Source organism: Molossus molossus, unplaced genomic scaffold (assembly GCF_014108415.1).
Source record: "Molossus molossus isolate mMolMol1 unplaced genomic scaffold, mMolMol1.p scaffold_m16_p_8, whole genome shotgun sequence".
In the NCBI taxonomy this organism is placed as follows: domain Eukaryota; kingdom Metazoa; phylum Chordata; class Mammalia; order Chiroptera; family Molossidae; genus Molossus; species Molossus molossus.
In genome coordinates, this window is record NW_023425402.1 from 23,873,126 (window position 1) to 23,945,214 (window position 72,089).

The window sequence follows — 72,089 nt, forward strand, 5'->3', positions numbered from 1 at the left end:
ACTTTAGCTAAATTTCTAACATCACACAAAGAGAGACAGTTGGGCATTATATATCTGCTCATGAAGAGTCCTGTCACTATCATCAGTGATGTCTTCTTGCTAAAATATCCAAATGTTAAGTGATCAAGTCTATAACAAACTGTCCATTGGAAAGCGAGAACCGAGGAAATGCAGGGGATGGCAAACATGAAAAGACACTATGTGGATGCAATCAGCAAAATCCAGAATGTCGGACATTCTACAGGACAAAGGGACTCATTTCTTCACATGTAAATGACACAGAGGGGAAAGAGAGAGTGCATGTCGTGGATGCCATTGGTGCCCAAGCCTATGTTCGTACCTTCCCTGTGTTTAGCCCGACTTGCAGAGTCAGTGGCTGCCTCTCTGTGCCAAAAGGCTTTTTTTTACCCTGAACCATGGAAGGCTTCTTCGCTCACTTGGGAAGGTTGGAAGGACAGAAGTGCCAGGCAATTAATGCTGCAGAAGCAGCCCTTAATCAATGGCTAAATAAAGTAGATGAATGAATACCCAGAGTCTTCAACTCTCAGGGGTTTAATTCTGAGGTGTGTGTGTGTGTTTACATCTTTTCCCTGAAAGAATTAAGCTGCAGCTATCCACTGGTAAATGGTTTACTAGTTTAATATGCATTATGTATAATATATATATTTTTCCAAAACACTGGAGTTTGGGGGATATTTTGATGCTTCAGTGGTACAGAATGTGGGACAGAATACTTAAAAAGTAAGACTTAGAAAATCTAGGCTTGTGAGTGCTAAATCCACCTAAGAGCTACATGTTCCTGAAATCTGCAAGGTGCCTGCTTTTGTTGGGATCAAGACCACATAACTGATAAAACTAAAGCTTTATTTGGGAAAAATCTTTTAAATATAAAAGTAGTTTATTAAATGGAGGGTTAGGATATGTGTGATGTCTCAGAAGCCTATAAACAGAAACCTGCAAGCAATTTTCCATCTTAAAAAATACAGAAATTTTCCATCTTAAAAAATGCAGATGTAGATGTATCTCTGTATCGGTCCCTAAAAAGAAAATCCTATCACTTACTAGAACAACCCACTATTGGGAAAATTTGTGTTCTCCCAGGATTTTCTAATGCTATCATAGACTTTATTTTCAAGTGCTCAGGTAGAAAAACAGTAATTTAACTTTACAATAGGATTTGATTTTGATTCTAAGAAGACTTACTTGAAAATTCTGAGATGTACACTGTGATACTTTTGGAATATCCTTCAAATAGGCGAAGCTCAAACTAGTAGTAAAAGGTTAAATGTTTCATGTTTATAAAGACTCAAACTACATTTTTCCCTTATCTGGTTAAAAAGTTGGTACCAAAGTAACTAAATATAGAACACATTTTTTTTTGTTGGATTCTATTTCACACACTAATCTTTGTTTTCCACTTTTTCCACCTATGTGTAATTTATCCTATCAAGCTATATTTTACAAAACCGTCGAAGTCGCCTTTTGTTCTTTATGAAAAATGGCATGGGAATAACTAATTAATGAACGAGTTAAATTTAAAAACTACATCAAACTAAAGGTTGACATAACAATGTGCACATGTATTGCTATCCTCACGTTAACAATCATAGACTTTATTTTCTAAGACATTTCAGAGAATGAAATCCCCAGCCACATCATCAGCTAAATTTATTCAATTTCACTGTCTGGATTCGGCTGTTTAGCCTGTAAGGTTAAAGCTTAAACAGTTGGCTATTTCTTGGAATTAAAAGTTATTGAATAAACAAAATTCATTTCAGTGAATGATGGATTTAAAGTTTTTGCTAACAAAGAGTCAAATAGATTTATTAGAAGCTTAGAAAAAAGTAATTTAATTTCCCTAACATGTTAAAAGATACTTTAGTTCACCCAAAGAACTCTGTATTGGCTAAGCATTTAATAATGAGAATGACTTCAAATTTCCTTACAACTCCATATATTAAAAATCAGCTGAGACAGTAGTTCATTCTAACATCATCAAATTGTAACTCCCATGAACTCACACATCTTTCTTTCACAATAAAATGTTATCTGTAGAATTTCAGTTTTGATCTTTATGCAGAACTGTGTGGACTTCTGCTGCTCATCTTCCCTCCCGCCTTCCTGCTGAATGGCTGCCGGAAGCTTCTCCGAGGCTGTGAGTCCAAGTAGGTGCGTGAAAGCACATTTGGCCAAGGCACTGGGGTGGGAGGGCACAGAAGCCCCCCTGAGCAAAGGTCCTCTCTCCTCTGCCCACTTCTCAGTGCCTTGTAAACTCGTCCTTGGACTCCATGCACCCTGGACCACTTACAGTAGCTCTAAGGAGACAAGTACTTAGTTACCTAGGGGAGGGGCGGGAGGAGGCCAGGATCCTTGGGGTGTCAACAGCTCTACTCGAGAAAAAATACCCATTTTATACATCAGGAAATGAAGGCTGGGAGCAGGCATTGGGCTACTTAGCTGTGCGCTGTCAGCCTGTCTAATCCAAAGCCTTTTGTCTACAACACGAACAGTATGAACTAGTACCACCCACAGTCACACAGCAGTAAGCGGAGCCTTGAGGAATGGGCCACGGCCACTGACCACTGTGTGCTGACCAGGCCTTTGGCTCGAGGGACATAAAGCAGCTGTGGGCTCTGGTGGTGGGAGTCAGGGATGTTACCACAATAAAGTGGGGAGGTGGGGCACTGAGAGAAGCTGGGGAACATTATTCTTTCAAACTTCACCTTCCCCCCTACCACCAGACCACGTTGGGGCTTGTTTTATAGTAGAAATTAGGGTGCCAGACTGCGCTACAGAGCAAAGATGTTTTTGTTGAAAAGTCCAGGAAGTATTACTCGCACAGAACAGAGTCTTTGTCCAGGGTCTTTTTTGTGTGTGGACTCAGTTGAGTGGAGCATGCATGTTTGGGAATATACTTGCCACCGTTCTCCGTGCTTGATTCCATTTTTCCTCTCCTTGTTATTTAGCATCTGATTTTCCTTTGCTCCATCCCAAGAAACAGTCAAAGAAGCCAAGCAAAATACCTGCTCTTATCCAGAGTTTAAACGTTCAGATAGGGGTGGATGGCTCTTTTAGGTAGGAGCGTGTAAGGTAGGGTTATGGTCAAACGAGACAGTGCATCCGTGGTTCCAGACACCGAGGTGACCTCTCTCTCACCCTTCTGCTCCCACACGGTGCTCTGATGGTCAGAAGGGAGAAGGCAGGTGACGGGCCTGCCAAAGCTGTTCACGGGTCTCCATGTACTCCTTCCAGCATGCTCTGGAGACAAGGATCATTTGTTTGCAAGGATTGAAACTAGCTCCAGTAAAAGGGGTTTGCTGGAAGAATGTGCGTAGATGTCCTGAAATAAGAAGTGCGTCTGGACCTCCTGGGAACTCTCCCTCTCTCGCATTGCCTCCCAGATGGGGTTTACAGCTGCTGTCCCCTACTTCCTCGGACTGTCGCAGTAATGCTCTCCTAGTGACTACAGTGCTGTAATAGCCATACCACTGCTTGAGTTTATTTAAAAATTTTTATTTTTTTATTGATTTGAGAGAGAGAGAGAGAGAGAGAGAAACATCAGTGAGAGAGGACACTGATTGGCCGCCTCCTGCATGCCCGCCACTGGGGATTTGGTTCACAACCAGGGCGTGTGCCCTGATCGGGAATCGAACCGGTGACTTCCTGGGGCATGGGACAACGCTCAGTCACTAAAACCACATTGGCAGGGCTCAAGTTAATTTTTATAAATGGGGTTCCTTTTACCCAAGGTCTTGCAAGTTGTTTCAAGGGATGCTATAAAATATTTGCAATAAAAGTCATGTTAATTCACAGTCATTAAAAAAAAAGGAAATGAATTCATGCAGTGTGTTTTTCATGTAAGTGCAGGAGTGAAGGCTGTCATAGCAGGACTTGACAGTCAAGTGGATAATGATAGGGTGCCAGGATTCCAGGGAGTCACTGTTGGGGGTGTCAAAGACTCTGTTCCTCCACAAGGCATGTGGCTTTGAGCCAGTGTACCTCATAATTTATTCCCTTCTATTTCCTCCTCTGTTCCCTGGCCACTTTGATACTGTCTCAGTTTAACCAGGGGAATGAGGTGTGTGAGGTATTCCTGTGTATCCTTTAACATCCAAATAGTTACATGGTGAGATTCATGGTTACTGGTAAGGGTTGGGTGTGCTGTTCTGGTTCTTATCAAGCCTACTCTTCGTCTTGCATCAAATATTTGACCAAAGGTCAGAGTCCAGAACATCAGGCTGAGATGGGGAAGCAGAGGGTTGTAAATAGCCACACAGAGAACCTGCAGGGATCTAGAGACGGGACTAAGATTAAGGAAATGAAAGGCAAATTTGTTTTCAGTTAAAAGACGTAAAAACATACAAAGCGCATTCAAGGGGATGGATAATAGTTCTCTGGTAAAGGACAGGTCGGTCACTTCCATTGCAAAGGCTCCGGCCCTAACGTACTGTCTACACTACTGTTCTAACTTACGGTAGGTGGGGATTTGATGAGTCAGGCATATTTCCGGATTGTTTGGACAGCGGGGACACTGGAAGTACTAGGACGGTCAACACTTTGATCAGATTAGATAAAGAACACCCAGGGACCCAGAGACATGGAAGAAATTTTCTACTTTTCTAGGAGAGGATGGTTAATAGATGACGGCAAGCATTTGGGTGAATCCCTCCAGCTAGGCTTGGGGGAAGTTCATGCCACCTGGCAGGTGGGTGGGAGGTTTCACTTGTCCTAAGTGTCCTTCCAGGGCCCTGCATTCAGAGCCTTTTAGTTTTAAGACAAGAGTGGGACCAACATTCCTAGCCCATTTGTGAATGACCCCAGAGAACGAGGGGAAGATGCCACTTAAAAAAATATATTGTTTTTTTTCTTTATTGATTTTAGAGAGAGAGGAAGGGAGAGGGAGAGAGAGATGGAAACATCGATGAGAGAGACCATCAATTAGCCACCTCCTGCATGCCCCCCATTGAGGGTTTGGCCCACAACCTGGGCATGTATCCTGACCGAGAATCGAACCGGTGACCTCTTGGTGCAGGGTCTATGCTCAGCCACTAAGCCACACTGGCTGGGCGAAGATGCCATTTTTAATCCACCCTGAAAGCCTCCTTAAAGCCCCATTAGTGTCTCAACTGTTTGGTCTTAACACTGCAAAGTGTTTTCTTTTTTAACCTAAAATTAATTGATTAATTAATTAATACATTGATTGACCAACATCGAGGATTTAAACACAAAAAAAGATATAATCATAAATCTTTTTTTAGATTAATTTATGTTACAGATATTTCTCCGTTTTCCCCCACTGACACCCTCCTCCCTGCCCCCACCCCTCCCCTTCACAGTATTGTTGTCTGTGTCCATTGGTTATGCATATATTCATATAAGTGCTTTGGTTTATCTCCCCACCCCCGCACCCCTCCTCTGAGGTTTGTCAGCCTGATCCCTACTTCTGTGTCTCTGGGTTATAATCATAAATCTTAAAGAGCTCCTCGTTTAATGGGGACTATAGACAAATATTTATGATATTGTGTGCTAAGGGCAATAAAAAAGCAAGGCATTTTGTGTCAGACAAAATGTCCCCGGGTGCCCTTTCTCAGTGGCCAGTAGGGGCCCCACCCCAGTAATTCTAAATGAGACCTGACTCTAAGGATCACAGATGATCTCATATCTGGAACCATACCCACTGTCTGAAGTTTCCCAGTGGCTCCTGAGTTACCCTCTGGTCCCTGCAGGCCCATTCATTATTATTCATCCCACATCACTACTTCTGGAGCAGACACCTGGCAGGTGGTGTCAGGAACAGTACGGCTTGTGTTGGTCCCAAATGCTCTTTGAAACAGGCCCGTTTCCAGTCTGGCTGTTGCTGGGGAACTGGCACCTTTGCTTCCTGATTTCTATCACACTCTCTGCAACTCTGTCTCCCAGGGCCAGTTGGTTGAAAAACTCAGAGGGCAAGAAACCAGTAACAGAGAGACCTGAGCTCATGAAAATCATCAGGAAACAGTCAGTGCATCTTAACCATGATAATTTAGCAGCACATGAAAAGAGATGATCCTTGCTATGAGGGACTGTAGTTCTGTTGGATAAATACACCGTCTGTGCCCTGGCCAGTTTGGCTCAGCTGTTAGAGTGTCGGCCTGTGGTCCAGAGAGACCCAGGTTCGGTTCCCGCTAGGGGCACGTACCTCGATTGCAGTTTGTCCCCGGCCCTGGTTGGGTTGTGTGGGTAGCAGCCACTCAATGTGTCCCTTTCACATCGATGTTTATTTCTCTCTCTCTCTCTCTCTCTCCCCCTCTCTCTCCCTCCCACTCTATCTGAACAAAAAATGGAAAAATGTCCTCGGGTGAGGATAAAAAAATAAATAAAAAAATACACCGTCTCTCATTGTTAGCAGTTCTTTCTGCACTAGTATGTGGAGAAAAATAATTCTCCCTGCGTGCAAAATTATAAAAGGCATACTGTTAAGAAGATGAAAAAAAAATGCTTCTGTTTTTGACAAAGCTTGTGAAAGTTCAAGGATCACCTATCTGTTGGATAAACTGAGTTTCAGTGGCTTAAAAATAAAATAAGAAAAATAAATGCAGGGATTCTTGCTTTCTCATTTCTATTTAAAGGCACATTTCTCAAGCTTTTCTTCTTCACCCGAGAGCAGGACGTGAGGAATAGTTAAAAGAGATACTAGATAAGACTCAAGTTTTACCAACCTGAAGACAAAACCTGTTCTCAGAAACAGATGCCTGCTTCCAGAAGCTCTCTGAACACCAGGAAGCAATGAAGAAACTGTGATCACTGCCTTAGACCCTAACAAAAGAATAGCTAACCTGTGTTAGGTGCTTATTATAGTCAGGTACACTTCTAAGTGGCTGTATATTCGCCAATTTATTTATTTTCGTAGGACACAAGGGATTAGCAGACCCTTCAGTTTCTGTTACATTCTAAGAGGAAGCGCCATGGAAAGACAGATTCAACAAAAGCACGAACAGCTAACATATCACACAGAAGTCCCTGAGGCTCAGTGGTGGAGAGTGGACATCGTGCTCTTAGGCAGGAAACGATGAGGTCAGAATAGATGGGGACTGATCAGATCTGACACTGTTGCCACAGAGCCTGGATTATTCAAAGAGGATCTGATGGGAAGCCAGGCAGACAGGTCCACCGAAGCATTCATCCACAGGGACTGGCCAGAAAGGCAGTCTGCGTTGAGAATATGGGCATGCCAGATCAGAGCCAGAGGCCTGGGAATGGGGCACAGAAGCCTACAGAGAGGCCTCAGCCCCGAGGACATGGTGGGTGCTTTTTACAGAGCACTGGTGTCTGGGGTGTCTAGAGCACTAGAGTGGGAGGGAGGGAGAGAGAGGGAAAGAGAAACATCAACATGACAGAGACACATCGACTGGCTGCCTCCTGCATGACCCGGACCAGGGCGGGAATTGAACCGCATCTAAGGTATATGCCCTTGACCGGAATTGAACTCATGACTCATTGGTCCGAGGGCTGACATCTAACCGCTGAGCCTAAGCGGCCAGGGCAGGATTCTGATTCTTAACAGTATTATTTTACATCCCTGTTCTCATGATTACTAGGGTTTTGCAGTTGTTTAAACCCTATTTGGTTTGCACCAATAGGTGATAATAGAGCACTGATGTCTGGGGTACACTGGGAGGACCAAGCTTTTACCACTAAGCTCATAAGCTTGTCAAAGAAATGGCAAAGCCAAGAGGCTCCTGGCAAGTTGCTACTTAGAATCCGTGTGTCGGCTGTTTGGTGTCTTGTGGCATTTTTTCATTCCTAACTCCCTAAATCTAAATAAAGAGTGAGCAAACTTTTTCTGTTAAGGGCCAGATGGTAAATATTTTAGACTTTGCTGGCAACACTCATTTTTGCCATTGTAGTGAGAAGCAGTGATAGACAATAAAACAAATAGGCACGGTTGTGTTCCAATAAAACTTTATGCACAAATCAGGAAGCAATTGGGTTTGGCATGTGGGCCATGGTTACTGACCCAGGATCTAAATAAATGAACAGACAAATAAATTTCATGGTTCCCAGGAGCGATTTTTTATTTTCAATTGTCTTCTCCTAAAGGATAGGGGAAAGGGGGGGCCATTTTGCCTGCATGGAACTATAAATCATTGTCATGTCTTTTGTCTTACATTTGTAACTTTGGAAGCTAATAGCCTTAAACCAAACTTCCTGCCTGCTTGTAAGACACAGAAAGGCTGGAATGTGTTGTCCCAGGTTTCCTTTAAAGAGGGGGACCCCACCCAGCCGGTGTGGCTCAGTGGTTGAACATCGACCCATGCATCAGGAAGTCACCAGTTCAATTCCCAGTCAGGGCACATGCCCAGGTTGTGGGCCTGATCCCCAGTGAGGGGCATGCAGGAGGCAGCCAATCGATGTTGTCACTCATCGATGCTTCTATCTCTCTCCCCCTCTCTTCCTCTCTCTCTGAGATCAATACAGGAAAAAAAAAATTTTTTTAAAGAGGGGGACCCAATTTGCTACTTTTTCTCTCCCATCTTGTGAAGTTCTTTGCACATAGAGGCCTCTGGTAAGAGTTATACAACTTCTCTCAGATGGCCTGTATTCTTTCTTTCCCCCACTTCTTTGGCAACAATGAGCAACTAAACTGCCTTTGTAGTTTTACCTTCTTCAGGGTGACTTAATTACATGGTTAATAGCTATAAAGACAAGGCAAACGTCCTTTCTTCTAAAACCTTGAAAAACACCCAAACAGAACTTGAGTGAAAAACTACTTGAAGAATCAAGTCCAAAAGTTAAACATGTTTGCCCACCTTATCTAAGGAATGAAAATGTTCAGATCAACAGGCAGAACTTAACTCTAAATCCTTTTCAGCAATTAGCCAGTTCACCACCTGTTACTGGTTGAATTGTGGCCTCCCAAAAGACATGTTGAAATCCTAACTCCTGGTACCTATGAATATCACCTTAACTTGGAAATGGGATCTTGGCATATGTAATCAATTAAGTTGAGGTCATTAGGATGGGCCCTAGTCCAATATGACCAGTGTTTTTCTCAGAGGGACATTTGGACACAGAGACATACATAGAGAATGCCAGGTGAACACAGACACACAAGGAGACAGAAGCAGAGATCAGAGTGGGGTAGCTACAAACCAATATATGCCAAGGATGGCTGGTACCTTCCCAAAGTTAAGAGACAAGCATGGAACAGACTCTCCTAAGAACTCTCCAGGAAGAGCCAACTTTGCCAGCACCTTAATTTTGGGCTTCTAGCCTGCAGAAGTGTAAAAGAATATATTTCTATTGTTTTAAGCTACGCAGTTTGTGGTAATTTATTATGGCATACCTAGCAAACTAATATTACACCCGTGGGCTGACATAAAACAATAACTCACATTCTGTAGCGTGTTCCCCTCTATAAGCATCTTCTTCTAATTAGATACCTCAATAATGGAATAAACTTAACAATCCTGTTATCATATGCACAAGCTACCTTCTGGTTTTATTTCAGTTTATCTTTCAGATAATCTGGGACTCTTAAACTAAAATGGAAGTGATCATTGTAATACTTTCCCTTGTTTTGTTATATAAATTCAGAGCTGATGTCAAGGGCAGTTTGGCAAACAGTCAGCATCGGATAATATGAGAGCATGGTGCTGCGAACTCATGAAATATAACAAAGCTCCCTATTGTCTGATCTCTTCTGAATGTGTGGCTCATGTTCACATACCTGCTTTTGTCTTAGCCCGTGCCTGTCAAAGGGTACGTCTCTGCTGTCTTTGTTTTCCTTTAGAGCTTTCCCCTCTAATTTGATCTGTGCTTGATGACATGGTTATAAAGAACACCAGGTACCTGGTATAGCAGACTCACACATTGGCACTGTTAAAACCATTCTGCAATGTTCCACTGTTACAATGGTCCCACCATAGAGCCAAAGGAAAGAAATTTCCCAGGAAGAAGAAGAATAGCTAACACTTATCGAGGGACTGTTGTGTGCCAAACACTCTTCTGGGTGCTTGGCAGAAGGAAACTTTTCATTCTCACAAGGACCCTCCCTATGAGGCAGGTGCGATTGCTATTCTTACTTGACAGCTAAGAAACCTGAATGACAGTGATAAATAAAACTTGCCCCAGGTCACAAGGCTGATGAGGTCCAGGGCTGAGATAAACCCAAGTGGTCTGGCTGCAAAGTCTTTAATCATTACTCAGTTTGCTTTCTACCTGGGAAACACCCCCATCTTGGAGCTAAATGTTGTAATATTTTCCTCAATGAAAACCAGTGTGTTTTTTTTTTAATGTCATTTTCAGCAAATGCAAACGTTGGATCTATGTCCTTGCCCCAGGTTGCAGGATCACTTTTGTCAGAAGGGACTGTATTAGGATGGCCTCTGGGGTCCAGCTAGGGGATTTTTGTTTTAAATTGGAGTATGTTATAGATCTTTGGATTTTTGAATGGTCAAAGTCATGCGGGCACCATTTTTAAGCAATTTCATTTTCTCCAACTGGGCCCACTCACTGAAAATATCACAACTTTCTCAAAATTTAATGTTTTATATTTTATCATGTTATTATACAACTAAATCAGTGATAGTGACAATTTGTAGGTCTGCGTGCATATTTACAGAACACACACTAGTGGGGGAGAGGGTTAGATACCCAGGAAAGAGAGGGCTGGAGTCCAGCACTTGCTCTGGGGAGCTCCTGCAGGCCAGCAGGCCTACGGTTGAGGTGGTCAAGAGGGAAAATGATTAAGGATGGGTCAGAACTGCTCCTAGGGCAGGGGTTCAATCCCATCACCCCAATACTTCCAATCCAACAAAAAAATTTTTAAACTTTTTTAACTATCCTAAAATGATTTTCATAGATGGTATAACCTACTTAGTATACAATTAAAAATCAATATAACGCCCCAATGGAAACATAAAGAGGAAATAAAATGAGAGTAAATGGAAATTAAGTAGTTTGATATTTATTGTTCAGGGCCGACTACAGTTAAAATTCTATGATGAGTCAAATGCTGTACCCACTGGCAAACTCTGCAAATGTGCCATCTCTAAGTAGGTGCTGACTCACCACGGAAGAGGTGAATAATCTAAGTAATAGTCTTCCCTGATTAGAAAAAATAGTCATCAACAAAGCAACACACAATTTTCTCTCTATTTTAGTGCCCTTACCGGGATATTCAGCCTAGACAAAAACCAAGCAAAAAATACTCTGTGTTAATATGAAAAATAAAATTGGGTTCTAGAATCGCCACCTACCTGAATTAATCCGACAATAAGCAGGATATGGGGCTATTCTTTGAGCTGTGGGACCATCCCATTCTTCCTGAAATATCTACCACATCCCACCTTCCTTATTTTCACAACATCCTCTAGGGGTCGCAGTGCTCCAACTGACACCCATCAGGCTAGTGCTTCCTTATTCGCAAATCTCTACCATGCCCAGGTCCTGTCTGTTTGCCTCTCTCCTCTTCCCTCTTCCTCCCCCTCTCCTCCCTTCTCTTTCCCTCCTCCACCACTCTTCTTCACCTTACTTGTTCCCTTACCTTCTCCTTCACTTGCGTTGCTTTACCCAGTGTCCTCCTCCTTTTGCTTTTCATCAGGGAGGAGGTGATGGCCCTCTTCTAGGGGCAGAGTTGAGGGCTCCTTGTCACTCATGCGGAATGTATCTCATAACACTGCCAGCTGCTGACCTCCCGCCCTGAGCCTCCTGACACTGCACATTTGTGAACGCTCTCTCCTTCTCTCTGTTTGTTTTTCCAGTTTCCACATTTTGATCTGTAATTTCAATGGTAAAGTTTAGAAAATACTGTCTGAAGAACCCTGTCATATCAGAGCCTTAACTCTTAGTATAGCTTTAATGTAGACTCTTAAGCACCAAATAATGGCTAAAATGTATTGCTTTCTGTAAGACCAGCATTATGTCATGCGCTTTAATATATACCGCAGGCTTTCATTTTTATTCTATCTCCATGTTACACATGAGGGACCAAGACTTAAAGAAAATGTGTGATAGGCCGAGCTCGCAGAGCTCACAAATGGCAGAGCTGGGATGTACTCTTATGCACCAGGCAAGGGGCGCTATGGGCCAGTTCCTATCCTCAGAAAACTGGCTGCCTGGTACAGGATGAAACCCCTGCATAGGAACAGGAGACAATTTGACAGCTAATATTTATTGCCACATATCATCAAGTGTGCTTTACATGCATTATCTTATTAGTCTTTTTACTACCCTATAATGATCCTGCTAGTATTGCCACCACCGCCTCCCACTTACAGATAAGGGACAAGAGGCAGAGAGGTTGCTAGGAAGTAGCAGGGCTGAGATTCAGATGCAAGCAGACTGCCCTGGGGCCTGGGTTCTTACCCACTGTCTAAGCCTAGGGACTTCTAGAGAGGGAGATGTTTCTGGCAGCTGAGATCAGGGAGCATTGGCATTTGAACTGAGCTTATGGGTGGTAGGAATTCCCACAGATGGAAGTGGGGAACGGTATTCTGTGCTTGGAATGGCTGGAGCAGAACAGCCCCCACGGGGGTGCTGATCATTGGGAGGGAGATGGGAGCCCGGGCACAGGAGGAGAGAGGGTCAGTCAGGTAGCGCTTTCTGCTTTTACATAATGGAAGCCTGATTTTTTCCCCCAGTTGAATATTAAAGAGAATGAACTTGATCGTTCAGCATTTGCAGTTAGAATAAATATATCTCTATCTGTTCTGGACAGCTATTAGAGTAGTTTGTTAACAGGCTCCGGTGTCATTCCGACTTGGCTGTGTGTGCACTGTGTGTAGAAAGGAACGGTCTGAATTAGGAGCTGGCGCTCGTCCTGATTCTGCCCTGCGAATCCTGGGCCTTCTTACTTTGTCTTCCTCGTTCTCCCGCCAGTCTGGGGTCACAGCTTGTCACAGCTTATCCTGGAAAGACATTAGGAGGCCAAAGAGGAAACAGATGTGCAAAACTTCAAAAGAAAGGCACTTTGGAAGTCCAAGAAATCAAGTATTTTTATTACTCTGATTCATCTGCTCACTTAAGACACAGTAGTTATGAATTATTATTGGCCACAGCAATTCAGTATAGAAATGTTGTGACCTAGATTAATTGATAGTTGTCACATACATGATCTCATTTAATCTTTACAGTTGCCCTATGAAGTAAGTAGAATGGTTATGATTAATTGTCATTTTTTACATTTGTTTAGCAAATGCTGGACCAAGGTGTAAAATCCCAGACTTCCAACTCTCAGTTTAGAATCTACTTTCCAAAGACCATAGAAGAGGCAATTAGGTGACGACCTTAGCTAAAATTTGGGCAAAATTCAGGAGAGGCAAACTTATAAACTTTATAATGCTCTTTAAACATAGTATACATCCACAGTAACATTGAATTTCTAAATCTTTTTAAAAATTGAGCTGAAAGTTTGCCTGTTTTGCTTTGACTCCTCCAGATAGGACTTGTCTCTCCTGCAGCAATCCCACGAGGCTCTGCACATACCTCTGTGACCACATGTATTGTGTCATCCAGCAATACTTGGCTTTCACGTCAGTCTCCCCAGCCTCTTCCTCCTCCCCTCCCATGGTCATCTTGGGTCTCCAGCACATAGAAGGTTGCTAGACATAACAAAAGCTCAAGAAGACGCCCTTTTTTTTTTTTTTCCATAAAATAACTTCTTTTGATTTCATAAAATTTAGAAATATTTAAAGGTGAAAACATATCCTCAACAAAATAAAGGTTAAAAAGAAATAAATGGTTGCGAGACGTCAAATCTAACGTAGTCTATGAATTAGTAATAATAAAAATATTACTGAGTTTAGCTGGTGGTAATATTGTCATTTGTGCGTGTGTTATTTTAAAAAATAAATAAAAAATTTTGAGGTAAATATTGATCTACTTTTATGAGTTCTAGTAACAGCTCTTAGGATATAGAAATGGTCTTTATTCTTGCAAATGTCTCCACCTGGTCATGTCAAAGTTCATTGATAGTTAAGTAAAAATGGACCTTTAATTTCAAGCAAAATGCAATATTTATATGATCTATACTCTACAGGGTCCACTGAAGTGGGAATAATGTATGCATAAAAATTACAACAGCCCTGGCCGGTTTGGCTCAGCAGTTACAGCATCGGCCTGCGGTCCCAAGAGACCAGGGTTCGGTTCCCGCGAAGGGCATGTATCTCAGTTGCAGTTTGTCCCCGGCCCTGGTTGCGTTGTGTGGGTGGCAACCACTCGATGTGTCCCTTTCACATCGATGTTTCTCTCTCTCTCTCTCCCTCCCACTCTATCTGAACAAAATATAAAAAAAAAAAAATGTCCTCGGGTGAGGATAAAAAAAAAAATTACAACAAACATCTCTACAGGGGTGGGCAAAGTAAGTTTACAGTTGTACGTATGCGAAAAACAGTTTATTCTTGTATTATTATTTATTAATTATTGAATTATTATTACAATGCAACTGCAAACCTAATTTGCCCACTCCTGTATTTGAAAAACACTGCTTCAGGAATATAATGGTATCAGACCAAATGTAGCATCAATTAAATAATACAGCTAACCTAAAAAAAGAGAAATCAAGATGACTTAGAGAGGGAGAAGGCAAACCTCCTGTGGCCATGGATATTGGACTCAGGTGCTTTGCGAGCTGAATCAAAGCTGCATGTGACCCTGGATTCCAGAGTCCTCACAGCTCAACCCTCCGCTTACCTGGGGACCTGATAATACAGGAGATGCTTCGATTCTCTCAGGCCTGAGCCCAGGGCTGCTTGTTGAATAGTTGAGGCATTAGTTTCCTAGTGCTGTTGGACAAATTCCCTCAGCTCAGTGCCTTCAAACAACACACAGTTATAATCTTATAAATCCTATTTTATAAGCCTTTCTTTGGTCTGCACATGGACACCTGTACCTCAGAGCCAGCAAAGTTCAGTGAATCCTTCTCCCACTTGGAAGCTCACCAACTTCATCTTCTGGTCTCACTCTCGCACTCTGTCTCCAGCTGGAAAAATTTCTCTGCTTTGAAAGGCTCAAGTAATTAATTGGGTTCACCTGGTTAATCAGGACACTCTCCTCACCTCAAGATCCCTAACCTTAATTACACCTGTGAAATCCCTTTGGCCACGTAACACATGTGCACAGGGTCCAGACATTAGGGCGTGGATATCAATCAGCCCATTACAGGGCTGCTGGGGAAAACTGGAATTTAAACTCTGCTACAGCCAGTTTTTGCCTGTTGTGGTCTTTCTTTTCCTTCCTTCCTTCCTTCCTTCCTTCCTTCCTTCCTTCCTTCCTTCCTTCCTTCCTTCCTTCCTTCCTTCCTTCCTTCCTTCCTTCCTTCCCTCCCTCCCTCCCTTCCCTCCCTCCCTTTTCTCTCTCTCTCTCCCTCCCTCCCTCCCTCCTTCCCTCCCACTCTCTCTCTCCTTTCTTTTTTTAAACTTATTTTGAGCTTATTGAGCTTTCTCTCAGTTGACAAAGCTGCCAACCGAGTTTCCTTAAGCTTCCCCCCCGCGGGAGATAATCACTGCAGCTGTCGCAGAGGGACGCTGCTCCTTGCCATCCTTTCTCTAGGTCTTGAGCCATCTTCCTGGTGGAGCTGTGCTTCTGGTTTATACTGCTGATGTTTTCCTGAACCTTAGGAAGTGTCCCCTCTATTTCTAAATGACCTCCTCGATCCGTTTCCTGTCCAGTTTCATCCCATATTCTTGATACAGTTCAGGTAATATTTGAGGTTTCAGTAGAACCTCACCTCCAGGCAGGGACAGGGACTGAAGAGCTTCACCAAAGGCACCCACTTCCTCAACTGGAGGGATTCAGGAGAAATCAAGGGGAGCTGACAATATCTTAACATTTCGTGGATTTTCAGTGAAGCCAGTTTGTCCCCATTCCATCCAAACCTTCCTTGGGGTGACACTCCCCAATGGCACTGCCACCTGCCCATGGCCCCTGGGGCCACCACATCACCTTCAGAGGTACGCCTCTGTGGAGCGCTTCTGATGTGTGGGCAGGTCCTTCTTTCAGCCGAAGTTGCCACCATTAATTAATTAATTAATTAATTAATCCATTCATTTTCACAACATCCACTCTCCTAGCATCTCTGGCAAACTCAGGCCCAGATCCTTATGGTCCATTACCCAGGACTCTGTGACGAGCGACTTCTCCTCAGTATCTTCATCCATGAGGGACATGAGACAACCGTCGATGGAGGCCAGTGTGGAGATTCTGAAGGGTCCCTGGGTTTGAGCTGCAGGTGCTCTGCTCCCAGGAGTCCCTCTGTTTATCTCTTATTCTTGAATCAGGAAAAGTCTTCTGGGTGATAATGGGTAGGCTCCAACTTTCTCAGATTCCTTCACGTGGTTAGGACCGTAGCTACCCTCAAGACGTATTTAAAGAAATGAACACTACCTATGAACTTGTTTAGCAAGCACGTAAGGGAAGGTGATGGAACCAGCATGGCTATTATTCTCAGGGTGCAAGCATATGGCAACGTGAGATACAGATACAGAAGTGTCTGCGTCTGGTCTTTGCTGAGGGTCACACTGAGCTGCCAGCTGATTCAGGAGCATCTTTAGGTCAGCAACATGGCAGAGGACATCAAGACCCCAATCAAGAGCTACCAGACTGCTCCTTTTGACAGCCTCTTCCCCAACCAGAGCCAGCGCGGGAACTGTGGCAGACTACCTGGACTTCCACCGCTGAGAGGGGGCAATGACCACTAAATGGGGTGGTGTCTTCTGTGCGAATCGTACCGGCATGTGTACAGGTCCCTCTGCCCATGTTCTGGGTGTCCTCTTGGAATGACCTTGGGGTAGAAGGGACCTTTTCTGGAAAGTTCTGAACTGGGTCCACCTTGCCTCTCTTCTGTCCTCCATCCTTCTTCCAGGGAGGCGAAGGGGCACCTGGGTACATCCCACCCTGGGATCCTGAATCATGGCTTAATAATACTAAATGCTTGTTGGAAAAGTGTCAAAAAAAAAGAGAGAGAGAGAGAGAAATGTCTACATCTTTGCCTCAGTCTCTCTCTCTTTTTATCTATCTCTACCTCTCAGTCTGCTTGGGCTGGAGCTGCTGTAAGAAAATACCACACACCAGGTGGCTTAGTCAACCAACATTTATTTCTCACAGTTCTGGAGGCTGGAAGTCTGAGGTCAGGCACCGGTGTGATCCCGGATCTGGGTGAAGGCACTGTTTCTGGTTTATAGATGGCTGTTTTCTCATTTGTTTTCACACGGTGAAGAGAGCTAACTCTCCTTCTCTTCTTACAAGGACACGGACCCCATCATGGGATCCCATCATGGGGCTCCACCCTTGTGACCTAACTCCAAAGGTCCCTCTTCCAAATACCATCATATTAGGGTTTCAACATGTAAATTTTGAGGGTACATATTTAACCATGACTATATAACTAGATATAAACAAAACCATACATATGTATATAGAAAATAATGTGTAGGACTGGTTTCAGCATTTAGCTGGTGTTTTAATGTTCTTGCTCTCTCTCTCTATATATATATATATTAAAAATATATATGAAAAATATATATTCTATCAAATGATGTTTGTATGTATACATACTCAACTAAATACACTAAATACATTAAGTATTTACACTAAATATTTTTTACTAAATAAATACACTAAATAGACACTTGCTAGCTAAATGCTAAAATTAGTCCTAACCTACTTTTGAAGATTTGTCAATTATAGAAAGCATGTAAATTTAAAAAATTAATGGAGAAATAAGTATAAAATATTATTAATCTTCTGAGAGATTAAAGATAAGTGTATAGTATAGGTTGGGTTGGATAATCCTGTACCCCTGTGATGTTTCTTAGCAATGGAATTTTTAGCTTCTGGCTGGTTTGGAGAAGTCCTAGTTATCATGGTTGTGTACTTGATTGTGCTCACCTCGTCTTATGGTAAAGAAAAGTACTTTGAATACAGTAATCTAGCAAACAGTAAGTCATGATGATTTTATTCATTCATTCATTCATTCATTCATTCATTTACTTACTCAACAAAAAGTATTGGTCCCCTGGTATTATACACAAGGTATTGACAAGAGAGCAGTGAACAAGACAGGCAAAGTGGACCCTTAAAAGAACGTATTCTAAAAGGGATGGCAGAACATAAACGAACCAGTAAGAACATATCCAGAAGTGGGAAGCTATGATGTGGTGATGTGGGTGAGTGGAACCAGGGAACAGGGGCGGCCTGGCAGGTGCTGTAGTTGCAGAAAGTTGCAGCCATGGCCAGAAGCATAGTGCTGAAGCCCCCAAAAGACAGGAAGCACCACAATCACTCTCTTCTGCCCTCTGACTTTCTGATGCCTCCCATTAGATAAATACAACCTATGGGCCAAAGTGTGAGTTTGTATGGTGCAATCCTTGGGGATCAGCCTCCCAGAGCACAAAGCAAGACAGATGAAGACAGAGCATGATTGGTGGTTTAGGACTGAAAAATAAGAGAATACTCTCCAATTATAGTTAAGTAGACAGTTTTTACCACCTCTGAGCTCCTTGAGGGCAAGCTCTAAGTTGGGTCTACCTTTCTCTGCCTCACGGGACCCAGGCAGTCCCAACTTGGCAGGAAGTAAATTTTGCTCATTTACTTGCACTTCGTAGAGTTGGTTCTACCAGATCTAAATGAGAGTTCTTTAGGCATCAGAGTCTCCCCGCAGGTGAGGGTGGGGGTTCTGCTTCTTCACTGGCCCAGGGTATTCCAGCAGGGTGCTCGGTGCATGTTATGTCCAATGATCATTTCCTAAACGAGGAAAGAATTATTTTTGCATACAGAATTCCCTTTGTTAGTTGAATGCAGAACTGTGATAGATTAAAACATTTCTCCACTTGGAAACACTTCATAAAGGTTGAGGAAGAAGACCTGGGGGACAGATGACAAGCATTTCAATTTCCTTCTCTCTCTCTCCCAGAGGAAGCTTCTCTTACGGTGATTAAGAACAGATGCGCGCATTTCCTCTTTTAAAATCTAAACTTTAGATAATGTTCTCTTCTCCCAAAACCATGTACTGGGAACCTCCTCTTAAGGCTGGAGAGGAATCAAGTCACAGATGTACAATTTGCAGTTAATATTGTTTAGATGAATAAAATAAAAAAGAGTTTAGAGTATTTTAAAAGTAGAGGGACAAGCGACACAGTAAATAGGGGATCAGGGGGGTGGTTCTGATATTAGATGGATTTCCTTGATGGCTTGTTGGAAGAAGTTTTATTATTTATTTACTTATTTTTAAATTTATTTTTCTTTATTGGTTTTAGAGCGAGGAAGGGAGAGGGAGAGAGAGAGAGAAACATTGATGAAAGAGAATATCAATTGGCCGCCTCCTGCATGCCCCCCACTGGGGATTGGGCCCACAACCTGGGCATGTACCCTGACCGGGAATCGAACTGGCGACCTTCTGGTACATGGGCCTACGCTCAACCACTGAGCCACACCGGCAGGGCAGAAGGAGTTTTATACAAACACTCAAGGCTTACAGGACACATTTAATGTACGCTGTAGACCTGAGAGCTCTGAATCAAGAAAGGCTGCAATAATCGTCTGGACTTGTCCTTCAGAGGGGAAAGGGCAAGACATACTAGGGAGCTGAGTGCAAGTCCTACAACTCAGCAAAGTGGGGAAAGGAAAGCACTTGCTATGGTGTGAAGCAATTCAGAAGGGTGTGGCTGAGGGGAGGTACTTTGCCTGGGAAGCTCCTTGCTCCCTGGACAACTACAAAGGAAGATGAGAGCCATGGTGCCCAAAATGTAATCATTCATTATGTGGAAAAAATGCTAAAAGAAAACTTTTTATTTCCCCTAGCTCCTTTGCATCTGGTAAGGCCATGTGCCTAGTGCTGGTCCAAGTGCTGTGGGTGGAGTTGACAGAGACAGCTTCCACACCTGGGCCACCAAAAACAGATCCTGCACAGTTCCCCCATCTACTCGAGGGCAGAGATATCCCCAAGGCGGAAAGAGACGGACTGTCTGAATGTAGAGCCTTTGGTGTTAACCTAAGTGTGAGCACGGAGCAAAAACAGCCAGATGAAAAGGGGTAGGTTCTCCATTCCTAGTCTTGCCTGTGGAAATGGTATTTGTTCACAGAGTCACAAGGAAAGCAGTCCAGGGTCCCACATACAGGAGATGACAGCACGATGAGATTTATTTGGGTGGAAATAGAAGGCTGCCCCCAGGTTCCCAATGTCTCATCTCTGTCCGTCCGTTGTAAAGTCCAGCCTTGTCTTCATCAAGCCCTGAACAAAGACCAGTGTCCAGAGATGCAGTCCCATATTAAAGCTTGGGTTTTGGAGCATGAGGTCTGCCAAGGACCCCAGGCGGCTGCTAGACCTGCACGGCTGCTATGAGAAACAGGAGCGCTCATGGGCAAGCGTGCGTTACCCAGCCAGAGAGAGGGATCTTCTTCGTCAGGCTGATTATATTAATTATCTCAGGCTTACGATGGACCAGGTGCTTCTTCAAACTAACCAATCACCTTCCCAAGCTTTTGTGGGCTGGCACCGGATCTTCCCTTTATCCAGTCTATTTCCTAGATCTTCCAGGGTTCTGTGTCCCTTATCCAATCCCACCCTTGTCTCAGGCTAGACAGACCTTTAGGGCCACAATCTCAGCTCCTTCTGTGCATGTGCTTACCTCCCTCTTTATTAGTTTATTCCTCCCCCAGTAATCCGTGGTTCCCTAGGGAACGTGTGAAGCTGTAACTTCCTAGCAAAGCAAGCAGGCTCAGCGTCCAATTCATCTCCCCAGCCCACTCCGCTCAACAATGTCTGAGTCGCTTTATTACTAATTAGCTACATATGCTAACAATATCACTGGGCATTTCCCTCCTTTGGGGACAGGTTGCAATGGTGGGGATGAGGGTGGAGTGAAAAGAAGTATTTGTTATTATAATCAAGGTCTTGTTTCTTACATTTTAACATAGTCCCTCTTCTAGGCTAAATAATAGTAATTTTCAAAGGCTTTCTTGTTTTGAAGATTGCAATCACTTCTATAGCTATGATTGACTATCAAGGCAACATCTGAATGGTAGTTTCTCCAGGATGAGTCAGCCTGGCTTCGTAAGATAGTTCCCTGAAAAAGATGAGGAGAGAAGCCATATGGGCTCCATAGGCTAATCAGAGGCTAATTCATCTCTCCAAAGGTTGGGAGAAAGTGCTTCCCTTCCTCACTACCCCCTACGGAACGTGTCTGGTCTGAAACAGGTGGGAGATTGGTATTGGCATAGGAGTAAGGTAGCTTACACCTAGGTTCATAGACCAGCCTGCGACTGTGGCTAGAAAGGAACACAAAGGGGCCGAGTGGGGTGTTTCTAGGTGCAATGTGTTGGAATTCCTCTTTCCTTCAAGGCCTGTTCCTCCCGAAATGGCCCTTCTGATGCACTTCCTTGCCACCCTGATGAGAGGAAAACCTAGAGGTGGGTTTGAATATCTCTTAGTCTCTAGCCTGTCCACCATGCTTGCCAAATAGGGCATGTGCAAAATGGTTATTCCTTTGATAGGTACTAGAGTGCCATGGATGTAACTAGTGCCATTATTTCACACGGGTCACGAATTAAATAGATGGATTGTGTGTACATGTAGGAGGGAGTTCAAATCTGTAGAGAAGCTTGGAGCTATGCGGGAGCTCAAAGAAAACGCAAAGGAGCTCGGGGCAGCGGGCAGGCACGCTCAACAGTGGGGATGGGGCACCCTCTGGTTTCTGTTTGGGGGACACTCTCATCTCTTTAAATGGTTACATGACTTGCCCTGGCCAGTTTGGCTCAGCAGTTAGAGCGTCGGCCCGTGGACCAATGAGTCTTGGGTTCGATTCCAGTCAAGGGCACATCGGTTGCGGTTCGTCCCCGGCCCTGGTCAGGTGGTGTGAAACGGAGGCAACCTGTCGATGTGGTTCTATCACATTGATGTTTCTGTCTCTCTCTTTCTCTGTCCCTCCTTCCCACTCTATCTGATGATAAATAGAAAAATATCCTCGGGTGAGGAATTAAATAAATAAACAAATAAATAATAAATGGTTACAAGACTTGGAGAAGTGTAAGAAAAAGTAAGGCTGCCATTTAGGATTTTCTAGAAATGACGAAGATGGCCTCAACTAAATGTTATTTAAGTACTAAATCAGTTCAAAGGCTGAGATTTTACCTTGGTTACATGTCATTTACTCATTTGGAAGGTGAGGTGGAGGAGAAAGGCCACGAGGATTTGCCTGCACAATTTCATTTCCTGAGAAGTCGTCTCCTTGCAAATGATGATGAGCCTGAGTCTGTGCCAGGCTGGCTGTGGTCAGTGTGGTAATGGGACTAGAAACCGCGCTTGATCTATGACTTCTAAGTGTTCAATGCTGAGATAGACCAGACTTAGGCTTTTGTCTGAATTGGCTTTTGTCCAAGTTATAAACCAAGTCACTATTGATGTTATACACTTTTTTCTTTCATTTGTCTTCAAGCTATTGGAGCAGCTTTTCAATATTTGCCATTTTTTTGGTGGTTGTGTTTTATTTGGGTGAGTCATCATGAAAGCCAAATAGAGGGGAAAACCCCACCCCGATCATCACAAAAAGACACTTCAACTGGCCCGTTTGATCGCTGTCGAGCTTTGTGAAAGCAGCTTTATTGATGGTGATGAGGTTATAAACACGACATACATTTTAACTTGTTGTTCCTTATATAGTACCAGAATGTTTTAAGCAAACAAAGAAATTTTGCCCCAAATTTACTGAGTAAATACATTTTTTAGGAGTTTCCAAGGCAGGTATTTTATTTCACATTCACTGAGAGGGAAATTTAAATGATCTTTACCTTCTGAATGTGCCGGAGGGTAAATTTTTAATATTTTTCTCATAATTACCATGGAGGAGTGTTTAGGTAACTAAGCTATAGTTTTTACTGGTATGAAAAGAGATACCGAAACATAATTCCTTTCAATGCTGCGTTATGCTAGGAACATGGTCACCAGCGGCTGGGATGGGGATCTAACTCATTCAGAGAACACTGATTCAGAGAAGAATTCAGAGATTAGATAAATCCATTCCTGTGACACACAGGGAAAGTTTAATTAAATGAAGTGATTTTAGTTTCTTTTTTCTAGCAACTTGGATGAGTTCTGAAGATATTTGGTCAGGATAACCAGCAAAAGAAAATGAACTTTTAACACATATTTCCAGGTAGATCTCTATTTACATGCATGCTTATAAAATACACTTGCTGTGCTTGCTGCCCTGCCCTTCAACCGCAGAGCTGTTCAGTACAGTCTCCCTTCCTTGTTACCTCAATACACCTCCTCACTCACAACACTCCACTACCACCTAATCATTGTTTAGAATTATATTACTCTGCACCACCCCTGACTTTCTACTCATCACCATTCTTACAACCTAGGAAGTAAAACTAAAACTCATTCAATGCCACTGAGCGCAACTAAGGCATCAGGGATGACAACTGGGCACCAGGAGCCTAACTGAAAATGGACATTAAAGTCTGGCTTCCTGGAGACTTTCTGATCAGGTCTCTGGCCCATTCAGAAAAAGAGAGCTTGAGTTTCATTATGTCAGCAGCTGGGTTGAACAGGCTATTTCTCAGATACACTGAACTGATACTTTTATTTAATCACAGGGCTCCGGCATCACAAAATTTTCAGAAAAATCAAAGGAGATACAGGGTTAGATCCTAAGACTGGGGAGTGTAATTGAATGTAAGCTTCAAACATAATAAAAATGAAGTCATTTTCCAGTTGGGCAACATGGAGAAACTGTCAAGTTTTTTAGGAGCAACTGCTTCCATTGTTGGGTCACTTACACATGAAAGGTGACACACAATATCCGGATTCTGTATACTTTCATGTCTTTCAGTTGTTAGTGCAGGAGGTTCCAAGATATAAAACTTCCACCAACCCTTATGTTCCAATTTGTTATGTCCGACATTCCAGCATGCCAAATTCATCCTGGTCTTTATTTATTGACATAATTGTTGAAGCAAAAGATAGAACTGAAATGTACCCAGGAACCTGGTAAGCTCAGAAATGTGTATTTTCTGAGTCTTCAGACAAATGATGTAGAAAACTCATTAAATGGTCATTTGAAATGATTCTTCCAGCTCTGACATGTCTCCAGTTTCATTTCTAGAAAGCCACTGCCAAGTTTTTGCACCACTGATCTTATCCAGATTCGGCAGATGAAAAATCCTCTATGTTTAGCATCTCTCTTCAATCCTCTCTGATAAAATGTCACGATTGATTGATTCCTATTTCATTCTAAGCCTTAGGTCCTCCATGCTACAATACTTCTAGGATTTCAATGGGAGACACAACTATTAATGTGCATCATGGAATTATTTCTATTTGCCACTTATGATCTGTAATCCAAAATAAATCACCTTTCTTTTCCTTTCAAAATTAACAATATACTATAGGCTTCTCAAGTGCATGAGAACATATATTTATATCAAACTAAAATATGTTACCGTTGCCTCACATAAGCTTTGTAAGTTGTGGCCAAAGTAATTTATTAATTATGAAAAGTTTGTTTTACCAATGATGCTGCAGGATAACAGGTGATCTATGTTTGACATTGATCATTTGAGAGCTCAGCGATTTAACTTGCTCCACAAACTAGTTCCACACACAGCTTTATTTTCTGACCTGGGTGGATGAGTCAAGGGAGCAGGAGCCTGTAGGTCTGCTTTGCACTTGGAGAAGCTCCTCATGCCCTGTGTGGAGTGAAGAAGCAGTCCAGTGTTTTTTTAAATTAATATCTTGCACTTAACTTAGTGTTTTAGCCTTTACCTGAGTGTTACCATTAAATACACAGAGATTGAACTTTTCATAAGAGGCAATGAGATAAAATTGTTCCACAAAGTGTACTACATGAACCACTTTTCACAGTTCGAATAAAATATTTTAAATATAAATACTGTAACTCGAGCAACAACCTATCTACACAAGGTGGGAGAGGATGGGATTATTAACAACCCAGTTATATTTCCATATAGTTCATGTTTAACCATTTAAATAGTTTGTTTTATTTTTCAAAATCCAATTGCATATAACCCATAATTGAAAGGCCACTTCCTCCCCAAAACAAATAAACTATCAAAGAATAAAGTAATAAATTATAAGAAAGGAAAATATGTATCATTTACTACATTCATTCCCTTGCTCCAAAACTTGGCAAGAATAAGAAAAGTGATATCAAGTAGATACACTTTAATTTGCAAAGCTAATTTGGAGCAGATGACGTTTAAAATATATACTAGAATAGGCATATATTATTTTAATCTTTCCACGTGAAATGAATGTATTAGATTTTAAATTAAGAAACCAGGAGGACTGGAATGAGAAACAATGGCTTTTACCAACAGGACAACCCATTCATCCTGTTATGACCAAATCCAAGAATTCCAAGTGTTTCCTTCATTTCCATCTATATAAAAGAGTGGGAGAAAAAAAATTATTGTTATTGGCTGCATAACCTTCAGACTATAGAAACTTTAAGTTAATGATTCTTAAGGACATAGCTTTATTTGTTGTTCTTCCTAGAGCTTACATGAGGGTCAAGGTTGCTTTTAATCATCTTGGTATAGGTTTTAGGGTGAGAGTAAGACTCCCAAGTTACCTGCAATTCCTTTAATAAGGAGCATGGGTCAAAGGGCAAATACTTCTACGAGAAAAGACAAAATGATTAAAATTTACACTGTAAACGAAACGAGTAGTATCAGTTCCTTCTTTGAGAGCAGAATTTTATGATGGAAATACACTAGGGCTTGAGACATGCTGGAAGAAGGGGCTCAGGGATAAACCAAAGGTACCACCTTGACAGCCCCTTTACTTTCCAGTCTGATTTTGTTTTAAGCTTTAGGAGTTGTCATGGCATGCCTGTCAAAATCCTTTGTCATATACAGGAAAAGAAACTGCATTGACATGTAGAATTAAATCTTAAGTCTTTATGGATATAGAGTTCCGTCTTAAAATAAAACCTATCAATGAATATTTTCAACTTCCTAAAGAAAAAAAAGAGAGAGGTGACTAAACTTTGTACGTGAAATCGCTTGCTCACCTAAATGTCATGTGTACTAAAGCCTAGAGGGAACATCTCAAATGTGGGTGTAACCGCTCTGCGTTTGGGAAACGTGCCAGGATGGAAGAGTGCCCACAAACGACTTCTGTCTGCCACCCAGTGGCCGCTGAAATAAATTCTATTTTTCTTTGTTGGCTATGGCCCTGAATTATGAGATTATGAGAGAGAGAGAGAGAGAGAGAGAGAGAGAGAGAGAGAGAGAGAGGAGGTAGATAATGCCATACCAGGAATTTAAAACCATCAAGACGTATGCCTCGATATATTTTAAAATAAATCATTGTAGTAAATGTTATATATTTTCCTTTGTGCTAACTCAGAGGTTAACCACGAATAAATATTTGTTCTTCCCGCGTCTCCGCATCTACCTGGGTTCAGATACTGACTGGCACGGAGGACACCGAGCTGGCTCGGGATTCCCGGGTCACGTTGTTGGGCATCGAAAGGGTACAGCAGGATACGCCCACGGTGGCCTCGGGCAGCTCGTCGTCCTCTGTCCACTCGTTGAGCTCGGGGTTGAAGCACTGGATGCACTTCTTGTACTTCTTCTCGCCCTCGTTCCAGCCGCCCACCAGGTAGGCGCGGCCGTGCAGCGCCGAGGCGCCCGCGGTGCTCACACCCACCGGCAGCGGCGCCGCGTGGCTCCACTGGCGGGTCGCGGGGCTGTAGCACTCCACGGTCAGCACGTCCACGCGCTCCCCGCGCGGCTCCACCTGGCTGCCCCCCATCACATACACCCTGTCGCCCAGCGTGACGGCGCAGTGCCAGCCTCGGGGCGTGCTCAGGCCGGGCAGCTCCTGCCACGCGTCGCTGGCCGGGTCGTACGCGCACACCGAGCGCGAATACGCGTTGCCGATGTAGCCGCCGGTCACCAGCACTCGGCCGTCGGTGACCGCGCTGGCGTGGCAGCAGCGCGCCACCTCCAGGGGCGTCTTGGGCTGCCACTGATTGGTGGAGGGCACGTAGCACTCCATGGAGGCCAGGCTGCCTTCTATGTTGCGGCCGCCCACGGCGTAAAGCAGCCCGTTGAACACGCTCAGGCTGAAGTGCGTGCGCTTCTGGTTCATGCTGGCCAGGTGTATCCAGGTGTTGAAGCGGGGGTCATATCTGGGAATGGCAGAGGAAGTGTGACAGGGAACCCATGTTACTCCACAAACTATAACAGGAGACTTTTGACACTATCCATGCAAGGAGGCTACTGATACAGCGCAGCTCTTCACGTGCAGGCTGGTGTTTCTCTTTCAACCGGTAAAAAAGTGTGACACTGGTTAAAAGTAAGGCAGCCATTAGTGACTCCCCTCCTCCTGTTTATTAATTTACTTCCTTTATTGGGCCACTGGGAGAAGACCCTACAGAGACAGGTCTGCTAGTTCCCTTTCCTCCATATTCAAATATCCATCATCCAGTAGAATCTATGAAATTTCGTGTGGGGTTGGGGGTAGGAACTGGATATTGGTGGCAATCGGAAAACGGAACACTGACATATTAAAGTCAATTCCACACACCTTCAGACGCCAATCTTCCCTAGCTCATTCTCACTGCTTAATTAAGATAGAAGTTGACTAATCGGATCTCTCCATTTCTCACAACCCCCTCATACTTCTATCCTGGCCATTGCAACAGTAAAGCTGTTACTCAACAAGTCTTCTATCATTTGTTTAGAATAAGATCAATGGGACTCATGTTCAAAAGCATTAACAAAGCCTTAACTTTTGATACTTCTCTATTTTCTAGCACTTTTTAGTAGGTAATAATTTTTTAGTGTAGGGATATATTTTTTCAGCATTCAATATTAAAGTAATTATACCATAAGCATTAAAATCAATACTGCAAAAATAGTGACTTCAGTACTAATAGTTGAATTATCAATAGAGGAAAATAAGCAGTTATAATAAAATGTGCTTTCCTGTTTACATAATTTTGAAGTATTGTAAACACAGAACTTATTCCATCAGTTTGATATTCATTCATCTTTGTCCCATTTAACCTCTAAATCAAAACGTAACTAAAGTTATATATTAAGGGATAAAAATCAGTTGATTGTTTGAATTCATTTAAGTAACACAATGAACTGAAGAATTTTTTTCATCACATACTGTACAAAGTTTCAGATACTACTCATTAGTTATATTGGACTTTGAAAGTATGACTTCCTGAATATTTCGTATATATGGAAGTTTAATTTTTTAATCATAAATATACAAAAATAATATGGCACTGGAATTCCATTTTCTGAAGAATTTATGATGTCTTTTACTCTTTCTTCATGTTCCAAAAATACTGACATTTTCTCTGTGATTTAGTCTTCAAATAAGTATTTTAAATTTATTAGCTGCCACATTTTTAATGAATTCAGTCTATTTGCCAATTATAAATCTGACAGTCATCAATAAGTCACTTAAAAATAATGTTATGTTATTTTAATCTTTCTTATCACTCAGTGTTAAAAACTAAATTTGTACTAAGTGTCTTTCAGAAAATCGGTATGTTAGGAAGAGCCCCTGACTAGAAATGAGAAAAATGTAGATTGTCATTTAGTAGTGGTATAACCTCTCTGGGTATCAGATTTCTCACATGTAAAGTCATAATAATCCTATGTTTCCTGCTCACTTCACAGGCTTATTCAGAAATCTATAGTACATGAATGTACTTTATATAATGTGAAGTGTTATATATATAATGTGGCATTATTATTATTATTAATTTACTGAGCTAATGACCTAAGCTAATGGGCATGACTAATTTACTTCTGTCGGGGCACTTTCCTCATACTATTGAACCATTTCAGTTCCTAATAAAGGATCAAGTACCTGCAGAAATTGCTGACTGCATGCTTGGCCTGATTCCTTGCATCGTTCTGGTCTTCACCACCAGCCACGTAAAGAAATCCATCCATCACAGCCACACATTGATTAAAACTCTTGGCTGGCATTTCTGTGAGCTTGCTCCATCCATTTTCAGGGTCTCTATACAAGACATCTCTACTAAGGGACTTCTCAGTCAGGCCTGGTCGTCCCCCAACAGTGATGAGGACCCGACAGCCCCCGCGGATTCTCGTGCGCCTAGACTGCAATGTGTTTTGATGATATGGAAGTAAGTGGTAGTTCATAGCATCCACAAGAAGTTTGTGACAATCAGCATCTTGCATCATTCTTGGTACAGACTGAACGTAATTGACCAGGTCTTGTGCAGAGATGGTACCAAATCGAATATTGCTCAAAAGATCTGCAGCATATTTCATTCTCTTTTGGTCAAATTCTAACCATTTCATAGCAATCTGGAATGCTACTATTTCAGAAGGCAACTGTAAGTCGTCATCTATAAGAAGTTCATTAATTTGCTCAAATGTGAGTTTCATAAACTGATCTGACTCTGCAAATTCAAGGAAGTTATCCCGGATAAATTTTTGGACTGCTGCTTTTGCATTTTTCAGAGAGTACGTTTCAGCAATGTTAACAATGTACATGCAATTCTCAACACTCATCTCTCGTATCAGAAAATCACTGCACATCTTTACAAGGGTATGGATCTGAAGATAAACAGCAGCAGAAATAATGCTTCCTATTGTATACAAGGAGAGAGTCAGCTTTCCAGTGTAGGCATATGCAATGACAGTGGCCAGGCCCAGGGGTGAGATATCATTGAGATCCACCCTTTGAGTAGATGGGTCTTTTTTTAGGATGTTGTAAAAGTACTCACTGCATGAAGCCATCACTGACTTGTGAACATCAAAGGATTTGGTTTTGGTGCCAATGACTAAGTCACAAAGGAAGCTCTCTTGCCGCATTTTACTTAAACCTTCCAAGAGGTTGGGGCCATAAGAAGCATCTGTTAATTCAGAAGAAATGCAGCTAAGGCCATTGCCTCCCTCTAGGAGCCCATTCAAAGCATTTAGTTTGTTTAGGGGGCTGTCTTCTACAATTATGGTCATCTCATTGATATCGCCTTTGTTCTTTCTGACAGTCTTCTTTTTGGGGGCCATGTTGGCGAACACACGGTCACAGGCAAGAGCTTGCTAGAAAAAAGAAAAAAAGGAATAGTATTATTATTATTTTTTTAATATGTTTTTATTGATTTTTTTTTAGAGAGGAAGGGAGAGAGAGAAACATTGATGAGAGAGAGAAACATCAATCGACTGCCTCCTGCACACCCCTCACTGGAGATCGAGCCTACAACCCCTGGCATGTGCCCTGACCAGGAATCAAACCAGGACCTCTCTATCCATGGGATGATGATCAATCCACTGAGCCACACCAGCCGGGCAAAATTTGTCTTTTTAAAAACAATTTGATTTGGTGGCATTCTATGTATAAGCAAGCTGCAATTGGTACGGCCCAGGGCAGCTACAACTCCAGGAGTAAGGATTGCAGCATTAAAGAGGACAGAATCTGTGGCAACCACAGGCACTGGAAAGTGCACTGGGAATTCTGGAAAAGAGAGATCCAAAAAGAAGCCCAGTGGAAACGTACATCTTCAGGAAGAAATGAAAAGCATCAGAGATGGTAAATATAAGAAACTATTTTTTCTCTAAAGTTCTTTAAAATACATTTGGCTCTTCGAAGCAAAAATGGTAACACTGTCTTATGGGATTTATCATGTGAGTAGATGTGGTACATGTGACAATGACAACACAGAGCGCGGGTGATGGCGGTAAATGAATCTGTACAGTGGCAAGGCTTCTATATTTTATTTTATCTTTACCTGAAGATATTTTTACATTTATCTTCAGACAGAGTGGGAGAGAAAGAGAGAGAGAGAGAGATGTGAGAGAGACACATCAATTGGTTGCCACCCGTACAACCTCTACGAGGGCCGGGGACAAAGCCCAACCGAGATACATGCCCTTGGCCGGAATCGAACCCAGGACTCTTTGGTTTGCAGGCCGACACTCCAACCGCTGAGCCAAACCAACCAGGGCGAGGCTTCTATATTTTATGTGAAGTGGTACAATATTAACTGCAGAGACTATGAAAAATTTAACTTTACATATTGTAATCACTAGGGTAGTGCTGTCAAATAGAAATATAAATGAGCCACATATGAGTTTAAAAATTTCCAGGAGCCATACTAAAAAGGTAAAAAGAAACAGTGAAATTAATTATAGTAATATATTGTACTCTATGTCCAGTAGTTTTGCAGTAAACATCTTTGCCCCAAGCATTGTCTCTGCAAACATTTTTCTGTATAACAAACTGGCTGTAGGCAATTTTGCCATGAAAGATAAAATAACTGATTGACAGTTTGGTTTCATTTCTTCATTGAGAAAGTTTTCACATGCTCCATTTTTTTTATACTACATAAATCTTAGCTCTCATAAAGGTCTCTACTGTGACAGGTAGATCTAGTGGTCTGGTCTTCAAACAACTATGCATAAAGCCAGACTGCAAAGCTATGTGTAAAGCCAGCTTGTATACTATACTGGAAAATGGTAACGTATCAATTTTTACAAGTCCTTCAGTCAGCATGGTCATCCCGCCCACCCATCAAAACCAGAAGTATGCCAAGCTATGGTAAATATGAAAGGGGCAGCTACTAATTCACAACAGTCTTCAAGAGCATTTTATTATCTTCTTTAGTTGGAAACTGATACCTCTCTTAATGAAGAAATTGTAGTGAAAAAGAAAAGAAGTAAAATACTATGAATGAAAGCCTTCAAAGACAATATATTTACATTTTTTGCAATAAAGTCTTCTATTTCATTATTAATTTTTCAGATTTCATCATGTCCTTTCTATTGTCCTTTTATATTTCATTCTTTTATCTTTTACTGTGAAGTTGCCTGATTGTCAATTAGTTCTGTGGCAAAAATGCTTCTGGCCAAGATACTCACAATGAAACTACCTAGAATAATTTTATTCAATTTACTGTATACAACATATCATTTCAAAATGCAATTGCTATAAAATTATTAATGTGATATTTTACTTTTTTTTTTTAATACTAACTCTTCAAAACCAGAGTGTGCTTTATACTCACAGCAGAGCTCATTTGGGTCTAGCCACATTTTAAGTGTTTAATAGCTACAGGTGACTGATAACCATGGTATTGGACAGCAGAGCCATAGAACAACCATTTAAAGAATGCAAAGTATATCTGTAAGACCAATAGATAAATTTAGATGGAATTCAAAAGACAGCAGGAAAAGTCGGAATAGAGGAATAAAAATTAGAGGCGACAAACAGAAAAATAATTTCATGTAAACCTAAATCCAATTATATTAATAATTATTTTACATGTTAATGGATGAAACATTTTAATTAAAAGGCAAAAGTATGATGCCCGGCTGGTGTGGCTCAGTGGTTGAGCATTGACCCATGCACCAAGAGGTTGCTGGTTCAATTCTCAGTCAGGGCACATGCCCAGGTTGTGGGCCCAATCCCCAGTGGGGAGCAATGCAGGAGGCAGCCAATTGATGTTCTCTCTCATCAGTGTTTCTATCTCTCTCTCCCTCTCCCTTCCTCTCTCTATAAAAATCAATAAAGAAAAAAGTAAAAAATAAAAAAAGGCAAAAGCAAGACCCAAAAATGCATGCTATCTACAAGAGACTCACTATAAACATAGAGACACAGGTAGATAAAAAAATAAATGGGTAGAAAGAGATTTACCACAGAAATAGTAGCCATAAGAAGACTGGAGTAACTATATTAATATCAGAAAAGATACACTCTAAGGGGAAAAAAAAAAACCAATTACCAGTGATAAAAAGGGAATTTCACAATGATTAAAAAGGTCAAATCATCATGAAGATACAACAATCATAATGTATATATGCAAATACCAGAGCTTCAAAATATGTGAAGGAAGAAACAAGCAATTCCCCAGTTGTATTTGAAAGCGTTAATAACTTTCTCAGCAACTGATAGAATAACTAGAAAAAAATCAGTAAAGGTATAGATGATCTGAACAACATTATTAATCGCCCTTAGTTAATTGATATTCTAGAACATCAAGTATATATGTTACATTCACCAAGATAGATTCTGTGCTGGGCCTCAAAACATGTCTGAGTAAATGTAAAAGCATTGAAGTCATATAGGATATGTTCTCTGATCGTAATGTAATTAAATTAGAAATTAATGACAACAAGCTATCTAGAAAAACCACCAACATTTGCATATTAAACAATATGCTTCTAAATAATCCATGAGTCAAAGAAGAAATCGCAAGGGAAATAATATTGCAAACTGAATGATAATGAAAATACAACATAAATACCAGCCCCACTACTTATCTGAAGTGTGATTTGCCATAGATACATTATCTAACTTCTTAGAGTCTCCACTGGCTTACCTCTAACGTGAAGATAATAATAGTGCCAGTCTGCAGGGCTGTCAGCGAAAGCTCAGTGAGGAAATACACTCACAGCATTTGGCAGAGTATCTGGCAAAAAGTGAGTGTTCAAAAAACTTGAATCGTTTTCATTAAAATCAACAACTCTTGTTAGTTGTGTCTTTGGGAGTAAAGAAAGTAACCTGCTAAGCTTTGGGGTAAAGCAAATCAGATAAATCTCTCACACTGTGGAGAAGCAATCATAAGGAGCATAGGACAAGCATTCAGAGGGACACAGGTTGCGAATCGGCAAATGGCAACCAGGAAAGATTTCTGGAATATATAAACATTTCTAAGGGAATTTTGAAAATACCAGGGAGAGAAATGGAATTTGTGCAATTATATAGGCCAAGGAACAGATTATTTTTATTTTGATGTAAATGGTAAGGGCAATCATGGAAGTTTGGAAAATCTGGAACAGTTGGTTATAGGTTGTGTAAGCAAAACAACAGATTACACGGAATAGGCTGAATCTATGAGCCTGGACTTAAAGATTCAAGTTAAAGGAACTCGTTTGATGGAGGGGTGTTAGGATGGGAAGGTTTGCTGGTAACAAGAATCTTGTCAGTCTTGGTACCAAGGGGTTTATAAGAGGAATAGGTAGAGGAGGCAAAGGTCATTGGAAGTAGAGGAAATATCTCACGCTGAAGCAGGAAGGCATGACTCAGCAGAGTGCGTGCAGACTGAGGTGATTGAAATCATGAGGGAGACAGTTGGGCAGGTAATATTAGGCCAATACATACAGGCTGCTGTGTGCCAGGAAGGGTTGGAATTTGTTAAGTTAGTATGTAATGGAGAAGGATTCAGACATCTCCAGGAAGGAAGAGGTCAACCTAAGTGAAATCAGTAAAAGTTCTTCCATGGCCTTCCTTCTCTTATTTCCTGTTGCTGCCTTCTCCTTCCTTCATTGTCTGGCCTATGCCCTTCCATTCCCATGGAAAGCCTCCTGCCCCTCTCTATCTGAATTCTCTTGCCTGTGTCCCATTTCCCCAGGGCTCTACTAGGGAATACATTAGCTGGTTTGACAAATGATCCAAGCTAATCAATTAATGAACATACCTACTCTTCCTCCCAGATATGCACATTTTTGGGTGGATTTTTTTTTTGTTTTTTTATCAGTGTCATTCTGTGACTCACATACACATTTCTAAAAGTAGCCACTGTGGAATACACACACAAACACACACGTAGGTAGGCAAAAGTAGCTTTACAGTTGTTTATATGGGAAATAATACAATAATTAATAAATAATAATTTTTAATATTTACAATTATAAAGCTACTTTTACCCACCCTTGTATATATTTTATTCTTTAAATAATATTTAATTTTAATAGTACTATTAATATTTTAGTAAAATTTTTAATATATATATATATCTTTAAATAAAAGAAGGCTTTTAGAGCCCTCTAAATCACTTTGCCGAAGTAACTAGCTCTCTCTAGAGGAGGTAGAGAGAGAGAAACCATTGGCAGGAAACCATTGTGACAGAAGAAGACTAGATTTTAGATGATGAACACACAATACAATATACTGTTGATTACTATAGAATTATATACCTGAAACCTATATACTTTTATTAACCAATGTAATGCCAGTAAACTCAATTAAAAAATGGAAGAGAAGCCTCACTCTGTCATCACAAAAATAAAAAATAAAAGGAGTGAGTAGGAAGTGAAGTTCTAACCTAACCATCTTCAGATTCCTGGTGAATTTTTAATTAATTGCCATAAGTAGGAGTGACCAAAATCTCAAACATTTAGTAAAATAAATTCATTGTAAATGTGGTAAAAAAGAGAGACTGTTAAAATCACAGCCTGTGGACAATTTCCTTTCCTGGTGGCCATATTTTCCCAGATATGTATAAATTGTCTGTCTTTTCTAGAGCAGCCATAATATTCTGTTCCTAGGTCAGCACCTCGAAGGTGAGGCTGTCCATTCACCTGCCCAGGTGTTCTCAGTGTGTGCCATGTTCTTTCAATAAGGTCACTGCAGACCCTCAGAGGGGTCTGAGGATCAGGGCCACTTCTTTGCGGCTGGGCAAAGCTCTGATGTCCTCTAGGCTGCAGAGACGTTCTCTGGCTCCGAGAGCCTGATAAATACTCTTCCACAGGCCCTGCTCTTCCATTTCCAGCAGCCCGCTTGGGGCTCCAGACACTGCTTTTCTCAGTTGAAAGAGGACTGCAAGCTAGTGAGAGTGGTGAGGGCAGCTGCATTGTGTGCTCCGGGCCCTACTACAGAGACGACTAGCTTCCTCATTATGGGATCAACACCCAAGAGGCTCTGTTCTCACTAGAAGACAGGAAAGCCTTTGAGAATTCTCCAGGCCCCTCACACTGGGGCCTTTCTGGAGAGTATAGACACAAGGCATGTCACGCTGGCGCGCGCACACACACACACACACACACACACACACACACATTCATTCACCAGGTCGCTTGATCAACCGGTATTTTCCCACAATCACATTTAAATGAAGAGCAAGGGCGACCTTAAAAGGAAGACGTTATAAAAAGGCAGCCTAGAAGTAGATGTGTGAAAGTAAAGTGGAACAATTTTATTCACTTCTTTTTACTCATTTGGTGATGGTGCTGGGCTTTGAGGTTGATTGTATGGGCTACTAGAAGACGAATAGAAAAAAACCCTGAATATTTACCAAAATGTATTACTCAGTCACTAGGTCATATGTAAGTATATAGTCTAAAGCAATTTGTGCAGGAACTCTCACCTTTTGTTGTTGTTGTTGTTTTTTGGTACGTGCCCCTAGCGGAAACCGAACCCAGGACTCTCTGGTCCGCAGGCCAATGCTCCAACCGCTGAGCCAAACTGGTCAGGGCAAAAACTGTTACTGTTTTTCCTACAATTATACAAATGTTCACTGTGCACCCCTGGTCATATTATTAGTGATCACCAATGATGGTCACAATGACAGTCAAAAGTGGCTGCAAGGAAAAGGTTACAAAAATGATATATATGTTCATATATAACCTAGAGTATAGCTAGACATTGAGTAATACATTTTGAAAACATTCTATTCTTATTGACTCAATTATATATTAACTTAAAGTTGAAAGGAGGTTTTAATTATCATTGTTATTTTTTAAAATATGTTTTCATTGATTTTTTTAGAGAGAGAGGAAGGGAGAGAGAGACAGAAACATCAATTGGCTGCCTCCTGCACGCCCCCTACTGGGGATTGAGCCTGCAGCCCGGGCATGTGCCTTGACTGGGAATTGAACTGGGACCTCTCAGTCCACTGAGCCACACCAACAGGGCTCATTGTTATTTTTGTTAAGTTTATTTATTTATTTTTTAAACAAGTGAGTGCCTTGTGGCCAGCTGCTCAGGGAGTCTCTGGGCTTGGTAGCCGGGGCAGTCACCATGGTTACCATATGGAAGGGATGGTTTGACTGGGGTTATGGTCTAGATGGTGAGGAGCACAGCCTTGACAAGTTGCCCATGGCTGGGAGAGTTTTAAGACTGTTTCTGTTTTTGCTAAAGCACAACAAAGGGCTTGATTCTCCTTCCCAACCCAGGGGGCTCTAATGAGTTGCCCATTGGGTTAAAAAAAAAAAAAAAAGGATGATCTATACAGAGTACCCCACCCCACTCCCAAAACTATTAGTGGCTTGCACTTTTCACACGGCCCCTACCATAGTAGAGCATGGTGGAGAGAGCAGGTCCAGCCACAGCAGCTGAGGTTGTGTAATGGGATAAGCAGCCATTTCAGTCCCTTCCCTTTTTTGGGTGAAAGAAGAGACTTTGCACAAGGTGCAGAGGCTCCCTATGCTACCAGGGCTATCCCTTCATTCTGTGGAGGGCACCCAGAGAATTCTCCTTCTCTGGTCATGGACACCCCAGCCTCCTCCCCTCTCTGCCCCATCCACTATCACCCAAAGCAGCTTCTTGGGTCTCCTCCATTAGACACTGGGCAGAAGGGTAACAGAGATGCAGTTCCATGCTCTCCTCCCACCGCCCACTGCAGATCTTGGCTCTTATGACATTTCTATGATGACCGTGTCATGTGGTCAACACCCGATTAACAGCTGGGCAGTTATGTGAACCACCACATTTTTTAACATCTCTTGGGTTTGCCAGATTTAAATATGTTAATAAATAATTCCTAAATATAAATCACCAAGCATGAATCTATATTATGTATCAAAAGTAAATTGTTACCTCCATTTCTACCTAAAAGAATAATTACATAGCTAGCATTTATTAATTGAGGGCTTACTATATGGTGAGCCCTGGGTATGTATTTTGTATGATTTTATTTCTTAAGTTTAAGCATCAGTGAAATCCTAAAATGTAGGTTATTTTAAGTTCATTTTACAAATGAGGAAATTAAGGTTCAGAGAGAGTTTTGAAAATGCATCCAAGGTCACACGAGGTCACAATCAAACCCAGATTGACCCCTGATCCCCTGTATTGTCTCCCTTAAATCCAGGGTAGGTTAAAATCTATAGCAGAATATAGAGACTGGTGAGGTAGGACTAAGGTTTTAAATTCAAAATTTGAATATGAAAAACATGAAATCATTCTTTATAGCTCCAAACACTGAAATAAATGAGTTGCTCGTTTAGACATAAGATAGTCCTGGCCAGTTTGGCTCAGTGGTTAGAGTGTCGGCCTACAGACCTGAGAGTCCTGGGTTCAGTTCCCGCTAAGGGCACGTACCTCTGTTGCAGTTTGTCTCTGGCCCAGTTTGGGGTCGTGTGGGTGGCAACCAGTCGATGTGTCTCTCTCACATTGATGTTTCTCTCTCTCTCTTCCTTTCTCTCTCCCTCCTGCTCTATCTGAAGATAAATGCAAAAATGTCCTTGGGTGAGGATAAAAAAAAAAAAAAAAAGAAAGAAAGAAACCCAAAGACTCTGTCCCCAAATAAATTTATCTTACATCTATTTTATTTTTTTTATCTTCACCCGAGTTCATTTTTGCATTTATCTTTAGCTAGAGCGGAAGGGAGAGAGGAGGAAGAGAGAGAGAGAAACATCAATAAGAGAGACACATCAACTGGTTGCCATCCATACCACTCCAACCGGGGCTGGGAATAAACTGCAACAGAGGTACGTGCCTTCAGTGGGAACTGATCCCAGGTCTCTCTGGACCGTGGGCTGATGCTCTAACCACTGAGAAAACTGGCCAGGGTGAGTCTATGGATTTATTAATCCTGTTAGGGGTAGAAGATATAAAACTCCAATAGATAGGTAAGCCAAAAATAGAAACAGGTTCAAGGAGGTCTTGCATGAATTTGTTGACCAGAGAATAAATACTTCCTTATAAGTATTAGGTTAACTGTGGAATTATCAATTTTGTTTAAAGACAAATATTATCAAATTCTTACAGTTTAACTTAGCTAGAGGCCTGGGCCTGACTGTTATCGATAAAGTGTACAGACAGACTCTATGCATCAATTTAACTTCTGTTTTCCAACCCTGGATATAGGATGCAAGGACCTAGTGCTCCAATTTTTGGTTTTGGTTTAGTCAAAAATTTTACTAAAATAGCTCTTTCTCTTTCCTAGTCTGTTTTGTGTGTGTTAAGGTTAGGGGGTGGGTTTAGGGGGAGAGAGGATTAGATATGTAGTTTTGTTGTTGTTGTTAATTCTAACCCAAGAATATTTTATCTGGGGTTGGGGGGAGAAAGACATCGATGTGACACCATATATTTCCCCCCCACCCCCCGCCGCCCCCCAAACAGAAATTGAACCTGCAACCCAAGTACATGCCCTTGACTGGGAATTGAATCCAGGGCCCTTTGGTAGGAGGGCTCACGCTCTCACCACTTAGCAACACTGGCCTTTTTAAGACTAATGTCTCCTTGGTTGCCATAGAACTGAAAATTGGGTTTCAGTGTTCACTTTGCTTTAACCAGCTGATGGACCTGTAGCAACACATTCAACCTTTTAGGATTTCAGTTTAATTACTTGTCAAATGAGGAGATGTGTACCTTTCAGTTCTAAAATTTTACAGAGAATTAAGAATAAACAGCTGGATTATGCTGGTAGAGTTGTCTGGTCCTGTATGACTTCCACCCCCAATCTAGCCTTTTAGAACCCTAGAATCAACTCATGACCAGACATGGATAAACCAACTGAGACAGGGCATTCTCCATCTGAAAGTCATGCATCTGGGTCTGGGTGGCCAGATTTAGAAAAAAAAAAAAAAAATACATGATGTCCAGTTAAATTTGAATTTCAGATAAACCACGAATCATATTTTAGTATAAGTATATCCTATGCAATATTTGGGACCTATTTATACTAAAAACTGGTATGTGAGTTATCTGAAATTCAAGTGTAGCTGGGTGTCCTGTGTTTTATCTAGCACACTTTTCTGGGTTGCTGAGTGCATGCATTCCATGACATTTTCCGGAATACTATGAAACATGTTGTGCATGTGTGTTTATGCGTGTTTCTCTGTAGCATGGGCCCAGAGCTTTCATGGGGTTCTCAAAAAGGTCCACAAACCACAACAGATCCAGAACCACTGGACTGAGAATGATGCTGCCACGAAATGGTAACATAATTCTACCCTCTTCCACGAGTGGGCAAGTGCACGTGAAAAAGTCAAGTTCCTCCTGGCCTGAGACAGGTCTCAGATGAAAAGCTCCTAGAACTGATCATAGAAAAGAATTGTCACTTTATGTGGAAGAACCTTCTTTTTCCCACGGCCCTCCACCCTTGCCTCCTGGGAGAGTCTACACGGGGCAAGCTGAAAAGCCATGTGTGCTACAGTGTCACTGTCACTGCCATGCCAGAATGAGCTGGGGTCCCAGAATGCCTTCCTGCCAAAGGGGCGAATCAGCTGCCCGCGCTCCCTGCTCCGGCCGCATTCCAAGCGCTGCATCTGTCCCGGCTCATCAGCGCCGGTTCCCGGAATAGAAACGCTGCGCCCGCTCCGCTGCTTTGCCATTTTAAGTTCAGTCCAAGATGGGGAGGGGTGGGGGGAGATTCCCACTCTGCTGTTTCATTTCCAACATGATTTCTCATCTAAAACCTTTGTCCGTATAACCGTAGGTGCACATTTAGAACAAAAAACTTGCTTTAGAAATAAATTCCAAACTTGTTCTTTTTTTGCAGGGAGATTTCTATTTTATCAATAGGTTATATTTATGAAAATTGAAAGAGTTCTCTGATTTTTTTTGGGGGGGGTACCAATTTCAATTGCACTTTATCTAAAGTTATTGGGTACCAAATGTTTACATGGTTCCTGATACAAATGGAGAAGAAATCTAAGCTTTGTGAACAACACCTAAACATTTTAATTTCCCCCTCTTCTCTATAAAATAGAAGAAAAACGTACCTCAGACTTTAGAGACTTAAAATTATTGTTAGTAGTTACAAGTAGCTTTACTATTTTAAAGCACCCCCTCGTGACTTTCTATGACTATGTATGACATTCACCTAATGTATTACATTCCTTCGATTTCCAGAAAAGGGTTTCTGGCTCCCAAATTAAGATCAGGGACAGGAGCGATCTGACCCAGCTGTGGACACCTTCAGTGAAATAGCTCTGCAAACACTCAGACCCGCCACCCTCTCCCACCCGCAGAACCAGACACTCTGCAGAATCTGGAAGAGAGGAATTGGAGAGTGTGGCCCCAGCTCCTTACCCTCCTGTGCTGAGTGGTGTCCCCGACTTGTGATGATGAAGTGTCAGCAGCAGGCTCCTCTTGGGAAGAATCTGTGGAGAGAGAGAGAGGGAGAAGGAAAATCCAGTGGGGAGCCACCGGCAGCCACCTGACAAGTCCCAGCAGCAATTTTTAGAGTGACCCTTCGCAGTCCCACGGGCTAGAGCAGCTGAGCCTGCGCCGTGGCCTGGCTGTGTGAGCCCTCCTCTCCCTCTTTGGCCTTCCACTCCAGGCCACCCCGGGGCAGAGGGCGGAGTTCTGGTTGGAGGAGAGGGGTTGGGTTTCTGGACCCGACAAGTTTTTTTTTTTTTTGAAGACCTCAATCAACCTGGGTGTGAGAAAAGAAAATCAATTAGGTAGGTATTTAATTGTTGGGAGCAGGGATCAGAACACATGTACTTGGAAGGGAAAGTTGTGGATAAAAAATTAACTTCTAGAAAGGTCAATAGCCTGGTCACCTCAGGTCCTTTGAGAAGACTGAGTTTATAAATAGACTGTTCTTCAGAAGAAGAGCACATGTTTAGGAGGACAAGGTGCTGTCTATGGTACCTCACATACAGAACTAGCATTATCAGAGTCAACATCTAGTCAATTGAGTGAAGTTCACAACCAGTCCTTGATTATCCAGTGATTCATAGGGAGGTCTAGGATCAACACACACTCCAGTACACATGCAGGCTGAGAAAATATCTACTTTGGTAACACTTCTTGTGGAAAAGAAATTCAGATTATAATTGACCACAAGCTTTTAATAGGCACTAAGAGTGTGAAGTGGCTGCTAAAAAAGTTACCCTGATATTAGGCTGCAATAATAGAAAAGTAGATCATGGAAAATAAATGTTCTGGCCCTGGCCCCTGAGGCTCAGTTGGTTGGGTGTCATCCTGTGCACCGAAGGGTTGCTGATTTGATTCCCTATCAGGGCACATGCCCGGGTTGCTGGCTTGATCCCTGTTAGGGGCTGTGAGGGAGGCAGCTGAAGGATGTTTTGCTCTCACATTGATGTTTTTCACTCTCTCTCCCTCTCCCTTCCTCTCTCTCTCAAAATCAATTTTTAAAAACGTTAGTAATAAAAATAAATGTTCTGGCTGTTCTTCATTAGTCAGAACACGTTTTAAGTATTGCGTTGAGACCTTGGCATACTGAGAAATTGCTCTGCATCCTGAAGGAGATGGCTGGAATGAAGAGCACTTCGGAGCTGTGCATCGTGGGACCATCTGCAGAAAGGTAGGACTGAGAGAGAACTTAGGACACACGAGACTCCTGAATGCTCGTGTTTGGGGGGCTGTTGTGCAGCAAGGAGATTCATTTAAAATTTTTGTAGCTTAAGGTTTCAAAAATTAGGCCCAGTGGGTAGAAATTCCAGGGAACCAATTTTAAAGTAAGAAAGGAAAACTCTGATGACAGCTTGGTTCTAATGATAAATATGGGTTCTAATGAAGAAAAGGGTCCAGTTCCCAGTGATTACTGGGATGGAAGGAAACGAAGCTATGGGGCTGGGGTGACAGAGAAGGGACTCTCCCTCTGGCTGGGCACTTGCACTGGATGATCTCTGATATTTTTCCAACTCCAAGACTATGTTTTGGCTTCTAGTTCTCCTGAAACCTCTCAGCTCATTGGAAAGCATCTTTGTTACCACTTCTATTTGAATTACAGCCAGTTTTTTAGTAGGGAAAACTATTTTGAGAATTTTTTTTTTTTTAATTCTTTACTTCCACCCATAGACTTCCCCCAGAATGCATCAGAAGTAAATCATAGGAGTTCTTAATTGTGTGGTTTATATAAAGCTAATAAAGGATGACTCCCAAGGGCTACTTCTTGTTTCCATCTCCTCGACTCCAGTAAAGGCCCAGAGCATTCAACTCTATTCTTATTGTGATAAAAATCAGTCTTATATCAGTATTTATGACAATGATAAATGATGATGGAAAGGGCTTTCAAAGAAGTAGGGGTTGGGACCAACATGCTTTTCTTCAAGGGTTCAAGATCATTAATTTCAGTTTTACTGGAACAACATTGAAATACTCTTTTCAATAGAATGTTATTTGAGGCAGTGTTATGAACACAATTGGAAAAATAAATCACAGAAAAAGGAAAATCTAAGAAATATTTCAATCAAAATCACATTTACAGAGTAGCTACCGTATGCAAGCATTCAACTACTGCTATGGTTGATGTGCTGGAAATACAGGCGCCATGAAACATGGGGGGGGGCAGGGAGCCTGGATAACATTCTGTAATGCATAGCAAGGAATCTTATTTTGATCCTTAAAGCAATGGGGGCCCACTTATTAAAGTTCGTGTTTTTAAACATGTGCCATGATGAGATTGGCATTTTAGAAAGAACACTGGCATTTGGGGAGTATAACCTCAGCAGAATTTAGAGTTTTATTTATTTATTTATTTATTTATTTATTTATTTATTTATTTATTTATTTATTTATTATCATCCTCACCTGAGGATATTTTTCCATTTTTTGTTCAGGTAGCGTGGGAGGGAGAGAGAGGAACAGAGAGAGAGAGAAACATCGATGTGAAAGGGACACATCGAGTGGCTGCCACCCGCACAACCAACCAGGGCTGGGGACAAACTGCAACCGAGGTACGCGCCCTTAGCGGGAACCGAACCCGGGTCTCTCCAGACTGCAGGCTGATGCTCTAACCGCTGAGCCAAACCGGCCAGGGTAGAATTTAGAGTTTTATAAAAAGATATAAAATATTAGATAAGTTATTAGCAAAGACTGGGGAAGAGTAGGTGGTGTCAGTGGAGAAGGTATCAGATTGTCTAGAACAGTGAGGGAGAACCTGGGCTGGAATTACCAGTCAGGATAGGAGGCCCCCTTGAGGATAACAGCCATGACTGTTGGTCTGAGACCTGTCAGCATGATGCCATGTCTTAATTTTTTTAAAGCCAAATTCAGCTGCAGAGAAACCAGAGAGTTGGATTTAACTGGAGAAGGGGTTTTGCACGGTGGGCAATTTGTTTTCATTGTTGGTCCAATCTCTCCTTTAGCAACATCCCCTACCCTCTGCCCCAGATCAACTCCGTGAGGGTGGGGATTGGGGGTCTCTATTTTGATAAAACTAATGAATCCCAAATGCCTAAAACAGTGCTTGGCACATAGTAGATGATGTATAATTGTTCATTAATTGAATAAAAGAAAGGATGGGTGGATATTGAATAAGATGAATGAGATGAAGTTAGAGGACAAGAGAGTTGAGGATGTATACCAAGAATTATTATAACGGCAGATGTAAAAGTGAGCTAAATGATGGAAATGAGGTCCTGAGGGCAGGGACTTCTTGCTAATGACTATAACCCCAGAAGCAAGAGAAGGCCTAGCATATAGTAGGTACTCAATAAATATTTGTTGAATAAAACAATAATACTGACACCCAGTAAAATACAAAGATGGAAAGTATTGTGATCTTTTGCTTTTTACTTATTCCAGTTGCTTCTTATATCAGTTCACAGGGACTCTCCAGCAAAAGCAGGTGTCTTTTCGAAAAGCTTGCGTAGCTGAAAGAACAGTGGAACAATAACCCATGGTCCTCAAAATATACCCCTCTGCCGTAGATTGCAGCTCTGATAATTTAGCAGTTTCCCATTTCATATCACAAATAGGAAGTCAATTAGAATGCTGCTTCTCAAACTTCAATGTACATAGGACTAACCTGGGAACCTTGTGAAACATCGATTCTGATTAAGTATGTCTGGAGGCAGATCTAAGATCTGCTTTTATAAAAAACTCACAGGTAATGCTGATATTGCAGGTCTAAAGACCACACTTAGAGTAGCAAGGATTTAGAGTGCTTGGCTACAAAACATATGAAGAGAAAGGGTTTGTTAAAAAGGCAATAGAAGCCATTCCATCAGAATGCACTCAATAGTCCAACACCAGACCATCAAATCTACCTGGAAGAAGTCTCCATCCTTTCCTTCTTTGTCTTGGTAAAATGGAACAGCCCTCCTTCTAAACCTAGCCCCTCCCTTAGTGCTCTTGATTACAGACACAACCACCTGTGCGGGAACCTTGCTTTATCAGTTCTCCATACTCACCTGTACCCACCCCTCCATATCTGCCAGCCGATTTCCACCACTAATGCTATTCAGAACTCCCATATTTAAAACAAATACAACGCACAAAACTTCCCATTTAGCCTATAAGTCCTTCCCCTCCAGTGACTGCCATATTTCTCTCCACTTCTTCATAGGCGAACTTTCAGATATATTATATGTATCTCCACCTGCTGCATCTATCCTGTTGCTTCCCATTTCCCCCTCAACTCAATCCAACCAGGCTTCCCTGTTTGCACTTCTGCCACAGGGGGTTGGCCCAAGTCATAAATAACCTGGAGTCACTAGGTTTTTCTTGGACAGTTGCCAGTGCTTGACCTTTCAGGAGTATTCCACACAGTTGATCAATTGCTCCTACTAAAAATGCTCTTTTCCGCCCTGGTCAGTTTGGCTCAGCGGTTAGAGCGTCGGCCTGCGGTCCAGAGAGACCCGGGTTCGGTTCCCACTAAGGGCATGTACCTCGGTTGCAGTTTGTCCCCGGCCCTGGATGGTTGTGCAGGTGGCAGCCACTCTATGTGTCCCTTTCGCATCGATCTTTCTCTCTCTCTCTCTTCCTCTCTCTCCCTCCCACTCTATCTGTACAAAAAATGGAAAAATGTCCTCGGGTGAGGATAAAAAAAAAAAAAAAGCTCTTTTCCCATTGGTTTTTGTTTTTCTCCAAACGTCCTGGTTGTTTCTTCTCATGCTCCTTTCCCAGTGGAAGGTCTTCTACCCAACTCTTGAAGATTAAAATACTTTGGAGCTGTCCTAGACTCTCTTCGACCCTCAAAATTGAATCTGGCAGATAAGCACATACCCTCTTCAATGTCTCACAGGCTCTTTAAATATATTATTTCCAAGACTAAAGTCATCTTTTCCACAAAAGTATGTCTCCCCTACAATAGTTCCTTTGATAGTAAACAAGCAGTCACTCACCCAGTTCCTTAAAGGGTAAATCTGGGATCATCATCTACCTCTTCCTCACCACCCTGCACTCCCATCTCCACATCTGCTTAATCACCACGTCCTGTTATTACACCTGTAATTTCTCCCCCACTGTTATCCTCTGGTCCAAGACATCACTGTCTCTCACCTGGACCAGTGCAAAACCCTCCTAAATGGTCTTTCTGTGTCCACTCTTGCTTCCCGCAGTCCATTCTCCACACAGTGTAACCAAAGTGATATTTTCAAATGTGATTGTGTAACTCCCCTACGGAAAATTCAACAGCTTTGCATTTCCTCGGAATAAGATCCAAATCCTTCTCTGCAGTACAGTAACTCTTAGCCACCTGATTCTCGTCTACATCTGCGATCTCTTCATGCTCTAGCAAAGCCAGCTCTCTCCAAGTGCTTCTGACTTGCCACGCTCACAGTCCTGTCTTAAGGTCTTCATTCTTGCTCTTCCAACTGCCTGAGAAGTCTTCTTCCTCATTTTGATGAATGATTCTGAATTCATCATTTGCATTTTAGCTTAACTATCACTTATGCACAATAACCTGGCTTAAATTTTATCCCAGCTTCTGTCCTTCCACAGTGCCTTATATTTCCCCTTCCATGTCCCAATTCGACAACTCCTCATTGGATAATAAGTGACACAAATAATGAAAGCCAGTATGTACTGCTACTTATTCTGTACCAGGTGCCTGTGGTAGGTTGCTTCCAAGATGACCCCAAGTGATCTCTGCCTCCTGAGATTCAAGCCTTGTATAATCTCTTCACATTCAACAACTTATTTCTCAACGATAGAATTCCTCAAAGTTGATTCCTGGGTTAGATTACAAAAGATTCTGACTTTCATCTTAATATCAGGCTTTCTCCCTTGGTGGCTTTGATGAAGCCCAATGCCATGCTGGAGATGCCCAGGAAGGAACAGCCAGCTAGAAAAGGAAGCCCTTAGTACACAATCCCCCAAATATCTGAATCCTATCAGACACCACTGCGTGAACTTACAAGTGAATCTTGCCGTAGATGAAACTTCAGATGAGACATCAGCCTTGGCCAGCATTTTGATAGCAGCCTCGTGAAAGTCCCTAAAAGCAGAGGACCTAGTCAAGTTCTGCCTGGATCCCTGACCCATAGAAACTGTGAGATAGTAAATGCATGTTGTTTCCAACTGCTAAGTTATGCAGCAATAGGTAACTAATACAGTACCCTTCTCAGAGCTTTTCATAACATCTTTATCAGATAGGATTCCTGTTTTACAGATAAGAAAACTGAAGCAGTTTTAACGTACTCTAGAGCACATGCTGGTAAGGGATGGAGCCAATTTGCACTCACATTGTCATGCTCCAGAGGCTGCTCTTTACTTCAATTGCATGAAGGCAGTGACCGTGTCTGATTTGTTCATAGCTGTAGTCCCAGTCAACAACGCGGTGTTTGGCACGCAGCAGTACTCAGAAATTGGTTAGTTGATTGATTACTTCATTGGGAGAATTGCTAAATGAATGATGAATAGAGTTTCTATTGTTCATGCAAGGGAATTTCATAAAGTATGCTCAATATGGCTGTGCCTCTTTGGTCTCAAAGGCTTCTTTTCACCTTGGGGTATGGATTCTCCAGATGTGCTCAGCAACAGGTGCACTGCATTCACTCCTCTCCTTTTTCTGCAGTGTTTCTTTGGCCATCCAGCAGTAGTTCGGTGAGTTGCCAGTATTCCTTCAATAGGTTCCTTTCTTCTTTAGTTACTCAGTAGACTAGCTCAGGAGCTCAGCTCTTCTGCATAACAGAATGAGGGGAACTGAAGGTGAGAGACTGAGAGGAGGCAGCCTGGAACAGAGAAGCAGAGAGATGGTGGGCTTCTTGAGGGGGGCAGGGAGCTGTGCTACATCACACAAAGCTATAATCCAGAAAAAGAGGAGCTGGTGAGGGATTTCTGAATGCAGAGTGGCTGACCTGTTACAGCAAAGGTGCCTAATGATCCATTTTCACCTGTTTGCATTTCTGCACGGTCAATCCTCTCCGTGGCACAGAAGTTTCAGTCCAGTCTGTTCACATAAATGCCTTGCATAGGTGTTTTCCCTGCATAGGAAGTCAATGAAGTCACCTAGGCTGGCAGAGTAGAGATGACAGGAGAGCTGTGAAGATGGGCTGTGCAGGAGAGAGAGTTCAACAGAGCAGGAACTTGGAGTCAGAGGTGATAGACATGACCTAAGGCCCTGGGCAATTCTGTGAAATCCTAAAGAGGACATGGAACTTCCCAATGGCTGTGACTTAGAAAGGTCAAGCTAATTTTCTTTAAATATCAAAAAGGCTTGGCGATCTTAGATGACCTCTGGGTCACACCAGCATTAATCTATTTGTCTTCACTCAGAGGACTGGCTCAGGGCTTAGTCCCAGGGAACAAGAAATGCTGTTTCCATCTTTATGTGGGGGCAGTAATTTTTGCCTGCAAGGGGAGCTGTGAGTGACTCCACAAAACAGAAGGGACAGGCAGAGCCAGGAGAGTCCCCATGCCAAGAATTTACAGATAATAGTCTGGAAGCATTGCCTTTTCAAGGTGAAACAAGGGGGTATGTTTTATTATTCAAACACACAGATTTTCAGCAGGAAGCATTGACTATGATAAGACCAACCCAAAAGCACAGGTATGTTCAAAGATCCCACCCAACTTTTACTTTTGGAAAATAAACAATGAGGGCAATCAATGAAGTAAAAACCTTCCTGGAAACTGCAGTTAACTCAGTGACTTCAGACAGCCTATGCCAATAGCATCCAGAAATGCCAGCTGTGCTAGGGCTGTGCTCAGTGTCGTTAAGAGGTTCTTGACGTAAGGGTCACTTGCAAGCCGCATGCTCTGTTTTGACATTTTAAAGGTGGCAGTGCTGTTTTGGATAAGACACACTTGCAAAGGAGAAAACATGTCCATTGTAAGCACTTCTAAAAAGTAGGACGTAGTTTTCAAAACACAGAGCACGGTTCTCCAATGGATTGTGAGTGTATAGTCACTGAGGGTTGCTGTTAGGTATCAAATAAGAACGATCTCCATGTGGAAGCCGAGGACCCACTCTCATTTGCTGTGCTACCACTGAAGAAGTCAGCCCTTCTAAATGTAGAAGCCTAGCCTGGTGGTGTGGCTCAGTGGTTGAGTGTGGACCCACGTGCTAAGAAGTCGCCAGTTTGATTCCTGGTCAGGGCACATGCCCAGGTTGTGGGCCCAATCCCCAGTGGGGGGCATGCAGGAGGTGGCCAATCGATGTTCTCTCTCATCAATGTTTCTATCTCTCTCTCCCTCTCTATTCCCCTCTCTCTAAAAATCAATAAAGAAAAATAATCTTTTTTTTTTTTTTTAAATGTACAAGCCTATCACGTAGAGAATTTTCTTTCCTGGCAAAGTGGTTGGCTTAATAAAAGCTAGCGATCATACCCAGTTGAAATAATATAACTTTCTTTATTGACAGGTTTTGAATGGTGCATCTTCTCCATCAATTCTCTGCTTCTCATAGACTCCCTTCCTGACATCCCACCTCCCCCTGTCCCACCCACCTCTCGGATTGTGTTAGGTGCCCATGTTCCTATAATGCCATGGATATGGCTGTCTCCATGGCACTTACCACATGACAATGTGGCTTTCCTGAAAAACAAGGTCCTTGTCATGCCCATTAAAAAACATCTCTATAGCCCTGGCCGGTTTGGCTCAGCGGTTAGAGCGTCCACCTGCGGTCCGGAGAGACCCGGGTTCGGTTCCTGCTAAGGGCATGTACCTTGGTTGCGGTTTGTCCCCAGCCCTGGTTGGTCGTGCGGGTGGCAGCCACTCGATGTGTCCCTTTCACATCGATGTTTCCCTCTCTCTCTCTTCCTCTCTCTCCCTCCCACTCTATCTGTACAAAAAATGGAAAAATGTCCTCGGGTGAGGATAAAAAAACAACAACAAAAAACATCTCTATACCCACATGGTTCCTGGTACGTGGACAGTGCTCAGGAAAGTTTGCCACTGTAGGAATGACTCTCTTGCAATAATGACACTAACTCTGGCATGAAAGAAGATTGAAACAAAATTCAACAAGACCTCAAAGATTAGTTTCTCCTCTTTCTCGTTAGTTGCACTGTCAAATTACCTTAGAAAGTTAATCAAAAGACAAAACTTTGCTTTCCCTCATTTCTCTAGAAAGTGATGGTCCCGTTCTGTGTTGCCTGGCCACACTTTCCCTTTTCATCCACCCAGCTATCTGTAAGCTTCGGCTGCATTGAAATATTTCTCCTTTGCCTCCCCATAATCAAGAGCTATTATCATTATGGGAAATGAATAGAAGCTGAAAGAAAAGATGTGATCCTTTTAAAAAAAAAAAAACATTTTAGCAATCATTTAAAAAGAATTTCTGCTCCTTTTACTTTATTTTTAAATTTACTTTATTTTTAAAAGAAGGCCTGCAGCCCTGGCCAGTTTGGCTCAGCGGTTAGAGCGTCGGCCCGCGGTTCAGAGAGACCCAGGTTTGGTTCCCGCTAAGGGCATGTACCTCGGTTGTGGTTTGTCCCCGGCTCTGGTTGAGGTCATGCAGGAGGCAGCCACTCAATGTGTCCCTTTCACGTTGATGTTTCTCTCTCTCTCTCTTCCTCTCACTCTAACTGAACAAAAATGGAAAAAAGGCTTTGGGTGATGATTAAAAAAAAAAAAAGAAGGCTTGCAAATCATAAAACCTTGAAACCATAGTAGCTTGTGTTTATGCAAGTTAGGGTCAATTATATGTTGTCTTAAAATAGCTTTAAGCTGCACAAATTATTTCTAAACAGAAGAATTTATTAAAGTTATGTTCTGAAAGCTTGATGGCTGGCTGTGAGTTCTCTCAGGCAATAGAGAGACTCCATGTGGAAAACAGCTGGAAAGACTATGAGCAAAAACACAGATGCTATAGGTTCCTTATTCTGAACTCCATGCTCTTCCCTTTATGACCTCACTGAATGCATTTTTCCTGTTTCCACATATGCCAATCCAGCTGGGTCCCAAGCAGACAGGCACAGCAAGAGGTGACCCATTAGTCAGGATGGAGGTAAACTGACGAAAACGAGGCACAAGAATTCCACAACTCTCCCCGTCTTAGACCATTTAGGATAGGGGTACATTTCTGAACACCAGAGGACTCAAAACTATTGTCCTGTGGGCTGAATTTGGCCCACCTAAGGATTTTGTTAGGCTTATATAGTGGCTTTGTTTTTTATCTTTTATCCTCACCCAAGGACATTTTTGCATTTATCTTCAGATAGAGTGGGAGGGAGAGAGGGAGGAAGAGAGAGAGAGAAACATCGACGTGAGAGAGACACATCTACTGGTCACCACCCACGTGACCTCAACCAGAGCTGGGGACAAACTGCAACCGAGGCACGTGCCCTTAGCAGGAACTGAACCCAGGACTCTCTGGTCTGCGGGCCGATGCTCTACCCGCTGAGCCAAACCAGCCAAGGCTATAGTGGTTTTTATTTTTTATTTTATTGAGCTAATATTTTAAAATAAGGACGTTTCCACAGAAGTATACATGTTTAGCTTTTCATGAACAATCTGGGCTTGTGTAACTACATGGGAACAACAGCTGAAGCTGAGTGGGGCCTGCCCCTTTAAATAGGGTGCTGTCCCCCACTCATGAATTTCCACTGCCCACATGGGGTTTGCCCTACATCTACCCCCAAATGGTTTTGCTTGTTTCTGTCTAGTCATTGGAGGTAATTGAGTTTGCCAAGAAGAACTTCACGTCAGGGTCTATTTCCTGTTTGTCGTACGGTTTTGAAACCAAAAGCAGCTTCATAAAAGTGACTGCTTTTGTTGGAAGATTAGACTAGAGCATCCTCAGCACCCAGCCCCCTAACCACTCTGGTTTTGCAGTGACAGGGACTTTTCTGCAGCACCCAGACCTTCTTGCTTTTTCCTCCACCTAGAACTAGCAACTTTTATTTATGTAAAACTCAGTGTCTCCCAAAGTATGTTCTGTGGTACCTTCGTTCCAAGGGATACTAAAATTGGTGTTACATTACACAAGCAAATTTAGTAGTCAGCTTTATACACATTTATCAGCAAAGATAAACTACTATTTTTTGTTTGCTTTTAATGATAAAACGCTGTTGTGCATTACTGATCTCTAAGGGGAGGATTAATACTGTAATCTTTTCTCATATATATTTGACCACAAACCTATTTCCCTGGGACTAGCCCATGGTACAAGTGTTCTACAGAACAACCTTGAAAAGGAATTCTTAGGGAATTCTAACTTGATTATTTTGTCTTACACTATTCTTTAAAAGTTGGTCATAAAGTAAAGCAACCTGCCCAAGAACACAGAAATTGTGGCTGTGGTGAAATTGGATTGGAATCCCAGAATTCTGTCTTCTAGTGCGAACTGTTTCAGAGAGTATATCATGCACTCATCACTAAATGTTTGGAAACATTCAAGAATAAGCAGTCTCGGTTAAATCCGCAGCACTGGAGGAGGAAAGTGTGATCACTTTCTGAAAGGAACAGCAATGTTAACATAGGATCAATGATAACAAAATATATATTAAACACAAAAGCAGGAAGTGACAAAGAGATTAGGGAGGTAATTAATGGGGATTGGCCTTATTTTCATGAACAGTGAAAGCACTGCTTCTTTTAATAGTCACATTTTATAGCAGAGTATAATAGATGTTAGAAGAATACCCTCTGTAGCCCTGGCCGGTGTGGCTCAGCTGGTTGGGCATCCTCCTGTGCACTGAAAGGCTGTGAGTTTGATTCCTGGTCAGGGCACATGCCTGGGTTGCAGGCTCGACCCCCGGGAGGGGTTGTGCAGGAGGCAGCCAATCAGTGTTTCTCCCTCTCTCCCCTTCTCTCTCCCCGTCTTTCTAAAAATCAATAAAAATAATTAAAAAAAAATAATACCCTTTATGTAACAAGTCATATAATGGTTTTAGTCTAATTTCTATCTCCTTTCAAAATTAATTTCTAATTAATGGAAAATTGAATAAAACAAAATTAAATTCTCTAATATCATAGTTAAATCAGCATTATTAGAGACAGGCAGGATAGTTAGTAAGCCTCCTTTTGTACTCAAAATTTAATGTTCAAGTTGTATATGTATGTATACTAAATATGTATACTATTGGGGATTGCTAACTATGTATGTATGTTAATGTTTTGGGTCCATTTCAAGAATAATAACATTGTTATCACCACTATTAGGTTAGGAATGTAATACAACAAAGGTAGAGAAAGCTTGGGAGCTAAAAAGCGTATGTTTCAAAATCCCACCCTCATATCACAGGTGTTATCAACATTTATATTTCCTGTCAATATTTGTTCACGACCATTGTGTTTTTTATCATTATAATCATATTATACTTATAATTCTTTACCATTGTTAAAATATGCATAACATAGCCCTGCCCGGTTTGGCTCAGCGGTTAGACCATCGGCCTGCAGTCCAGAGAGACCCGGGTTCGGTTCCCACTAAGGGCATGTACCTCGGTTGCAGTTTGTCCCCGGCCCTGGTTGGGTTGTGTGGGTGGCAGCCACTCGATGTGTCCCTTTCACGTTGATGTTTCTCTCCCTCTCTCTCTCTCTCCCTCCCACTCTATCTAAACAAAATATGAAAAAAATGTACTCGAGTGAGGATAAAAAAATATGCATAACATAAAATTTGTTATTTTAAGCATTTTTAAGTGTACAGTTCAGTGATGTTAAATACAGTCCCATTGTTGTGCACCTGTCACCACCATCCACTCACAGAACTTTTTCATCTTCCCAAACTGAAACTCTGTTCCCATTAAACAGTAACTCCCCATCCCTCCTCCCCATCGCCCCTGACAACCACCATTCTCTTCTTGCTTTTTAATAAGTGAATTCTTTTACCTATGGGGAGTAATTACCTTCTTAGAAGCTCTATTGAAAGCAAATAATCATTTATGATTTTGTATCCAAAATGGTTAAAGTTGTATTCATTCACTTGTTCATTCATTTAACAGAAAATGGTTGCATCATGTTTTAGCCTGGATTTCCCTGAAAGCAGAGCTTGAGATGAGTAGTTTATTTGGGGAATGATCCCAGGGAGCAGGAGTGAGAGGCCAGGAGACTGAAAAGGAAAGAGGGAAAGACAGTTTAAGGATGCTACTGCGCACCAACCCCCTGGACCTTCCTAGAAGCTTTCTGCAGTGGATCTCCTAATTGTTCACACCGGCCAAGGGCACCTTGTCCACCTCCCACCCCCAAGCATTAACATCCTGCACTCTGGCTTATGCATGCTTGTGTGTCAACTGGGTTCTCCCAAGAATCCACACCTTGGACCAAAGAAGCACCAGAGCAGGAAGGGAGAACCATGTAGCGGGGGCCCAGGGCTGCACAGAGTGGAGAGAAGTTTGCACAGAACTGCGGGCTGGGCAGTGGCTAGAGCAGGAGGTGGTGAGAGGGTGTGCTCACAAGGCCCTGATCTAGGTGCTGGACTGGACCCACGGTGGTAAGCCAAAGGAGGCATGGGCCCCCTCGGGGAACTTACAGACGCCAGTAGGTGACAGTGAAGAGAAGCGCAGGGGCAGCTGCAGAGCTGTTAATGCTGGAAACTCATGACCCCAGACCGTTATGACTGCGCCATCCAACCACCTGAGAGTAGCCTCTGGGCACATGTACTAGGCAGGCAGAGGGGGGGATTTATGGGGGCACAGGAAGACAAAGACCCTGGCCTCATGGATCGACAGGGAAGGCAATGACAAACAAATAATTCCTCCCAAATAACTAACTACCATTGAGACGGGTGCTGGAATGAGAAGTTTGCCATCTTTTGGGAGACATAACAGGGGTTCTGGTAAAACCAATTAGTCAGGGAAGATTTCTTTAGAGAAATGAAATTTAATCTGAGACCTGAAGGATAATACGCTATTAAATAAGCATTACTCAGCTACTATGGCTCAGAGGCTAGGATTACACTAGAAGTGATCGTCTCTTCCCTTCAAATTGCTCACAGTCCAATGTGTAGACAGGTGAATGCTGAGCACCCAAGCAGAAGAAGGCAAACTATACCAAGTGTAGTGGAACCCGGGCACTGGCCTGCGGAAGCTGGAGAAGTGGGAAAGTCCTGAAGCATTTGGAGGACTTGCCAGGTGAACCAGGAAAGGACACCATTAGTGTGTGTTTCTCCCGTGGATGGAGGAGACGGCAGGGCATTTTGGGGAGTCCATCGTGAGAATTTTAAGTTTGCCTTTTATTTTGAGAATGATCTTTGTAAAGTTAGTTAAGCATACCTGGATTATCTGTGTGACTCACCTTATCACTGGGACCTCTGTACAATTCCAGGGCCTAATGTGTTTCTTATCACAGGTACCAAGAAACAATGTTTTAACTATCTGTTGCTATGCAGGAATTCAGGACTAGGGTGTGGAAAGAGTCAACTAATATCTAGGTTCAAATTTCAAGGCTAGTAGGAAATTCAGTTTTTCATGTGAAGTATTCTAATATTTAAATGTTGAAAACTATTTTTTTCCCCCAAGCGTTGTCCATGTTAAAGAAATAAAAACACAGACCACAGGTTTGCAGCTCCTCCTCCGAGTATCTTTGGACCTTGGGGTCATTAATGAGGCTCCATGATCCACCTAATGGCCACGTAGCTTCACTGCAGTTAGAAGGGCTTGAAGAGCTAACCCTGTAAAAGCTGAGACAAAAGGGCCCAAGAGGAACTCAGCAGGAAGAAGAGGTGGCTGGCTACTGGCCTGAGGTCACCCAGTACGAGGTTGGTTCTGGAGAAGTGGGGGTGCAGGGTGACACCCACCAGGACCCAGCCATGCTAATGTGGTGCTCGGCCTTGAGAAACGTAACTGAGCCTGGGATTGTGGACTTGGAGGTCAACCTCCTCGTTGCTCCAGGGAGGCCATTCTTGAGGAGCATGTCGTCATACCGCCACGGCTGAAGCAATGATGGTGATGGAGACTTCGGAATTTCTCATTTTCTCTGCCAGTTGGTAGGAGTGATGCCTTTCTGAGTGATAAAACCCTTTTGATTTGGAAAAGCTGGGTGTTTGGATGAGGAGAGGGCTAAAAAGAGAGAGACTGGATTGTGGTAGAGGCTGCTACTTAACCTCCCTTAACATCTGTTTTCCTTTCCCTTAGTAGTAGCACTACCCAATTTTTAGCTGGGCACACTACCACCTAGAAAAGGTTTTCTATTTCCCAGCTTCTCTTGTGGCTAAGTGCACTGTGTGACTAAGTGTCATTTAAAGGGTAGAGAAAAACTGACTTCTTAAAAAAAATTTAATGGTGCTGATAACTTTATCTCTTTATATTTTAAATCAATAATCAGTGTGAAGCCTCTAAGGAAATTAACTAGGTAATCCCTAAAACTAGAATAGCAGAGCAACAGAGCCAAAATTTTCTCCATTGTGCGGTTTGCAAAAAATGATAGTTGAGCAGGTCTTATGTCATTTTTTTTTTCCTTCTCGAATAAAGAAGCTACTGTTTGTTTTATATCTTATCAAAAGCATTTTCTAATCATGGTACAGAATCTCCTGAAGAAATAGGCTTACAAGCTAGAGAGACACAGACTCCAATCAACAATGAGCTGACTTGAGCAAAAGAACAGACAACAGTCATAAGATTAAAAATGGCTCTTGCCACATCCTAGATGGTTTAAGGGTCATGACCCCTTGATAGAATTCAGAGTTGTTGCATGACACAAATTAGTAAATATTTGGCCTGACACCTCTTTTTTTTTATCCTCATCCGAGGACATTTTTGCTTTTATCTTCAGACAGAGTGGGAGGGACAAAGGGGGGAAGAGAGAGAGAGAAACATCGATGTGAGACACATGGACTGGCCGCCACCCACACGACCCCAACCAGGGCCAGGGATAAACTGCAACTGAGGTACGTACTCCTAGTGGAAACGGAACCCAGGACTCTCTGGTTTGCGGGCCGACGCACTAACCAGCCAAGACTGGCCTAACACCTCTTAAACAATTGTTGTGAATAGAGAGCAGTAAGAAAAGCTAAGCCTACTCCATTCTTATGTATTTTCAATGTTTGCCATATCCAGTTTTAACGGACATGAGAGCATAATTTGAGTGACTGTGGATCTTCAAAGTCAATCTCTACACTAATAGGACCCCCAGGCTGGATTCCTTATCCATCTACCCAAACTTGTTCTGACAGATGTTTCAGGGATAATCTGAACCATATTCATGAAAAACAGCAATTCTGTGAAATATCTCTGCACGGCGAACTTCCTCCTGATGGCTCACCCTCCTACACGTAGCGTCCCATGTACAGTAGCAACTAGGTCCACAGTGGGTCAATTCATTTGAAAAATCACTTCCAGGTATCACAATAGTAGTTTCTGTCTCATTTGGAGAGAGGTATAAGACCAAAACAAAAACTCATACTCTAAAGTGTCCTATGTAAATCAGGTGGCCAAAAACCTGCTTTTGTGACCCTGGGAAGTCATTTAAGGTGGAGCTAGGAGGTTGCAAAGAAGGCTAGAGATCAAAGAGACAGGAGCCTTATGGAGAAAGTTCTCGGAGAACCATGACATTTCCCATTTCATTTTAGTCGTGGAGAGGTACGCTTCCTCCCTCCTCAACACAGGTGGGAAAGGCTTTGAAGGGGTCACTTGAGGAGCTTGATCTGGGTCCTCTGGAATTCAGTGGACTAGTGTCTGAACTCTGGGGAAGGCTGTTCAGGATGCACAATTCTAGAGGGTGCCACTCACATAGACAGCAATGTTTACAGTCGGCGCGACTGCACTTGGAGACCCCGGGTGTCTGACTCTCCAAGAGACCAGCTACTGTGGCCGGAGCTGCCATTATGCAATAGCACGGGGAACAGGCTGTATTTCCACAGCAATGGGACAGGGAGTTGAGAGATTTTCTGGTTGGTTGTGTAGGTTCATGTGGGGTAGCTGGCCTGGAGCCTTCTTAAGAAGGATCCGCTCTGCCCCCACCACCCCCAAAGGGCCTTCTAGAGGGTTGCTCAAACTAGAAGCCTGAGGATTGAGCATGGGCACTGAAAGCGAACAGGCAGAGTTATCACCCTCACTTAAAGTGGGGATTCTCAGTGGGAAAAAGTATCTCACGAGAGTCAACCCTGAATATCCACCCAGTCCAATGAACAGCAATGCCAGATCAACCAATGAACAGAGAAACCATCCATGGAAGACTGTGCCCTTTGTCCTAACCTGCTTGCACTGGGCCCAACCCTGGAGGGCTTGGAAAGGCAGCTAGTGAGGGACGGTGTTGGAGGAGGAAAGATGCCAACTTGCTCTAATGGCCCCTGTGCCTCTGACTCCCAAGACCCCACCCCAGGCTTCTTGGCTTGAATCAGGCTACAGCTAAGGGAAGGAAAAATATTTGGATTGTTTGTTACACTGCCCTGAACATTTTGGTTACTAAAACAAGACTTCCTTAAGACCAAGGTGATCTCAGGACATTTTATACCTAATAGTGACTGGGGGAGCTGTTCGAGACTTCACATAGGGGCAGGGGAAGAATCAGCCCATTCAATGGGTCCAGAGCAGGAGAGGTTGGAGAGAAGACCAGGATGTTTCCCTTGGTACCTGCTGAGGCTCTGTGCCAAACCTTCAGTAACCAGACCACAAGGGAAATCTGTAAAACAAATACTTCTCCATACTCAAAACTTTTTACTTTGACTTGAAATGTAGAAATGGACACTCTTCTCCAACCTTTTGCTGCAGAGCTGAGGTCTCTGTGTGAGCACAGGAGACGGATCTTTCTTAAACTTACCCACGGTGAGTTTGGTTTCCTTACAAAGGAGTAAAAACTTTAAGAAACTTGCAAAGCAACCTGGATAGAGTAATACACGTGCGTGATTTCTTTTTTCTTGTGTTTTACGGTTATCTCACCCACACCCGATGTTAGAAACTTGCATTTATCGCGTCTCTGACAGCATTCAATTTAGCATTTCCTACAAACAGCTTTCCTTCTGTGCTCATATTTCATCGATTTACATACTATTTAATTAAATTATGTAGTTCAGTAAAAAGTAAAAGTACTAGTGGCATAAACAGATTTGAGAGCATACTCAGTTGCCTCTTGGTAAACACAGTTGAACTTGTGGGAGCAGAAGCCCGGGGAGGGGCAGGAGGGGGGGACTGGAGAGTAGCCACTACCGTGAGCCTTAAAGTATCCTGAGCATCGGCTGTATAGGGTGGGGCAAAGTAGATTTACAGTTATGAGTACACAAAACACAGTTTATTCTTGTATTATTATTGTATTTTCTATGTGAACAACTGTAAACCTACTTTGCCCCACCCTGTATATCTCTCAGAGATGATGGAGAGCACAGGATTCTCCAGTGAGTTGGTGAGTGGAGGTCAACTGAGTGAGCCTCCACTTTTGAGGTACAAAGATTGAAGTAGCCAACATAAAAAAGCTACTACTTACCGGGAAGCTGCTTTGTGCCAGGCGGGACACTGGGCACTTCACACACATAAGCTCAGTTACCATTTACAGACCCCCCCCCCCCCCCGCATTTCATAGTTGAGCAAAATGTTTACTCTAGGTCAATAAGTGAAACAGTCAGTGCGCTCAGTCCTTAACGTACAAGGGAATCACCTGGGGGATATGATTTAAATGCGTATTTTGATGGAATAGGTCCAGGTGGGGCTGAGATTCTGCATTTCTAACAAGCTCTCAGATGCTGCTGATGCCGCTGGTCTGCAGACTACCTACCCCTGAGATTCTGACTCGTTTTGAGATGGAGGCCAGGCATCTGAAAGCTCTCCAGGGATCTTCTATAAACAGGGGAGAGGTGGTGGGTAGCTTGGATCCCACTGAGAGTGGGAAAGTTGAGAAGTGAACTGATATAGAGATACTTAGTTTTGAATATTTGAGTTAAAACAAATGGGGCATTTACACAATGGAATGCTATGCAGCTATAAGAAAGAAAGATCTCTTTACCCTTTGAGACAACATGAAAGAACCTGAAGAGTAATATGCTAAGTGAAATAAAACGATCAGAGAAAGACAAGTATCACATGATCTCACTTATTTGTGGAATTTAATGAACAAAATAAGTTGAAGAACAAAATAGATCCAGAGACATGGAAGTAGGGAACAGACTGACAAACTTCAGAGGAGGGGGTAGGGGGGAAGAAGAGATAAAACAAAGAACTTATATGCATATATGCACAACCGCTGGACACAGACAACAGTGTGGTGGTGGGGTGGGCAGGGTGAAATCTGGTATCTGTGAAAGGTAACTGAGCTTATATGTGTGAAGTGTGGGAGTAGGGAGGAGGGTGTCAATGGGGGAAAAAAGGAGGGATATCTGTAATACTTTTGACAATAAAGATAAATTTAAAAACTAAAATAAAGAAGAGCTATAACAACTGTCTTCAATTATAAAAAAAGACAAGAGTAATACAGTTTAAAATAATATAGAAGTTTATAAAATAAAAGGTAAAATCTTCCATTCTTCACATATTCTAAATAATTTTTAAAAAATCAAATCCAGTTGTCTCTGCACACACTGATACAACGATTTTCTAACTCAGTGCTGTATCATGAACTTCGTCATCATTCCGTACAGGTCTACTTTGTCCTTATTGGCACTGTTTCGGATTCCACAGCTCGGCTGAACCTCACAGTAACTTATCTCACCTGTCCCTGCTAGGTGGACATTCAGTGAACTCTAATTTTTCAGTTTTGCAAATAATGTCTTATGTACATTCTCTGGGTATATACACAAGTCATTCTGTAGAATAGACTTCTAGATGTGGAACTGCTGGGTTATTTAAATAACCATTCTCAAATTGCCCTCTAAAATGTTCACTAAGTTAATTACACTCCTACCATCTCATATAAAAATGCCTCTTTCTCTCACCACCTTGCTACTACTGGAAATGGTCAATCTTTTTGATATTCACCAATCAGATATAAGAAAAATGGTTCTCATTGGTGTTTTAATTTGCAGGCCTTGATGAATGACAGGATGACTTGATCTACCTATTAGACTTAAGTGTTTCTTCTTTTATGGATTGCCTGTCTACATCCTTTGCCACTTTTGGTTGCTTATCTTTTAAAATTCATCTTTTGTCTACTACATATGCTACAAATATTTTCCTTCCAGCCTACTGTTCATTTTTCGGTATGTTTTATATTTTTCAATTTTTTTTACAGAAGTTTTTCATTTTTATAGAGTCAAGTCAGTCAATATTTATTCACAACTTCTGAGTTTTTTACTTCTTATTTAAGAAGGACTTTCTCATCCCAAGATTTAAAAATATATCCCTGGTTTTTCTACTTACTACCTGCATAGATTTATCATTCATTAGTCCATCTGTTCAGTAGTCCATATGCTAAGTATATATTTTATTTATGACTTGAAGAAAAGCTCTTATGTTGTTACTTTTATCTCTAGATACCATTCTCAACACTATTTGTTGAATAGGTATTATTATTCTGGGATTTGAAATGCCTCCTCTATCATATAGTCAATTATACATATACAGGCTGGTCTCCTTTGCTCTTTCTCTTTTTATTTTCTCTGACTGTCCAAAGCTGTTACAATTTCTGCAGTTTCATAGAATTTCTGGAAAGACAAGTTTTTCCTCATTATTTAGTTTATCTTCTTTTTTTTTTTAATCCTCACCCGAGGACATTTTTCCATTTTTTGTTCAGATACAGTGGGAGGGAGAGAGAAGAAGAGAGAGAGAGAGAGAGAAACATCAACGTGAAAGGGACATATCGAGTGGCTGCCACCCGCACGACCGACCAGGGCCGGGGACAAACTGCAACCGAGGTACGTGCCCTTAGTGGGAACCGAACCTGGGTCTCTCTGGACCGCAGGCCGACGCTCTAACTGCTGAGCCAAACTGGCCAGGGTAGAATTTTGACATTTTTATAGTATTGAGTGTTCCATGCAGAAACAAGGTATTATCTCTTCATTTATTGATATATATTTTATATTTTTGTTGCAAACATAAATCTTGTTCATGTCTTGTTAACTTTATTCCTGGATGATATATATGTATCCTTCCAAATCATCATTCTAATAGAATATTGATGGTATATAACAGCTACTGATTTAAATATATTTATCTCCTAATTATCCAGCTTATCAGACTCTTATAAAGTCTGATCACTTAATTGATTGTCTGTAGAGCTATAAAATTTTGATTTGACAAAATACATTTTAAAGTTTCTTTGTTTCAACTATGAAACGAAAAGGACTCAATAGAAAAAATTTGAAGTGTAGGAAAAAATGACCCCAAAAACCAAGGATAACTATTATCATTTTGCTTGTATCTGTTTTCATTATTTTTATATTTCCATAGCTTCTCCTACATAATTTTAACCACACAATATAATTAACTGTATTTTTAACCACACAATATAATTAACTGTATTTTTTTTTTTTAAGAATACGTGCATTCAATATGCCAAAACCATCTTACTGGAGGCGTATGTGTTTGCTAAGGAACCCTGTGCTTCTCACTAACGGGCAGGGCAGAAATGCTAATGTAACTTCTGTTTCTGAGGTTGTCGAGGTCAGTTCCGTCCCTTCTTTTGCTGCCAGGCCGGCTTGCTGGCAGCATTCCACTCGATCACGGTCCAGCGCAGCGAAGCCCTCTCTCCCTCGCACCGCACATAGCCGCTGACCTCACTGCACACTCAGCCATTCCCTTTCAGGCTGTGAGCTGCGTGCTAGGAGTGTGTCATTCCACTTAGAAGGTGGACTAGATCACAGTCCACATAGCTGAGATTTCCAAAAACATTAAAAACAAAACAAAACCTTTCTCCTTTGGCTCTCAAACAAATGTATACATGGTTTGAGTTTGGATAGGCTGATTTGCTTTCTTTTTTTATTTATTTATTCATTTATTTATTTTTATATTAATTAATTGTTGTTACAGATGTTTCTCCTTTTCCCCCACTGATTCCCCCCTCCCTCTTCCTCCCTGCCCTTTCCCCAGTTTGTTGTCCATGTCCACTGTTCATGCATACATGCATATAAGTTCTGTGGTTTATCTCTTCCCCACCACCCCCCCATTTAGGGGATTGTCAGTCTGTATCCCATTTCCGCATCTCTGGGACTACCCCCTTCCTCAGACTGTTATGTTCATTATATTCCACAAATAAGTGAGATCATATGAAACTTGTCTTTCTCTGTTTGTCTTGTTTCACTTAGGATGATACTTTCCAGGTCCCTCCATGTAGTCTCAAAGGATAAGAGGTCTTTCTTTCTTACAGCTGCATAGTACTCCATTGTGTATATGTACCACCGCTTTTTTATCCATTCTTCTACTGATGGACACTTGGGCTGTTTCCAGATCTTAGCTATTGTAAATAGTGTTGCTACAAACATGGGGGTACATATATTCTTTCTGATTGGTGTTTCAGGCTTCTTAGGGTGTATTCCTAGAAGCGGGATCACTGGGTCAAATGGAAGTTCAATTTTTAATTTTTTGAGGTAACACCATATTGTTTTCCATAGTGGCTGCACCAGTCTGCATTCCCACCAGCAGTGTACTAGAGTCCCCTTTTCTCCACACCCTCGCCAACACTTGTTGTTTGATGATTTGCTTTCTTTTATATGCCTTTAAATCAGATAGTTGTTCATTTTGTTACCCGTAAGGATTGCTCTTTCATTCCTTCATCTGTCTACTCATTCACCTTACCGAAGAGGATTTCCTTGGCCTGCTTACGTAAAATAGGAATCCCCACCCTATGCCCCTGGCCAGACATGCCCCTAATATAGGCAGGGCTGGGGCAAGAGTGTGAATGGTGACCCATATGTCTACCTATTTAAAAGGTCCAGCAGGGCCCTGGCTGGCTTGGCTCAGCAGTTAGAGGCTCCGCCCAAGGACGGAAGAGTCCCCGGTTGGGTTCCACTAAGGGCACGTACCTCGGTTGCAGTTTGTCCCCAGCCCCGGTTGGGGTCGTGTGTGTGGCAACAACTCAATATTTCTCTGTCTCTCTTACCCCCTCTCTCCCTCCCACTCTATCTGAAGATAAGTGCAAAAATGTCTTCTGGTTGTCCTCGAGTGAGGATAAAAAAAAACAAAACAACAACAACAAAAATAAAAGGTCCAGCAGGGCTCCATGCAGACACCTGTGAATACCTGAGTTCCAGGTGAGCGTTACTCCTTGGCCCCCAGACTCCCAAACCCTTGGGAGAGGGCATGGCTGGAGGAAAGCAGGGGCCTTATAAGGTGGGGTCCCAGGTCCTCTCTCGCCTGAGCCCAAGGATGGTACTGCTCCGTGGCACTCTGTATTCCCCTTATTCTGCTTAATATTTTCCCAATGTATTTGTTCCTCTCTGACATTTCACATTTTTCTTATTTCTTTGTCAGTTTCTTATTAAAGTATGCACCACGAGAGAAGAACTTAATTTTGTTCACTGTTGTATTCCCAGCCCCCAGAATGCCTTGAATGAGGTAGGTGCTTAATTAATATTTGTAGAATGAACGATAAAGTTTGAACTATTTTGAATAACATACATAGCGTTAGTGGAGGGGTTCACATGAAAATCACATGTGAAAGGTAGCAACAGACAATATAACTGAATATATCAGCAGGACTATGCACTGTATTCCCAATCTCCCTGTCTCTGTCATTCTTTAGTTAAATGCCCATTTCAATGTAACACATAACTGTTGAAGTTGTGAGACTCAAATAAGACAACATATAGGTCCAGTCTGATTATCTTCCAATTGTTCCAATTCATTTGCTACAAGTCCAAGCTTTTCCCACATATTAGAAATGCTTCCTTATTAAAAAAACAAAACAAAAAAAAAACTAAATTAACATAAAATGATTCTCATAAATACAATGTTCTATTGATCCATGCATTTATTCCTAAGTCAAATACTACACTGTTTTAATCATAGCAGCTTTAGAGTGTTTGATATCTGGGATGGAAATTGTTCCTTCACTGTTTTTCTCTGTCCAAGTATCTTACTCTGTTTTTGTGAATTTTATCTTCCAAATTGTGAATTTGATCCTCCATATGAACATTTTAACAATTTTTTAATTTACTTTATTATACAATTATATTTACTTTATTGATTAATTTGGGAAGTATTGACGTATTTGAAGCCTAAGTCATCAAATTCTTTCTTTTATGTCTCTTTTCTATCTTTCAATAACAGTTCTTGATTTTTTTTTATTTTTATACATTGATGTGCATCTCTTGGAGGTGTTATTTTTGTGACTTCTAAAAAACTAAATGATCTATTTTTCCATTACTTTATTTAGGTGATTGTTGTTGGTTGTAATAGATATTTTTAGCCACCTCCCAATATTTCTTTATCTGTCTTCCTTTCCACCCTTTCTTTTTCCTTTCCAGCTGAAAGATGACCTTTTCTGCATTCCCTTGGCCACGTGACTAAGTTCTGGCTAATGAGATGGCAGTGAAAGTTTAATGTGGGACTTTGAGGAAGTCTCCTTCCTAAAGAGAAGGAGGGAAAGAACACGTCTTTCATTTTAACAAGAACGTCCTTATTGGAGGTAAATGATTAACTACCTTGTTTTTTCTGCTGAAGACTAGTTTTCTCTAGTCAGGTATTTTAAGTATTTTGAACTAATAATAATTTATGTTTTTCTAGAAAATTATCTTAAAAACTATACAGGTTTTTAAGCGAACTGACTGTAGTGTGCTCTAGTAATTGTTTTATTCCTGTAGCTAGACTCTTTTCAATTCCTAATGTTGTTTATACATTATCTCTCTTTTGTTTTGTTTACCAGATTAGATTTGTCTATTTTATTTATCTTTTCAACATTTGATTTTTTATTCTTCCCTTTCTTTTATTATTTTTGCCATCACCATTTATTTTCCATGTACCCCCTTTCTCCTCCTCTACTGTCTTCCCTCACCTCCCTTCCCCAACACCCCTGCAATCACCACACGGTTTTCTCTATAGATTTCCTGTTTGGTTGATTTCTGCCTTTATCTTCATTTTTTTTATTCCTTCATTATCTTCCTTCTTTGATTTTATTTGTTGTTATTTTTTAGTTTCTTGAATTTTGTGCTAGATTCATTTATTTTCAGTTTTCCTTATTTTCTGATACATATGGTTAAAGCCATACAGTTCTCTTTAAGTATGATTTTGGCCACATGAGGCAGTGGATGTAAAGCACTTAGACAAGTCCTGGCATAAGCAGACTCAGTACCCCTTCTTCAAAGAGTGGGTTTATGTACCCTGCAAAGTCTTTAAAATGAAAAGAATTGCTTAAATTAATATTATCTAGTCTGGACTAAACATTTTCTTAGTGATATTTCCACATTTATTTACTTTTCTTATTACCAAATTAAAGAAGAAATTATCTTTTTAAAAATATTTATTTAATATGCCTTTTTAATCATTCAAGACTTTATTTTTTTAGAGCAGCAAAATTAAGAGGAAGGTACAAAGATTTCTCTTAGACCTCCTGCCCCACACATTCATATCCTCCCTCATTATCAATGTCCCCCACCAGAGTGGTACATTTTTTACTACACTGACACATTGTAATCACCCCAAATCCATAGTTTACATCAGGGTTCTCTTGGCTTTTTATATCCCATAGGGTTTTTGTTTGTTTGATTCTTTTTTATTTCTTCTCAACCTTGGCTGCTCTGTAGAATTACCTGGGAAGCTTGATACCTGAAACTGTGACTTGAACCCATGCCAATTATATCAGAATCCTGAGGCCTGAGACCCAGACATCGTGTATTTTAAAGCTCCCCAGGTGATTCCAAGGTACAGCCAAGGTTGAGATTTAAACTGATCTTAATTCTCTGTCCCCTTTCTCCTAATCATGAACGGTAGCTGTTCAGAACTGCTAAAAGTATAATAAAAAAGAACAGATGTAAATGTAATGCAGAATTTTTAATACTTTATGTAACAGTATGGCAATCTTTACTCATTGACATCAGAAATCCGTAATATGTAATTGAATATTACTCTAAAGGTATATTTATATCAAGTTCCCTAGGAATTTGGCCAGCTTATCATAGGGAAAAGACATTTAAAGGGAGGGTGGATTTTCAGACTAGTTCAGGAAAGCCTGTATAACCCACAATGTAGCTGAGACAGAACTTTTTGGGCACAATTGAATTACAGACACGGTTTATTTTCTTGAAGGCTGATGACAAAGCAAAAGCAATTTTAATGGCAAAACAAAGAGGCAAAGAGAGTTAGGATAATAATAGTAACTACTGGACACCATTGTTATTGTGAGGCTTAAATGAGGAGATACCTGAAAATAATGTTTAATGCAAAGCTTGGCACATAGATACATTTTAAAATGATAGCTTTATATAGCTTAATATTATCAGCAGCTTTACATGTTATCTCTTAGGATAGGATCTCTGATGGTGACTATTTTTCTACAATATTAATTCCTATAAATCTCTGAAGCTGGAGTTACATTTTTTTTAACATATCTTAAAATTATAAAGTATTTCCTATGTGTCTGGAAGTGAATACATGTTTGTCTTCCATTTAGATAAGTAATAGCACTTACGGGCAGTAATTTTCTACACATATTCTTAATCTCTACAATAGTTCTGCAAAATGGTTGCTGTATTCACAATTTCTCATACATGAAAACTAAGGTCAGTGGTGAGAGGCTATATATTAAAAATGTTAACAACTTTGCGGGTTTGGGATTATTATTTTTAGCCATTTTCTATATTTTTCTATATTATCTGAATATTTTATAATGAATATGTATCTTATTTTGTGATCAGAAAAATAAAAAAGCTATTTGCCACTCAAAAATAAGAATGTTTTAGGTCACAACCAATACATGGGGTAAGTTGGTTTTGAACCTATCTCTGGTAATAAAGCCCATGTTCATTCTTTCTCTCATGAATTCAACAACTATTTGTTGGTTGTCTCCAGTGCTACATGCCAGACACTATCGTAGGAACAGGGGAAACAAGGATCAAAATGGGCAGAGTATCTGCTCTCTGGGAGCATGCAGGGGACAGAGAGACAGTAAGTAGTAAACAAACACAAGTCTTATACTAGATGGTGCTCAGTGCTATGGAGAAAAAGAAAATAGAACAAAAGGGATCAGGAAGCACAAGGCGAGACAGGGTTAATCAGGCCTTTGAGAGTGATGGCTTTGCGGAATTGAATATGTGGAATGTCAGACAAGTTAGTTATTTACGTTGTTTGCAAATGCTTGAATGGCTGCCACACACTAACGCAAGGGCTGATGTTTAGCATTTCCCTCATTCATCTGCAATGAGCTTAAGAATGCTTTTAGAGAATATGGTAGAATCTAAATACGTTTTCAATAAATTAGTTATGTGTATACTGTCCAAATCTTCTTGAAATACAAATAAAATCTAAATGCCAGCATCAAAATAATAGTCCACTCAACATATTGACTATCACAATAAAACCTAAATTCTGAATAAATGTGTATTAAGAAGGGCCAAACTAAGAAACCAGTTATTGAAAACCTTAAGTCGGCATCCTCCATAGTCTTAACTCAAATTATTTCTTCTATCTTATGCAACTAACTCCTGCTCCTTTTACAAGCATTGATGATTACATTTAAGTCTACACAAAAGAATATATGGGGGGGGGGAGTTAATAAACTTAAAAAAAAAAAAGACTAAAGTGTGCCTTACTTGCATCGTATTGCAAAGTCCATTTGAAAGGTTCACATTTGAACACGTCGATATGCATTGTTTTCAAATTTATATTTGCACATACATAATTTATTTCTGTAAATATATAATACATAAAACTCTTATATGCATGCACACATACACGCACACACACACAATTTTTACATATTGAGCACGGCATGCTTTCCTGCCTCCAACTCAAAACAATTTAAGTGATATCCAAACCATTTTAAATTTCCCATAGAAACCATGCGATGAATGCGACTAGCATTTGAGGAATGCAATAAGGACACAATGGCAGTGACATGATACTAAAAAATACCAACGTGTACATAGGGTTGTATGTATATGGTTGGGAGATGAAAAAGTTTATGGAAAAGGTCTTTTTTGGTAGGATTTGTCTGAATTTTTTAAGTTAATGCCAAACATCAAACTACAGTAGCACAAGGCTCTTGTCACCTGGAAGTTGGATCTGAAAAGTTTACCTTCGAAGTGCAAATTTTTACTCTAGAGTGAGAATCAGATGAAAAATATTAGATGTTTCCGTTGTTTATTTTGGTAAGGCGATTTCAGTTTCTTAGCAGCAAATATCATGAGCCTGTTCCCATATACAAACCACCAGCATGGGAATGGAGATGTCTTTATCTGTGAATTGTCTAATAATCCTCTCCACTTCCTTTAGTATTTAAATTATTTGAACCATCTAATTAAAATACAATTAAGTACTTCCTTTATCCTCGTCATTCTCTATCTTCCTATTTCCCAGACACCTTGGAGGAAGACCCATGTTCTAATTATGTTTTCTAGGCCTCAAAATTGAGGCTATTGAGGACAACCTCTGTGGTAATAAAAGGAACACCTAAGGGGCACTTTTGATCTTCGATCTCCACCTCTCCCCCGTCAAGTGAATGAATATTCTTGTTCTGGAGCCTGAGATCCAGAGGTCAAAGGTCTCTCCGAGGGGATGGCATTCAGACTGAGCAATGAATGACCAGAAGGAGCCTTGTGGTAAGGAGTATTCCAGGTAGAGGGAGCTGCGATCTCTTGTCCAGCAGGTGGCTCTCTCCTGGGAGGTCTACCAGAAAGACAGTCAGCCCCAGTGTCCTTCCACGTTCCCCTCCCTTCAAGGGATATTTATGCCAGATGGTGGGTGTATAGGATACTGCTCTACTGCCTCCTCTCAGCTCTGCCATCTCTCTCAATTCTCCTTTTCCTTGTTCAGCCTGGGGTAGATCTATTTAAACAGAGGCAAAGAGAGGCAAGACTCCCTTCCTGTCCAGAGTTTGAGGAAGAAACCCCCTTCCTGTCTCCCACCTTGATCTTATACTCATGTCTGGGCGTAGGGCTGGGGAGCAGGGAAGAGGAATTGCTGGTTCTGGGATTGGTGCTTCTCCATCAACCCCGTGGGGAGGCGGCTGGCCCCAGCTGCTGGACGTGGCAGCGCCGTCCCCCTCTTTATGCCTCAGCAGAGTCCCCTGCAGCAGGAAAGCATTCATGATACCTGATTTCTCTGGTACAACAGCTGTCATTGGGGGAGCACGGGAGGGTGAGATCCAGGGTGCGAGGAAGTTTTGTGAGTCACTCAAGCCGTAAAAAGTAGATGACTTTCCAACATAGCTGCTGTCACTAAAGTGACCAACACTGGAAGTGAACTTGGGACACGAGCCTGGGCTTCCACCCTTGCTCATGGAAATGAGCAGAAATACCTGCAAGTGGCAGCTGAAAATGTTCCAAATCTAGCTGAGGCTTTTGCCATTTGAAAGACTGTATCTGTTTATCTGAAGAATCCTAAAATGATACCCCCAGGGAGCAGAAATATGTATACACCTGAATAAGTTGGGGTTCACTGGTAAAGTAAAATAACCACATTTGTGAGTTTCAGAGCCAATATGGTCAGAAGTTGGTGAAGTTTTCATTTTGTTTTTCCTTCAAGCTAGTTAAACAGGCTTCACTTGTCTTTTGCCTCAGTTGTAAAGGGTCTCAATTTATTAGCATAACTCCATGTGACTGGAGATTTATTAAGTGGGGATCTCTGTAGCACTTTGGGATATTTAAGGACACCGCGTGGAGCATACTCAGACCTGGATCCACAAAAGCAGCAATGAGAGCAATTGGTTCCAAGGAGCTGATCAGACTGAGTCCATCCCCTACTTGTAGACACCAGAGCAGACACCGGGAGAGTCCTTGGAATGAGTGCCTTCCTCTCTAGCAAATGAAATGTTCAACTGAGAGAAGCTGAGCTGCGCAGCTGTAGAGAGTTTGACAAAGGGCAGGAGCATCTCAAGCCTTACTCTGGCTACCTCCTATGATTTCTAGAATATTACAGATTGAGAACCCAAACTATTTGCTCACAGTTGGCATGAAACTAAGGTACCTTCGTTTGTTGCAAATTGCCTGCCAATGCCAAAAAAAAAAAAAAAAAAATTATTTTTAATCAGTAGCTTAGGTGACTTATTAAGTAGGCTCCAATTGAAGCTGTTTAAAACAACCATACTAAAATTAACCAGTCATGTGACTTTCAAAGTAGCATGCAGTAAACAATCCATAAATATATGCTGAATGAAAGAACAAAGCTGTCTTTAACAGATGTTTATAAGGTGAGCGGGAATATGTAAGGCGAAGATTGGCAGCGTTGTTGGATTTAATGCTGGTGATTTGAAGGTCTGCTAACAACAGCTCCTGCAAAGCAGCATCCACTCAGTTCCTCCATCCAAAACCCCATAGTAATGTAGTATCAAGTAAATGCTTTTTCCTGTTGTGGGCGATTTCGCTCCCTACCCCATCACCCCTTCTTCTAATCTATCAGTAAGTCCTGCTGGGTCCACTTCCAAAATACAACCAAGTTTGTCTACTTTCTCCATTTCCATGGCCCCAGACAACTCTAGTCACTCTTAGCTGGTCTCCCACTGACTGCTTCCACTCACACCATTCGTGGAAGCCACAGACAGGCCACGTCTCTGCTGAGAGCCGGTCAGTGGACCCCCTCGTCAGAGTCACCGGTCCTTTGCAATCTGGCCTCTGTGACCTTTTCTCGCCTCTTCTTGTGCCTTCTGCTCCCTTGCTCAGAACACTTCGGACACGTCGGCTTGCTTTCGGTTCATCAGACAGGCCTTGTGGCTTTCGTACTTGCTGTTCCCTCTCCTACAATCTGTTCCTCGCGTGGCTCGCTGCTGCTTCTCACTCAGGTCACAGCTCAGATGTCATCTCCTTAGAGATGCCTTGTTTGTCACTACCCACTCTTTGTCAAGTTTCTGGTTATAAGAATGATCATAAACTGATGTTCTTCATTTGCTTACTGCCTCCCTCTAACAGAGGCAGGGACTTGATGTGTCCTGATGACCACCGTATCCCCAGCACCCAGTCCCATCTCAACGGATAATTGTTGAGCGAATGGAATGGATGCTACTTTTCTCCTGGTTTGTGACCTAAAAAAAATCGCAAAAGTGGAACATGTGATAGCTGAAAGAAAACTGAGGTCTTGTCCTCCCATCCCTTCACTTCGGGTTGGGGAGTGGA

At 41.8% G+C, this 72,089-nt stretch overlaps 1 protein-coding gene and 1 pseudogene across 1 annotated transcript; one reads left to right on the forward strand and one right to left on the reverse strand.

Annotated features, from left to right (window-relative positions):
- Nucleotides 1-16,541: 16,541 nt before the first annotated feature.
- LOC118621418 lies at nt 16,542-16,798 on the forward strand (annotated as a pseudogene).
- Nucleotides 16,799-26,209: 9,411 nt separating this feature from the next.
- KLHL31 (kelch like family member 31) lies at nt 26,210-41,113 on the reverse strand. Its single transcript, XM_036249339.1, has 3 exons — nt 40,979-41,113; nt 28,844-30,048; nt 26,210-27,140 (listed from the first exon to the last, which is right to left on the reverse strand). The coding sequence occupies exons 2-3, from the start codon at nt 30,013-30,015 to the stop codon at nt 26,408-26,410; spliced, it is 1,905 nt and encodes a 634-aa protein (XP_036105232.1). The 5' UTR covers nt 30,016-30,048; nt 40,979-41,113; the 3' UTR covers nt 26,210-26,407.
- Nucleotides 41,114-72,089: the final 30,976 nt, after the last annotated feature.

What these genes read in the sequence shown, in the direction of transcription:
- KLHL31 (XM_036249339.1), bottom strand. Translation starts at nt 30,015, where the DNA reads ATGGCCCCCAAAAAGAAGACTGTCAGAAAGAACAAAGGCGATATCAAT. An exon ending in GCAGTCAGCAATTTCTGCAG is followed by an intron (nt 27,141 to 28,843) that starts GTACTTGATCCT and finishes TGCCATTCCCAG; the next exon opens with ATATGACCCCCGCTTCAACA.